This window comes from Malania oleifera, chromosome 6 (genome assembly GCF_029873635.1).
Source record: "Malania oleifera isolate guangnan ecotype guangnan chromosome 6, ASM2987363v1, whole genome shotgun sequence".
Classification (NCBI taxonomy): domain Eukaryota; kingdom Viridiplantae; phylum Streptophyta; class Magnoliopsida; order Santalales; family Ximeniaceae; genus Malania; species Malania oleifera.
The window spans coordinates 23,709,123-23,781,211 of NC_080422.1; the positions used below are offsets into that span (position 1 = coordinate 23,709,123).

A 72,089-nucleotide genomic window follows, 5' to 3' on the forward strand; every position below is an offset into this window, starting at 1 on the left:
GTAATGAAAAGAATATCCTAAACTTCTATGTCACTTTTTGAAATACGAGTCAAAGAAATCCTTCACCAAGGTGAAACAGTGATTGAAAAATGATTTATAATCCCATTTAAAGAGTCATACTTATTATAGTTAGACATAAAAATAGAAAGAAATTTCTTTTGGTTCAATTTATTGACATCATTTAACAAAGGAACCATATGGTAACTTGAATAGGATAGTTTTCCTCACAATAGGTATCCCCTCGTGAGTAAACAATGTTGTGTGTGTGCGCGCGCATGTGTGTATTTTAAAGAAGTAGAAAGAGAATTTTCAAACCTAGCTAAGAGACTTCATCACCTAATCCCTACTTTCGTTTGTTCCCTCCAACTTGTGTTTTCCAGCCATGCAGGCTGCAGCTAACTAGCGCAATGGGTTGATGTTGTTCTTTTCTTTAAAGTTTTTGTCATTGGATTCCTAGCTACTTGTTAAGAATTAGATGCTCACTGCAATTTGATGCTCACTGTCAGGCTGCAACTAGCTAGCGCAATGGGTTGATGTTGTCCTTTTCTTTAAAGTTTTTGTAATTGGATTCCTAGCTACTTGTTAAGAATTAGATGCTCACTACAAATTGATGCTCACTGTTGGTTATCTTTCCTAATTTTCAAATCCTTTGCCAAGTGTTTATAAGATTTTCTATGATTTAGGTTCACCAATGAATGCTTTAGGCTCACTAGACCAAAAATATAAAAATGAATGCTTCTTTAAATGAACTAATCCTACATTGCCTCCTTTCTTATAATACCTAACTTTCACTCATCCTTTCAAAAATATTTTAACATTCATTATATCATAATTATCTTTGTATATGGTTTTCTTTTGGGAAAATTTTAACGAAAATTCAGTAGCATGCCGTCTGTAAATTGGACATTTTCCCATAAAACTTGTACTTGATAGGTTTAAATAAGTCATTTATAATTCAGTTCAAGGCACACGAGAACCTATATACACTACTAGCATGCAATACACATCAACTGCATCCACCATGCAGGAGGCATTCTAAACTAGCATGCAATTAGGTAGCAATCAACAAATCACAATATATAATCTATCCATTAAAGAATATAAATAGCAGAAAACAATGGATAGTATTGAGTTTAGTGTAGTATTGTTATTCATCTAGGCATATGGACATGAATGTATGAGATGATGAGAGCATTTAATTTAAAGAATTATGAAGATGATGCTCCATCTGAGTTATGTATATATTCAACTGATGGTGAATATATTTTTTGAAGAAATTTTCTTATTTTTTGAAGAAATAATATGTGATGTTTTTGCAATAAGTTCCACAACACAGAAGCAAAAGAAAGTAGCAGAAAACCAAATTAAGGAAAAAAAAAAAACCAACAAAAGCAGCAGCAGTACTGTAGCTCTGATATGCTAAAAATTTCATATAACAGAAGTAGAAATGCCAAGAAAAAGAAATATGCCCAAGAAAAGAGCAGCTCAGTATCCAAATAAAATAGCTGAGAATCAAATTACGTTTTACATACCTTCTAATAAGAGGAACCACCCGCATCATCTGGTCAAGATTGGCGCATCATTTGCTCGAACTGTGCTTGCCTATTCATCATGGCTTGCAGCTGGGCTTGAAAGGTGGACACCGTGTCTTTCAATTACTGGTTCTCCACTACAACAGTGGACATCGTCTGTTTCAATTCCTGGTTCTCCACTACAATGGTGGAGACCATGTTTTTAATTCCTGGTTCTCTATTTCCACCATCTGCATCCGTTAAGCCATCTCCTCCACACGAGACTCGACGTCTCGACACGCTCGTTCCATGTTAGTACGAGCTGCCGCACCCATGGATGATGATGCTATTAAGACGATGTATCCACTTCCAAGACCTTTCACCCAGCCCCCCGCTTGTTCCCTAAGCACCTGGGAAGTTATCTGGAAATCTGTCATTTGCTGACTCCCCTTTGAAACAGGTGCATCCCTCAGCTCGACCATCCATGCCCAATTTCAGTCATGAAAATGATAAAAAGGAATAAGTAAGAATACAACTTCGATGTTTTGAATCAAGTAATAAACTAAATATTTTCTTTCACTTACATGTTTGCCCTGCGCACCCTCACACCACTTCCCCCGAACACCGTTGGTGTGTTCTTTGATAAAGATCCGACAGCGGCTCCTCTGCGCCAGTCTCGGGATCATGCTACATTATCATATAATACATCATTAGTATTAAGTCATGTAATGGTCAGATAGTTTTATATATAGTTATTACCCATCGATGTTTTACGAATAACCTCGATCCATCGCAATGCGTCGTAGGGAGTTTGCTACGGTTAGTAACATTTGTTTCACATATAGCCTACAAGGAAGATGTAATTATGGTTTATTAGTGACATCAATGTGAAAAGTTAGTGATTATAATACAAACACATCACCTAATAGTGTGGGTTGCGGAAATGGTGACACACCACGTCCTAATCCTCTTGGGATATCTTATCGTATGGTTGCGCTTCTGTTTGACCTCCCATCGCCCGAAAATGCTCAGACATTTTCGAGTGATGGCTTTTAGATTTATTGCATAATTGGACGTCCACCGCCCTCTTCACATGGTCAGCCTCGAGGATGTCCATATCGAACTCCTCTTACAAAGGTAATAAAATTAGAATGTTAGACAGTTGTTAATTGGCTAGTATATTAAAAGTAAAAAAATAAATAAAAAAAGGGCTTGGGATTACTTACCAAAATGCGCATGTACAGAACCATGCGCTGCTCTTGAGTCACCTGCGGCTAGCTGAAGGCCGTTACTGGAGCATAATGTCGGCATATAATGCCGAGCTCTCAGGTCCACGAGGTGCACTAATCGTTAAGCGGGGCCGTGTAGCCTAGAGGAATGTCGATCTGAATCCGCTGCTTAGCCCTCTCCAGGTGCTTCTTCAGTGACATGTTCTTTGCTGCACCATGGCATGACCTCACCGTGGATGTAGATGCTGAAAGTAGAGTTAAATTAAGAACAACATTATAATCATACACGTGAATAACTAACATCAATAGTTGAAATGTAAATATATTAATTGTATCCTTACCAACACTGCTCATCATGGTCGGCAACTCACCCTACGTATCAGTCGCATCTGTGGTATCCATGTCTGGCCGAGGTCTGGATGACTCAGACAATGATGGTGCCGCAGCACCACCGACGTGCTCTGTTGGTCTGAAGGCCGCTGGATCAACCTCGTGTGATGATGTAGTCGATAGCGTGGAAGGAAGTCGGCCACGACGACCTCCTGGTGCCATGTCTGCAAAATATTAGACAAGTAAATATAAAAAGTACGAATATTAGATGGATGCATAATAAATATATTTTTAGTTATTTACACATGTCAGATACATGGTGAAAACCTTCAATTGCTTACCCCCTATACGTCTTCAATATCAGTATCATCCTCACTTTCTAAACTATCTTCCTCTTCACTACAGTACTCGACCCCTGTTTCATCTTCCCCATCAGTTTCCTCATTGTCGATGAAGTGAACTTCTACAAAAGGTTCAATTGTAATGTCAGCGGTCTCTACAGCTTCTGCCGTGGCACTAACCCTATGCAATGGTATAAGATCGGGGCCTTCTTCAACAAAATTGAAAGCAGATTGCGGTGCTGCATTGACAGATGACTCATCTTCTTGGAATGCAGCCTCACTGGCACTCATCTCCCCATCTGCAACTTCTGTAATAGAGTACAAACTTTGGGGAGGAATCTTTTTGGCCACATGCCATTTACCCTTCAATTTCATGTCTTTAAGATAAAACACTTGTTCTTCTTGCGTCACTAGCACAAAAGAGTTAGTTTGATACCATGCCTTACTAAAATTGACGCTAGTAAAGTAGGCATCCATGTTTATCCGAGTCTTTTTATCGCCAATGTCCCACCAGGTACACTTAAACAGGTGGACGAGTCTGTTGGCTTCATAGCTAAGCTCTATAATGTCGTCCAACATACCAAAGTAGTCAATTTTGGGTTCTTTTATGCAGTTCGAGGGACTTTGTATGAAATCATAACCTGTTGACAATGCAACCGCTATAGCGGTTAACTCGTCGATCGAGGCCACATGCCAACGCATACAAATTTTACTTGTCGTTGGTTCCTTATTGTAATACATGACTTTTATCTATTAAATAAACAAGAGTTTAGAAGAATAAACCGTTAATAGTGAAAACATACATTGCTTCTAACTCAAGCAGTATTTGTTACTTACACGACTCCCAAACCAATTGAAAAATTCCTTTTTATGTCTTTCGTCAACATTCCATTCATTTTGGGCAAGAAGTTCAGCTTTATGTTCTCTATATACAACAGTAGTACATGTTAATGTCAACTAAGTATATAAATATGCATACGTAAATACAATGCAAAGTAAGGAGTTTGGAACCACGTACTTGATATATGGAACAGTTTCATCACAATTATTGAGGACGTAAAAATAAGCCTTTTGTAGGTCGTCCATATCAATGAAATCGTAAACTCGTGCACCGAGAGGCCGAACATTTTCTCGAAATATAGAGCTCCTTGGTTCTTCATCTTCGGCATTAATAGCATGAACGTCTGCATTTCGCTCCTTACGAGTGAAACTTGTGTCAATATCATGTAGATACATTGAGCAAAATGCAAGACATTCACTTTCAATGTATGCCTCAATGATTGAACCTTACGGTCGTACCTTATTACGCACATACCCCTTCAAAGTGGACAAGAACCTGTGCATTTTACATAGCACTATAGACTTGTAGACACAAAAAAGAAAAAAAAAATAAGGAAATTATGTGACCATTATACAAGGACTTTATAATTTACCTCTCAATAGGATACATCCAACGATATTGAACCGGTCCTCCAATTATGGCCTCCCTTGGTAAATGGAGGGCTAGGTGGACCATCACATCAAAGAATGATGGTGGAAATATTTTCTCTAACTTGCATAGTATGATCACGATGTCATCCTTTAACCATTCAAGTACGTTTACGCTCAATTTTTTGGAGCACAATTGTTGAAAAAGATCTCCAACTCAATCAGCACCGAGCAAACATATTCAGTCAAGTGTCCACGAAGGAAAATGGGTAGAACCCATTGTAGAAGGACGTGACAGTCATAACTTTTCATTCCTAGCATCTTCCCTTCCTTTGTGTTTATGTATCGAGCTATATTCGATGCATATCCATCAAGGAACTTCACTGATTTCAACCATTGGAAGAATTTATTCTTCTCATCCTTTAAAAATGTGTAACAAGCTGATGGCATGAGAATTTTGTCCCCATCACGAAACAGGTGCAACTCAGACCGTATTCCCATATCTTCTATATCCCGACGAGCATTTGCGGTGTCCTTTGGCTTCCTATTTATATCCAGCAATGTACCAATGACATTCTCACAAATGTTCTTTTCGATGTGCATGACATCCAAGTTGTGGTATAGTGGAAGATCTTTCTAGTATGGCAACTCAAAGAAGATGCTTCTTTTTGTCTAATTCAACTCCCACTTAGCGCAATTTCTTTTTCTACTGATCGGTGGTTTCTCAAATTTCACATCTTTGATCAACTTTAGTTTGTTTAATATCTCTTCCCCACTTAGTCACTTTAGCTGTGACCTTCGTTCAGGTTTTCCATTAAAGCTTCTGACTCCACGAGTCCTTGACACATAAATTATAACTTGCGGTTATGCTTCAAGGATAAGGATCTAGCATCCTTATTACATACTGGGCATGCTAAGTAACCTTTTGTGCTCCAACCTGATAGGTTTCCGTGAGCGGGGATATCATTAATTGTCCACAACACTGCAGCATTAATCCGAAATGTTGTCCCGGTTTCCATATCAAATGCCTTCACTCCTTTTTCCCATAGTTCTTTCAACTCGTCAATTAATGGACGCAGGTAAACATCAATATCATTACCAGGTGCCCTTGGTCTGGGAATGAGCAAAGACATATAAATAAAAGGTTCTTTCATACATCTTCATGACGGCATATTGCATGGCATCATCATAACTGGCCACATGCTATACGAGTTGTTCATGTTACCGAAAGGATTGAACCCATCTGAAACAAGGCCAAGTATGATGTTGCGAGGATCACTAGCAAACCACGGATGCATTTTATTAAAATTGACCCAAGCTTCAGAGTCCACTGGATGGTTAAGGGTGTTTCCATCTTGAAGACGTTTCTCTTGATGTCATCTCATATCTGTAGCAGTCTTTTTGCACATATACAATCGTTGTAGTCGCGGGATTAATGGACAATATTGCAAAACTTTTTTGGGGATCTTTTTACCCTTCTTTTGATTAGTTGTATACCTCGGTTCACCATATTCCGGGCACTCGTTCGCATTTTCATATTCACCATAAAAAAGTGCACAATCATACCTACACCCATGTATTAGAGTGTAACCGAGACCCAATTCATGCATGCATGTCTTCGGCTCATAAAAAGACTTCGGAAGTGTTTCACCATCAGGCAATGCCGCCTTAATGAGGCTTAAATGTATGTTGAATGCGATCTGAGATAACCCATGCATTGTCCTTACATGAAGCAACTTTATCAGAAACTCTAATTTTGAGAACTTTTTACAGTTTGGATATAGGGGCACCCATGCATCCCTCATTAGATTAGCAAATGGTTTACCAATTCGATTCAACGTACTAGGATCGCAAGGTACAATACCTGCTGAAGTAAATTCATCACCAGTACGTGACACACCGACATCGCCCGTGTCCATTGCAATCCCCCTTTGCAAGTCACCTAACATTTCAATTACCCCTTTCGAACATGTATCACCACCTACTATATTTGCCCCCTCATCTTCATCGTCATCATCATTGCTCTGAACTGCGTAATCTTCACCATGGAAAACCCATCTTGTGTACCTTTTCCCCATTCCAAATTCTAATAAATGTGAATGGACCAAATCAATGTATTTGAATGTTATGTTTTGGCATTTCTTGCAAGGACACCTTATTTTACTGGCTTTTTCTGCACGAGGACGTGCAAACTCTATAAAATCATGTACCCCTTTCAGGTATTCTGGCAAAAACCTACCCCGAGTGTTCATCTAACTCTTATCCATGTTCATTAATTACCCTATAACATTTTCAAGTAAATGGTGTTATTATTCTGGTTCTCATACTATTTATAACGCATGCATCGTGAATCCTATAATCAACCATCATACTCTAATGGGTACGGATCCTATCTCATTCAGGAATGTTGCATTTACATTGCGATCAATCGTTCAAATTCCTTTGTTGAAGTCATTATAAATTTTGACAGCATCTCCCCATAGCTCTCCAAGTACACGAGATGGGGGAAGTAAACATATTGCTAGTTTGCCATCACTAACAAATTGTCATGACACCCCATTATGCACCTAGAGAACACAAGTAGAGACGCGCTCAAAATATATAATGACAATTAACAAAGCTTCAACGATGACAACAATGTAAATATAACTTCCTGAACTGTCCACATTGGATAATCCAAGAATGGTTGAAATACAAATATTACTAATCGTAAGTGAAATAAATAATTAACATGTTCAAGTGATTATTAGTCAACATAGTATGACTAATAATTAATTGAATTATAACAATTGATTTGTCTCACATGTATGATTAGGTATGAATGTATAGTAACCATTCTTGGACGGGTCTAACCTTCAATGAATACATGAAATAGCAATAATTAATTTGACATTTTACTTCATATGGCATTTAGTTCTTGAGTTTTCACTGTACACTTAAGATTATTGTTCTTCGTCAAGTGTTTTAGATTTTCAATTATAAGCCTAAGATCACCTCTTTTCTTACGAATTTCAACACGTGAAAGGCACGAGTTAGAATGACTTTAAGTTTTAACTGATCATGCATACATTTCTTTGTACATAGTTTTATTATGGAAAAACTTTAACGAAATTTCGGCAACATACCGTCTATAAATTGGACATATCCCAAAAAATTCCTACACTAAAACTTGATAAATTCAAATAAACAAATCACAATAATACGCATCATGCAGATACCAGTCTATTTGAGAATGCGAGAACCTAAATTCACTACCAGCATGCAATTCACAATATACTGCATCAGCCATGCAGTTGGCGTTCAACACAAGCATGTATTTCAGTAGTTCAATTTACAATAGAGATTAAATTAAATGAAAGAGGTGATCAATAGGAAGTCAATGGTTTCCCTTGTGCACAAAGTCAAGGCATCATGATTCATTTCATTGTGCCATAATTCCTTTTTTAAACACTCTTTAATATTGGAGAATGTTATCTAGTCTTAGCCACTAATGGAGTAAATGATGGGCTAAAGATTTTTATTTTGACATGGTGTAGAACATGGCCCGTTGACACTATCATCTAATACTTGTTTAACTTGTATGACTGAATGTTTATTGATAGTAAATATGTGTTATACATATATGTATATAGAGGATCACTCTTTACATTTCTTGTTGAGGAGAAAATTCTTGGCGGCATGATGAGAGGAGATGCCCAAATATAATTTTAAAAGACATCAGAGGAGTTCACCTATTCTAGTTTGGGGTATACATTTTATCTAACATTTGTAATATCTTTGCATTTATTTTATTTTATTGAAAGAAGTAGATTTTTTCGGTCCAAAATCTTGACCTATTTAAAATCAAATTTAAATAGATTTTTGTTTTAAGTTTAAACTTTAACACACCTAAAATAAATTTTATAAATGTAATTTTATCTAACAAATTTTGGTTGAATATATTTTCTTTTAGGAGTGTTTTGTATTGCTTTTAAGATATTGGAATATTTTTACTATGAGTTCAACCCCACTAATTGACCTGGTTGTAAAGGTTGAAGTCAGCTCTGTGCTAATTGACCTGGTTGTAATCGGTGCCGCTCCACCCGTTAAGTGAGCTTTAGTGGAAATCTCGGGCTTGCGAGTTAGAGGCGGGGACATAAGCACAGTTGGCCGAACCCCGATAACATATATCGTGTGTCTGTTTATATTTCCGCACTTTATATTTACCGCACGTGTATGTTATTGTGTGAATAATGCGCATGATTTAAATTTCACATATTTTACTTATTTGCGCATTTGGGTAGACTGACCCTAGGTTGTGAATATACTGTTGCTGAATTAGTTGAACCTAGGGGAGAAATTTTTAAATACCCAATTCACCCCCCTCTTGGGAATACACCAATTCTAACATTAAATACCCAATTCACCCCACTTTTTGGGAATACACCAATTCTAACACAAGTCGACAATGTTTCTATATAGAGATCCAGACACATTGTAACGCCCCGAACCCCTAAACCCAATCCGGTGCGTTATGCATGATAAAATCCCTGATAATCCATAATCCATGATATACACAACGGAAAACCTAAACATAATCTCTATATAATATAAAAACCATAATCAATAATACCAGAGTTTACTACCCCTATACCACATCCATACTATCCATCCAACACTTGCACTACCATAAATACACAAATCTCCAAAACATTTCAGTATGTTCACAACCATTCCATTCTCAACAGCCATAAAACATAAAGACATAAAACATAAACATATACATCTCCAAAATATGATCAACATATACCCTTTCTTATATAGTCCTAAAAAATGCTAAAATACCCTCGAGCTCCTAAGCCCGACCTCGAGGATGTCCTAAAAAAGAAACATTCATATTCAGGTGAGACACATCTCAGTAAAGGAAAAAATATACATATTAAAACAGCGTGTGGCCAACATGAGGTAAATAGATATCATTTTAATTACATTTGCAAATCATCACATAACATTGAAATCGTTTTCTAAACCTAAACAGTCACATGCAAATATTTAACCCATGAGATTACCCAAGGATAGGGGTGATTACCCGCCCATACAAGTAGTATCCCTCTGCCCTAATACTTAGGTAACCCTAAGGTCACAACTAAAGCATATCAGGACACTCACCTTACTTGGTAAGCCCTCAAGTGTTAGATTAATCTCGTACTCACACCATTCAACAATGATTTACTAGCAAAGGTCCTAAAGATAGGGAAATCTACCCGCTCATATAAGTAGGTTTCCTCTGCTCTAGTATGTTATGCAGCTACTGCCACATTTGAAGTTACTAGCACACTCGCCTTACTCAGCAAGCCCTTGGGCAAAGAGTATGCCCCGCCCAATCGTAACATGTTCTACGTACATACATACTTCTAATATCATAATACTTTATTTCTTTCTGTCATTATTCATTCATACACATCTGTTCATATTCATAACTTTAAACATTGCATTGCATTTCATTTCACTTAAAGTGACTCTTTTCCATTTGTATCGTTCACGTTTGTCATTTCATTTCATGGTCATTCCATTGTCATTTCATTGCATAACATTTTCATTTTATTTCTTCGTACTACATCTGCGCTTTAGCCATCATTTGTTAGTCCACATAGAAATGCACTAAAATTTGCTACAGTTAGTAGTCCATAGAGAAATGCGCTAGAATCTGCGAACATGGCTATCTTTCAATTGTCTTACATTTACATGACTGCATTTAACATACACAGACAACATTGTCCATATCATATTTTATTCTTAATACATACTTGCTTAGCCTACATCTTATACATTTTATATATATATATATATATATATATATTTGCACAGAATCTTATGCCACACAATTTAGCAGTAATTTCATACATATTCCTGTAAAATAGGCCAACCTATATTTAACATTTATATGCTGAAAATTACAATTCATTTCTTACATAATTCCTCAAAAAATTACTTTTCACTTTCATCCATTTATTTTTCACATATACATAGCTATATAAGCATTCCTAGGCTCAAAAACATGATTTTACATGGTTGGCATTTTAAATCCACATAAAAACATATATATATATATATATATATATATATATATCACATAATCCATTTTTATTCATGAAAAACCTAATTTAATACATGAATTTTCCCCTTACCTGAATTCTCGAATTACACCGATAGGAATCCCACACAGATGCTCACGACGCTCACCTGGACCCTGATTCAAAAACCCTAATTTCATTAAATTATTTCTAAATAAAATACTATTTAAATATTTCCTAGGGCCATAATTTCTAAATTAATAGTTATACCCGCAAATATAACCAATTTGCCAAATTTCTCAAATCTCACTCTAGCTTTGAAGTGGGGTCTAAAAAACCCCAATTAAAAATTTACTTACGTCAAAATGACAACAATCGCGACTAGGATCACGTGGTGATACCCGATCATCGATTTAATAGCATATTTAAAGAGAAATTGAAAAAATGGGGAAAATTTACCTTTTCCCAAGAGTAGTGTCTAAGCTGTTCCTACGACAAATATGCTCCAGTAGAAATGTCGGTGGCAGAGCTAGGAATCCAACTACACCTTCCGTTTTCCAATCCGCCACAAACTCGTTGAGAAATTGAGAGAGAGAGACGGAGATGGCCGCGAGCTGGGCGCACAGAAGGACTCGCAGGGGGGCGTGAACCTTTTCTGTTATGTGATTCAATCTTAATCTAGATGATAAGCATCTAGATCGATATTTAGTATATAATATTATATCCTTCTTTCTTTTTTCTTTTTTAAACATATATATATATATTATATAATAACTTACATGTATATATACATATATATCTTATTTCAATTAGTTTTTTTTTCATACTATTTATTTATTTAATACATCAATTTAATAATGTTTAACTAATTAATTGATTATTAATTTTAATTAATTAATTAATTTTATTTATTATTTTTTTCTAATTATTTTAATCATTTTAATTTTTCGAGTCTTTACACACACTATCAAACCACCGCCAAGGTATGGCTTTGATTATCTAGTATCTTTTGTGTTCATTGCTAGTAGGAATGATCCAACTACATTTCAATAGGCAGTGCATAGCCAAGAGAAGAATCATATGCCTCGGGTCAGACAATGGGACCAAGTATGCTAATTCTAAGTTCATGGAGTTTTGTGGGCAGTAAGCCATTAAGAAACACTTCACTTTTCGACAGACACCTCAACAAAAATGGTGTGACTGAAAGTATGAATTGAACTCTAACTGAAAGAGTTCAGTGTCTCGGGCTTAATACATGGCTAGCGAAGAAATTATGGGCAGAGACAGTTAATATAACTTGTTTCTTGGTAAACTGATTGTCAAGGGCATCACTAGAGGGGAAAGTGGCGGAAGAGGTATGGGCGGGAAATGCACTAGACTATTTCAGATTGAAGGTATTTGGTTGTCTAGCCTATGTTTACGTTTCTAGTGAAGAAAGATCGAAGTTTGATGCAAAGTCTAGACATTACATCTTTTTGGGGGTATCAAAAGTGTGTGAAGGGGTTCAAGTTGTGGGATCCAATAGCAAACAAGGTGGTGATCAGTAGAGATATAGTTTTCCATAAGAAAGTTATGGTGAAGCATACTAAAGAAATTGATGAAAAGAAATAGGAGCCAAAAAACTGGAGTAGAGACGAGCATGTTTTGCATGTGGAGTTAGAAACTCAGGGCAATGATAATGATCTTGGTATCCCAGTTACAGGGAGTTCTAACTTGGGAAACTAGCAAGTCGACAATGTTTCTATATGGAGATCCAGACACACTATCAGACCACCGCTAAGGTATGACTTTGATTATCTAGTATCTTATGCGTTCATTACCAGTAGCAATGATCCAACTACATTTCAAGAGGAAGTGCATGACTAGAAGAAAAGTAGGTGGATGGTTGCTATGATGGAGGAAATGGAGTCGTTGCATAAGAATCATATGTGGGTTTTGGTGGAACTTCCAAATAGGAAAGGGGTGATAGGCTGCAAATGGGTATATAGGAAAAATGAAGCAATTTCAGGATAAGAAGGAAATAAATTCAAGGCACGGTTAGTGGCAAAGGGGTACTTATAGAAGAAGGGAGTAAATTTTGATGAAATCTTCTCACCTGTGGTCCGACCTACTTCCATCAGGGATATGTTGGGATTAGTAGCTTATTATGATCTGCATTTGGAAAAAAATGGATGTGAAGACGAAATTCTTCATGGTGACTTGGAGGAACAAATTTATATGGTACAACTGGAGGGATTCAGTGAACTCGGGAAAAAGCACTTAGTTTGCAAGTTAAAGAGGTCTCTTTATGGTATGCAACAATCTCCAAGGCAATGGTACAAAAGATTTGATTCGTATATGATCAGGATAGACTACAAAAGGTGTGAGTATGATTGTTGCATGTATGTGAAAGACCTTGATGACGGTTCTCTTATTTTCTTATTGTTGCATGTCGATAACATGTTAATAACTATGAAGGATTTACTGAGGTAAATCAGTTAAAGGAATTGTTGCATAAAGAGTTTGATATGATGGATCTTGGTCCCGCTAAGAAGATACTTGGGATGCAGATTTGCTGGGATAGAACTGTAGGGAGGTTGTGGTTATCTCAAGGCGGTTATGTGGAGAAGGTGTTGGAAAGGTTCAGCATGGCTGATGCTAAACCAATATGTACACCTTTAGCTAGCTACTTTAAATTGTCTACTGCTGAATGCTCAAGTATGAATGATGATATCCGATACATGTCAAAGGTCCCCTATGCTAGTGCTGTGGGGAGTTTAATGTATGCCATGATATGTACAAGACCAGAGTTAACACATGCAATGAGTGTGGTGAGTAAGTTTCTCTCTAATATGGGTAGATGACATTGAAAAGCCATAAAATGGATTTTCAAATACTTACAGGGTACTTCTAATTATGACATCATGTTCGGCAAGCAACAAGATAGTCCATCAGTTGTGGGGTATGTAGATTCTAATTATGCAGGGGATGTGGATGACAGAATGTCTACAACAGGTTATGTTTTTACTCTTGTAGAAGGACCCATCTGTTGGAGGTCCATGGTAATATCCCTAGTGGCATTGTCTACAATTGAGTCTGAATATATGATAGTTGCTGAAGTTGCAAAGGAAGCCTTATGGGTTATCAGTTTGGTCAAGGAGTTGGGTATACGGTGTTGGCCTAACTAGGCTTTTCAATCTTATTTTGATGATAACAAAATGAATGATGCTTTAACATGTTTTGTTGAGTGTTTTTATTTCAGGTCTAAGTAAAAGGACACTCACGATTAATCATGGAAGCAAGCTGGAGATCAATGACAATCAAGTGAAAGCTTCTCAGTATATTGAAGCAATGAACGACAAATGAAGAACTTAAAAGCCAAGTAGATCTTAAAGTCAAAAGTGAACCTCAAGAGGCTACAAGATTTAGTGATTAAGGAGATCATGCTTAGAAGGATATTTGTAAATACTTCAATATCATTTCTATTTAGATATGTGAATCTCCTTAAGATACAAAGACTTAGAGACCAACACTTGAAAGACTCTTGAAAATGTTTTTGAAAAGTGCCAATTAAATTTTTCAAGTAAACTAGATTTTTAAAGAAATTAAAAAATGAAAAATATTTGAAAAAGAGGTCTGCCCAGCCGATTGACTCATTGAACTAAACATACGCAGTCGAATGACCAGTTTTGAATGTGGTTCAGTCAGCTGACTGACAGGAAATTTTCAATAAAGTTAACTGTCCAGCCGACTGACTCAAATGAACTGAAAATGCCCAGCTGACTGACAGTGCCCAGTCGACTGACTATTTTGAACGTGATTCAGTCAGCTGACTGACAATTTACTAGAATTAATTTTTGAAGGTCAGAATGGTGTCAGCCTCCTATCCAACCGACTGACTAGTGCAAAAATTGACCTAGTCGAGTGAGTTAGCCGACTGAATCTGCGAAAAATTTTTAAATTTCAAATTAACGGGAAGATTTTCAAAATTAATTCCTTAATTTAATATCTTTTGAAAAGTTACCTAAATGCTTCATGTTAAATGAGGAAACTTTTTTTTTAAAAAGTCTATAAATACCTCTCTTGTTCAATGAAAAAATATACGAGAACACACCGAAGCAAAACACGATTTCTACTCTAAAATTCTCCTAAAAGATCATTCTTGCTCACATCTTTTTTTACTAAGGGAAAACTCTACGAAATTGCTGGATTGAAAAACAAGGGTTTGGTTCTAAGTTGCATCTAGAATTCTTTTAAGAACCATTGGTGACTTCTAAACCTTAAGCTTCACATTTTCTATTTAGTTTTGGTTTTGAAGTATGATTTGGAATTTAACTTGTACAACCTGCTCTATGTTTTGAGAGTGTTTTTGTACGTAGATCTATTTCTTTCTACTTGATCTTTGACGGTTAAAGGCATTGTTGAATCGTTGGACCAAGCATAGGTTGTTGCTTGGAGAGGTTTCTGTTCCTAAAAAAAAGGGTGATTATTGTAAGGTTTTTGTTCCACCTGAAAGGAACAAGGTATAGTGAAATCCTTAGGTGGTTGACCTAAGGCAAGGACGTAGGATGGGGTAAGCCGAACCTCGTAAAAGTTGTGGTGTCACTCTCTTTCCCTTATTCTCTTTTAAATTTCAGCAAAGATATAAACTGCGTCGATGTTATAATTCTTTCAATTATAAAAATAATGCACATTGGAAATTAAATAAATCTACGCCTAATTTGTTCTTGGGCTTGCAGAAACCGAAAGGGAGTACGTTGGTTAATCGATATTTTGTGGAAACCGTAAGGGTGTACGTTGATTGGTTAACAACCTAAAACCTATTAGTTGAAGGTCTATTTTAATTCTAATCTTGAAAAAGAGTTTGGATGATAGTTTAATTTTCAGTTCAAGAGCAAACTACAGGACTTGCACATTCATATACAGGGTTGTTGAATATTGCAAAGTTAATATTAATTACTTGTATGGTGTTAGTTTGGCTTGAATTGGTTGTGTATGTTGTGTTTGTGGATTGAATAGAAGAAGTAAGTACTTGTGTGGATTGCCTAATTAACAAGAATATAAGAAATATTTAAAAGATTGTAAAAAGGGTAAGAACTTTTAAAAAGACTTTAAGGAATTTTTAAATAACCCAATTCACCCCCGTCTTGGGACTACACCTTAGGTTTCAATTGGTATCAGAGGCCGGTTATAGCAAAACCTAACAAGTAGTTATATAAAGAGATTTGGGATAAATTAGAAGTAATCTATGAAGACACGGTATATGTTAGGGATAGTAGAATTGATATGTTAACTGGTGAATACAAAGATTTTAGAATGAATTCCGATGAAACTATAACAAGCATGTATACTAGGTTCACACATATCATAAACTCACTAAGTGCCTTAGGAAAAAAATATTCCACCCATGAGATGATCTGCAAAATTCTAAGAGCTCTTCCACCTGTTTGGGAACCAAAAACCACAGCCATAACGAAAGGGAGAAACCTTAAACCAACTTCCTTTGATGAACTTATAGGATCTCTTCTAACCTATGAAATGATGTTGAAGGAAAGAAGCAATGAAAACAAAAACAAGAAGTCTATAGCCCTAAAAGCCTTGAAAGAACATTCAAGTGAGGAAGATAATGAATCTAGTGAATTAGAAGATGAAGACTTAGCTCTCATAACTAAAAGACTTGGAAAATTCTTGAAAAGAAACAAGAAATTCACTAGAAAATTAAACGGATCAAAAGTTGAAAGAGGTGAAAAAAAATAAAAAGGAATACAAAAGCAAAAATGATCCTCCCACTTGCTGTCATTGTAAAAAGGTCGGGCACATCAAACCGGAATGCCCACAACTCAAGAAGGAAAAGAAGAAAAAGAAGCCTGCAATGAAGGCAACTTGGGATGACACAAGTTCGAGTGAATTAGAGAGTGAGTCAAGCGATCAATAAGTAGCAAACATGTGCTTCATGGCATATAACGAAGAGGTTTGCTTTATGACCACTTAATCTAAGGATAAATGGTACTTAGAAAATGGATGTTCAAGGCATATGACGGGAGATAAATCTAAGTTCACTTCTCTCACTCAAAAGGATAGAGGATTTGTAACCTTCGGTGACAACGCAAAAGGCAAGATCATCGAAATTGGTAAAATAGGTAAAGACTTTTACTTACTATAGATGATGTCTTGTTAGTTGATGGTCTAAAGCATAATTTGTTAAGCATTAGTCAACTTAGCGACAAAGGATTTGAAATAATATTTAAGAAGGACAAATGCATAATTCAAGATTCTAAGGATCAAAAGACATTATTCACTCCACATAGAATGAACAATGTATATTGCATAAACCTTGATAGCTTGATCTCTCAAGATATAACTTGCTTAGCTGCCATGAGTGAAAATAGTTGGCTTTGGCATAAAAGGGTAGGATATGCAAGCATGGATCTTATACCCAAGCTTTTTAAAAAGAATTTAGTTAAAGGCTTGCCTAACACCAAATTTGTCAAAGATAAAGTGTGTGATGCTTGTCAACTAGGAAAACAAATCAAGAAAAGCTTCAAAAAGAAGAAACATATATCAACTAGTAGACCCCTAGAACTCATATACTTAGACTTATTTGGTCTTACTAGAACCCAAAGCTTAGGAGGAAAACAATACACCTTCGTAATTGTTGATGATTACTCAAGATACACATGGGTGTTGTTCTTAGCTAACAAAGAGGAAGCTTGCAACTTATTAATCACTCTATGTAAAAAGCTTCAAAGTGAGAAAGGGTATAATGTATCAAATCTCAAAAGTGACCAAGGAAGAGAATTTAAGAATCAAGACATTGAAAAATTTTGCAATGAACATGGCATAAAGCACAACTTTTCAACACCTAGAACCTCACAACAAAATGGAGTTGTGGAAAGGAAAAATAGAACCCTACAAGAAATGGCAAGAACTATGCTTAATGAAAATAACTTACCCAAGTATTTTTGGGCCGAAACTGTAAATACAACTTGCTATATAATTAATAGGGTTTCCATTAGATCAAGCCTAAACAAGATACCCTATGAATTGTGGAAAGGAAGAAGGCCTAACATAACTTACTTTCATGTCTTTGGATGTAAGCGTTTCGTACTAAATAACAAAGACAACTTAAGAAAATTTGATACTAAATCGGATGAAGGTATTTTCCTAGGATACTCCATAAATAGTAAGGCCTATAGAATCTACAACAAAAGAACACTCATCATAATTGAATCAATTCACGTAGACTTTGATGAATCTAACCCTTTTTCAAGAGAAGTTAAAAATGAAGAAAAAGATTATATGTTCAAAAAGGAGGATGAGATAGAAATCAAGGAAGAAAAGGAAATAAATGAAGAAAATCCAAAAGATGAACTTACAGAAAATCCGGAATTACTAAGAGAATTGACAACTAGATCTTCTCTAAAGAACCTGTGCAATCACTATGCATTCTTATCTCAAAATGAACCTAAAGATGTTGAAGAGGCCCTTAAGGTTGAATCTTGGATAATTACAATGCAAGAAGAGTTAAACCAATTTGAAAGAAGCAAAGTATGGCAACTAGTACCCAAACCTGAAAATCATTCGATCATAGGAACTAAATGGGCATTTAGAAATAAAAAGGATGAGAATGGTATAATCATTAGAAAGAAAGCTAGACTTGTAGTTAAAGGGTATAACCAAGAAGAAGAGATAGACTATGATGAAACCTTTGCCCCTGAAGCTAGAATGGAAGCTATAAGAATGCTATTAGCCTATGCTTCCTACAAAAACTTTAAGTTATACCAAATGGATGTCAAAAGTGCATTCTTGAATGAGTATATTAGTGAAAAGGTATATGTTGAACAACCCCCTGGATTTGAAAATCTTGAAAATCCTAACCATGTATTTAGACTAACTAAGACTTTATATGGATTAAAACAGGCCCTTAGGGCTTGGTATGAAAGACTTAGTGGATTTCTAATTGAGAAGGGATTTTCAAGAGGAAAAATTGATAGTAACTTATTCATTAAAAATAAGGAAGATGACATACTTTTAATTCAAATTTATGTAGATGATATAATATTTGGTGCTACAAATGAACATTTATGTAAAGAATTTGCAAAGTGTATGCAAGAAGAATTTGAAATGACCATGATAGGGGAATTAAACTATTTTCTTGGGCTTCAAATTAAACAAGTAAAGAATGAGACTTTTATAAGTCAATCCAAATACATAAAAGAAATGATACAAAAATTCAGTATGGAAAATAGTAAACCCATAGGAACTCCTATGAGTACCACCATCAGCCTAAACAAAGATGAAAAGGGAAAATCTGTAGACACAAAGCACTATAGAGGTATGATTGGAAGTCCATTATATCTAACAGCCAATAGACCCGACATAATGTTTAGTGTGTGTTTGTGTGCCCATTTTCAATCAGTACCTAAGGAATCACACCTAATAGCTGTTACGAGAATCCTAAGATACTTAATAGAAACTACGAACCTAGGGCTATGGTATCCTAAGGACACCGATTTTGAAATGATCAGTTATTCAGATGCGGACTATACCAGTTGTAAGATATATAGAAAAAGTACAAGTGGTACATGCCATTTCTTAGGAAGATCTTTAGTTTCTTGGTTCTCTAAGAAACAAAATTCTGTGGATTTGTCAACTGTTGAGGCTGAATATATAGCGGCCAGGAGTTGTTGTGTGCAAACACTATACATGAAACAGCAATTAAGAGATTTTAATTTGAAATACATAACTATACCAATTATGTGTGATAATACGAGTACGATTAATATATCTAAAAATCCTATTTCACACTCAAGAACAAAGCACATTGACATAAGACACCACTTTCTAAGAGATCATGTTCAAAAAGAAGACATCATTTTAAAATTCATCAATACAAATGATCAATGGGCTGATATCTTCACTAAAGCACTCTCAGAAGATAGATTCATAACTATTAGAAGAGAGCTTGGTCTACTACATAATAGAGAAACTAACTGGAGCAGTTTTTTTTTGGAACAGAGGTCAATCAGCCAACTGACCTTGAGGTCAACCGACTGACTGAGGTAAATGTTCTTGGACCAGAGAACAGTCAGCCAACTGACCCTGAGGTCAACCGACTGACTAACAGAGCAACCCTAGACTTGTTTGTAAAACTTAAAGTTGTCAGTCAATTGACTTAGGGTTTGTCTCTTTGCGTGTTCTAAGTTTGTTTTGGAGCGCACTTTAATGTGTTGTATGATACAACACTTAGCTTGGTTGCTTTTTTTCCCATTGTTTCTTGAATAAATAGATTCATGCTTATGTGATATGCAATATGCTACATGTGTATGTTTTAAAATTGGTATCTTTAAATCTTTAAAGACCATGAAAATATTTATGATGCATGGCTTACTATACTTGTCTGAGCTTAAAGTTATTAAGTATGATTTAGAAACATGATTTTTGAAATGTCTTGACCATGTATGCTTATGATGGATCATATGAATAAATGAAAAATTGGCATCTATGGACGTATATTGGAATCCATGAATGCGTCAATTGGTATTACTTGGTATTTGAGCAATAAAGCATACCTATGCACATGTAATGATATTGATAATATTGCCATGATCTTGGATTTGCATGATGAAATATGAATGTCACATGCATGAATACTTAACTATTGTAGCACACTATATATACTATACTATAATATATTGAAAAATGTGTGGTTGTATGTTTATTTGAATTTTTTACCTTTTTTGATTGATGTCAAAAGGGGGATTAGTGTTTGAGCAAAAATTGAGCATGTTGAGCTTGATATTGAAAAATGATATTTGAGCATGTTGAGCATGATATTGAAAAATGATATTTGAGCATATTGAACATGATATTTGAGCATGTTAAGCATGATATTAAAAAATCTGAGCATGAGATATGTATCAAAAGGTAGAATGATATTGTATAGTATCTATGATGAGTATGATGAGCATGATATTGTATGATTTTGAAATTGGTCTTGAAACTACAAATTATTAAAATGATGCTTATTGTAAGGGGGAGTAAAATAATGCTAGTTGTAAGGGGGAGTCATTTTAAAGCTTACTCATATTTTTGCTCCTAATTTATTATCATCAAAAAGGGGAAGATTATTGGCCTAACTGGGTTTTTCAATCTTGTTTTGTTGATAACAAAATGAAGAATGCTTTAACATGTGTTGTTGAGTGGTTTTATTTTAGGTCTAAGTAAAAGGACACTCACGATTAATCATGGTAGTGAGCTGGAAATCAATGTCAATCAAGTGAAAGCTTCTCAATATATTAAAACAATGAACGACAAATGAAGAACTTAAAGGCCAAGCAGATCTTGAAGTCAAAAGTGAACCTCAAGAGGCTACAAGACTTAGTGATTAAGGAGATCATGCTTAGAAGGATATTTGTAAGTACTTCAAAGTTATTACTATTTAGATATGTGAAGATCCTTAAGATACAAAGACTTAGAGACCAACACTTGAAAGACTCTTAAAAATGTTTTTGAAAAGTGCCAATTAAGTTTTTCAAGTAAACTATATTTTTAAAGAAATCAAAAAATGGAAAATATTTTAAAAAAAGGTATGCCCAGCCGACTGACTCATTGAACTAAACATACCCAGTCGACTGACCAGTTTTGAATGTGGTTCAATCAGTCGACTGATAGGAAATTTTCAGTAAAGTTAATTGTCCAGCAGACTGACTCAAATGAACTGAAAATGCCCAGTCGACTGAAAGTGCCCAGCCGACTGAAAGTGCCCAGCCGACTGACTATTTTGAACGTGGTTCAGTTAGCTGACTGACAATTTACCAGAATTAATTTTTGAAAGTCAGAATGGTGTCAACCGCCTGTCCAGCCGACTGACTAGTGCAAAAATTGACCCAATCGAGTGACTCAACCTGTAACGACTACTATTTAACTTGGGTTTTTTTTTTTTTTATACTATAACATTTATAATGCTCTGATACCAAACTGAATTAAATCCAACCATCAACCTAAGCAGCGAGAAGGGTAAATCAAATAAACATAATCATATATAATTATATACAATACCAGAGTGCTAAAAGGTTCCTCAAAACATACATATAAGACTGTTTTCCAACTAGCCTCAACTACCTAGGGCTATACAAAAATACTCCCAAAAATACTCACTCTACTGTCAGGGTAATACTGAAGCCCCTCTATCTGCGAGCCTGATCTGCTCGCCTACCTGGATCACTTGAAAAATGTTAAAATAATGGGATGAGCCAACGCTCAATAAAACGAAATATGCTATTTCTAGTGTGTGGCAATTGAGTTACCATACTGTGAAAATCTATTACTTTATAATCATGTATCACTGAATCTGTAAATACAATACCAGTAATATCAACCATCACCTTTTTCCTATTGCTTAACATATCTGTACTTTAGGTTTCTACTCAAAATACTTTTAATATGTAAATATATATATATAAATATATATATATTTGTCTCTGTAAATCTGTATAAAGATAGTAATAACTGAAAACTTCCTTGTGGATAACTGTGTGTCATGATAGGGTTGTGCGGCCTGTAGGCGGGATCTATCCTGGTTGGCCTCCTCATCCCATATCTGATGGGGGGCTTGTCCACTCATGGACTCTATACGATCGATTGTTATACCACGTATTATCTGAATAGGTGGTTGCACTCTATATACTGTACGTAGCAACGGTACCGTGCTCTGTAATCTGTAAGGGTTCAACAGGGTCCGATACTATATAATACATCTCTATATACAACTATCTGTTTTACCATGATTTAGTAATAACTGTATAAACCATGACGTTGTGATAAACTGTATCAGTATAAACTATATTTTTGAAATGAATTGTAAAACTGTATGTCATGGTACTATAAACTGTATCTGTATCAACTATATAATTATGGTATTCTATAATTACTATAAAATATTTCCTCTATCTGTATATCCTGTAAAACATAGCTCTGAAAAATACTGTAAAGCATGTCTCTGTACTATATTTATATTCTTAAGCCACACAGTAATTTAAAACATATTATACATAATGGATAAACTATATTAATGCCTGCTGTGAATAGTAATCTGGTATAAATACATATACTATACTGAAAATCATACTAAATTTGCCTAGCATAACATATTTCCCTTACCTGATTTTTGCTAAAATCTCCCTATTGTAACGGGCCCTACATCTGCAGGGTTCTCCACTTAACACCCTGAAAACAACATTCTCCAGAACATAATATCAATATTTCTTTGCCTACATCATTTCTTACAATTTCCAAAAGGCCAAAAATTGACTAAAAGGCCTTACCCTGATTCTGGGAAGAAATTCAACTCGATCCCACCAACGATCTGCCCCAGTAGACTTGAAGAGAACTCTGCCAGGAGCGTCGTGGTGGCCTCAGATCGTCGATCCAGCGACTGACGGGGCCGAAATCGAAGAGAGAAGGGGGTGGAGCCGTAGGAGAGAGAGAGAGAGAGAGAGAGAGAGAGAGAGAGAGAGAGAGAGAGAGAGAGAAGAGGGTTTCGATGAGATTTCTGTGCAAGAAAATGAGTTTAGCACTATTTATACTACGACCTTCGTCGACGAGCCACGTCATCTCGTCAACGAGTCCTATAGAAAGTTCGTCAACGAACCTGCACCCTCGTTGACAAATTTCAAACTTCCAAAAATCCACTCTCGGTAACTTCTTGTCGATGAAACTTGCCCTCGTTGACGAGACCCTTTTGTACCCTCGTCAACGAATCCCCTGTGTTCGTCGATGAGGCCATAAGAAAATCCCCTGGGTTATTATATTCAAAATGCAATGTCGTTGACGAAGTTGACTGCCTCCTTCTATTATTGTTTCCATTTCTCTCCCTCTTTATTATTTAAATACCATTATTCTTTAGGGTCGTTACACAGCCGACTGACACTTCGGAGAATTTTTAAATTTCAAATTAATGGGAAGATTTTCAAAATTAATTCCTTAATTTAATATTTTTTGAAAAGTTACCTAAATGCTTTATGTTAAATGAGGAAACTTTTCTTTGAAAAAGTCTATAAATACCTCCCTTGTTCAATGAAAAAATATATAGAAAACACACCGAAGCAAAACACAATTTCTATGCTAAAATTCTCCTAAAAGATCATTCTTGCTCACATCTTTTTTTGCTGGGGGAAAACTCTACGAAATTGCTGGATTGAAAAACAAGGGTTTGGTTTTGAGTTGCATCTAGAATTCTTTTAAGAACCATTGGTGACTTCTAAACCTTAAGATTCACATTTTCTATTTAGTTTTGGTTTTGAAGTACGATTTGGAATTTAACTTGTACAACCTGCTCTGTGTTTTGAGAGTGTTTTTGTACGTAGATCTATTTCTTTCTACTTGATCTTTGACGGTTAAAGGCATTATTGAATCGTTGGACCGAGCATAGGTTGTTGCTTGGAGAGGTTTCTGTTCCTGAAAAAGAGGGTGATTATTGTAAGGTTTTTGTTCCACCCGGAAGGAACAAGGTATAGTGAAATCCTTAGGTGGTTGACCTAAGGCAAGGACGTAGGCTGGGGTAAGCCGAACCTTGTACAAGTTGTGGTGTCACTCTCTTTCCCTTACTCTCTTTTAAATTTCAGCAAAGATATAAACTGCGTGGATGTTATAATTCTTTCAATTAGAAAAATAATGCACATTGGAAATTAAATAAATTTACGCCTAATTTGTTCTTGGGCTTGTGAAAACTGAAAGGGAGTACGTTGGTTAATCGATATTTTGCGGAAATCGTAAGGGAGTACGTTGATTGGTTAACAACCCAAAAACTATTAACTGAAGGTCTATTTAAATTCTGATCTTGAAAAAGAGTTTGGATGATAGTTTAATTTTCAGTTCAAGAGCAAACTACAGGACTTGCACATTCATATATAGGGCTGTTGAATATTGCAAAGTTAATATTAATTACTTGTATGGTATTTGTTTGGTTTGAATTGGTTGTGTAAGTTGTGTTTGTGGATTGAATAGAAGAAGTAAGTACTTGTGTGGATTGCCTAATTAACAAGAATATAAGAACTCTTTAAAAGATTGTAAAAAGGGCAATAATTTTTAAAAAGACACTAAGGAATTTTTAAATAACCCAATTCACCCCCCCCCCTCTTAAGACTACACCTTAGGTTTCATATAGAAAAGTGGGGTTGTGCTATGTTGTGACAGTCAAAGTGCCATCTACTTGGCGAAGAATTAAGTATACCATGTTAGAACCCGCATATTAATGTAAGGTTCCACAAAGTCCGGGAATTGATTACTTCAGGTGAACTTGTACTGGAGAAGGTTCACACATCTGAAAAAATGCAGCGAACATTTTGACAAAACTAGTTACTATTGAAAAGTTCAAACATTACTTGGACTTGCTTTATGTCTCCAAGTGTTAGAAGGGAGACAGACCCAAACTAACATTCCAAGATTAAGGTAGAGCATTGGACTATGCTTTTGAATTTCTCCTAAGGGGCAGATATTCGCCAAGGTGGAGATTGTTGTGTTTTGTGGCTCATATCTTTGAGTGTATGATTTACACAAGGAAGAAAAACATAGTAGAATCAGTACTGCGGGGAAATCGTTGACGGTTTGGATGAATTTTTAGCAGACCTGCCCTCGGCTTTTATATGTTGAAGGTTCCATCGATGGTTGTCTGAACATGCAGATATGGTTTGGTCTCGGTATCTTTCGATCGACAATTTGACCATAAACCGTTGACGGTTTGGGCTCTAACCGTCAACAGTTTGCTGAAACCGTCGACAGATTCGCTCGGGAGACCAGCGCTAATTTCAAATTTGAATATGAACATTAGTATGGTTGGGTGTTTGGAGGGAAACTTTCATAGTGTTTATAAATACATCATTCTAGGTGTATTCTAAAAAAGTAAGAAGATCATTGTATTGTGTCCTTGGTCACCAAGATAGTGAAACCTTGCCAAGTTTTCCCATGGATGTAGGCATTGTCGAACCACGTAATTTCTTGCTTTATTATTCTCGTTTTCAAATATACTGTATGTGTGTGTTCCATATTTGTTCTTCATTGATTGCTACATTTGATTTCCACTATGTAAATTCGAGTTCATTCACAACAAAATCAATTTCCCTATATAGAAGAGATAGACCCAAACTAAAATTCCAAGATTAAGGTAAAGCATTGGACTATACTTTCAGATTTCTCCTAAGGGGCAGATATTCACTAAGGTGGAGATTGTTGTGTTTTTTGGCTCATATCTTTGAGTGGATGATTTACACAAGGAAGAAAAACATAGTAGAATCAGTACTGCGGGGAAATCGTTGACGGTTTGGCTGAATTTTTAGAAGACCTGCTCTCGGCTTTTATACGTTGAAGGTTCCGTCGAAGGTTGTCTGAACATGCAAAGATGTTTTGGTCTCGGTATCTTTCCATCAATGGTTTGACCATAAACCGTTGATGGTTTAAGATCTAATCGTCAACGGTTTGCTGAAACCGTCGACAGATTCGCTCGGGAGACCAGTTCTAATTTCAAATTTTGAATATGAAAGTTAGTATGGTTGGGTGTTTGGGGGGAAACCTCTGTAGTGTGTATAAATACATCATTCTAGGTGTATTCTAAAAAAGTAAGATATTGTATTGTGTCCTTAGTCACCAAGATTGTGAAACTTTGCCAAGTTCTCCCTGGATGTAGGCATTACCGAACCACGTAATTTCTTATTTTATTATTCTTGTTTTCAAATATACTCTGTGTGTGTGTGTGTGTGTGTTCCATATTTGTTCTTCATTGATTGCTACTTTTGATTTCCACTGTGTAAATTTGAGTTCATTCACAACAAAATCAATTTCCTTGTATATATAAGTTTTGGACCCTTCTGTATTTTTTATTATTCTTAAATCAAAACTATATAATCTTTGAAAAATAAGAAATTGAAGTTTGAATTTGCTTAATTGCCTTTTTTGATTAGGATAAGTATTGCACGTGTTCTTATTTCTTTGCTTTAAGGGTTATAATGCTGTCTTTACTTGCATGTGCATCTCATTTTTGATAACTTTGATTTAACTAAATGTTCTTTTTGACCATAGGATTCAATCACTTTGACATCTTGGCTTACCTTTTTGACATGATTAGGTAGATATCTCTTTATTAAGAAATTTATTCCCCTATATTACACTTTGTTAAATATTAAAATACTTTTAATCAAGCTATCAATAGATATCATAGAGACACACACTACTACTTGTTAATAATTTCTTGAGGTAAAGGAAGTCTTGTGTTCCATATTGGACTAGCATGAGGAACACAAAGTTGATCAATGCTAAATAAAAGGTTGATAAAAAATTAATTAAAGAATAATTAATATGAATTGGTGATTATATATGACTTAGTAGGTACCATTCTCTTCCATTTTTGGAATCTTCAACAATTGAAGTAATACTTACCGAACAAGGGATAAAATTATTCAAAAATTCTATTTAATTGTATGCAACTTCTTAACATTTGGGCCTCCAACTCTACTTTTAAAATCATTTATAATATATTATTCGATCAATATTCACTGTATTAAGGATATATCTCAAATATTATTAGTCATTAATTTTATCTTCAATTTTACTTAGAAGCACATGTCACATTAATTTAAAAATAAAGCATCACAAAAAAGCATTCAAACAATTCAAATAATTCCTATCAGCTCTATTTTGATAACCAACGGTGTAAAAAAGTTTTTAATAGAATACATTCAATGCAACAAAATTAAAAAATAAATAAGAAAAGAGAATTTACTTTTCATAATCGTGCAAAAAACAAGATGAGAATTTTAACATGGAGATTGAGGGCTAATATTGTCTAAAACATGCATAATAGTATGCGTGATTGGTGTATATATTTGTGACATCAAATTCCTAGAATATCCCTTGTGGATAAGGATACGTGATGTCGTAATACCTTACCACAGCCACGCTATAATTACATGTATACTCTACGAACACACTAGAAGCAAAAACAAATGATCAGAAATTATGCGCAAGTGATGTGTATTATCTATTATTTATTTAATGTTTAAAAAAGTTCTTATATTTTTTATTTATAAAAATGAAAAAAATATTTTCCCTAAAAATGAAATTAACTAAAGTTTAAATTTATTATGTGACAGTTCAAAATAATATTAAAGATCCCTTCTCTCTCTTCTTAACAATTTTTTAATTCCCTAAAATAATTTAAATTAAAAATTTTACATCCAACTACCAAAAAATTTGTCTTCTTTCTTCCTCTGGTGAACCAAAACTAGGTTAAAAAAATAAGAAGAAAAGCTTTGAATTAGGGCGTGTGCTTCACGCTCATTATTCGCGAGTGGAGCATTCTACCAACAGGCGCGTCGAGTTGCCGACTGCGGTGGATTTGGATAAATACTATACCCCTAGTCTCTTTTGACCTGACACGTGTCACCGATTTTGCGAGGATCGCAAATTTGAATAAAAGTTGTCAACGCGAGGTGCAACTGCGGGACAGGTGGCGGTCACGTGTTCGAAGTTCACAGGCCTTTTGTGCCCTGTGAGGTGGGATTAAGATTTCTTTCTAAATAGCGGTCCTACGTTCTAGAAAGTAGACCCTAGAGAGAGAAACAGGGCTATAACGGTTGGTAAGAGCGTGAGGCTCTGTTCGTCGCACCACAAACGCGGAAGTTTTGGATTAGAATTTTAGAGAGAGATAGGGAGTGTTTCTTCTGAGAGTGCGTGGGCTCTAGAGAGAGATAGGAGGAGGGAGAACAAATTTCCTTTGAATACGGTTTGTTTGTGATTTTGATCTTAACCCAGAGAGGAAGCTCTTGCCCTTTTTGGATATCGAATTTTCAGAGAGACATAGGGTTTTTTTTTTTGGGGTAGAGTTTGAGAGAGGGGTAGCGATTTGTTCTTCGTTTGCTTGAAACTGTGTTTGTGTGAATTTGCAGGTGAAAATGGCGAGTTCGGTGGACAGGGAAACACAATCAACTCCCAAACATGAGGCTGTTTCCTTAGAGCTCCCAGCCCCCTCTGGCTGGAAGAAACTGGTCTCTCTCTCTCTCTCTCTCTCTCTCTCTCTACGCGCGCGCACACACGCACACCCCTAATTTCTGCTGCTCTATGTTTTTCTTGAATTCCATCATGTTTTTTATTGGATTCGTTAATTGTAGAATTGGGGGTAGTTTTTTTTCCCCCCCAAGCTAGGGTTTGTGGCAAAAGTTGTGTGAATAACATTGATTTGTTTTCTAGGGTTTTATTGAAGGCCGGTGGTTATTTGTTGTGGTCGTTAAGAAATTTTTTTATTCTATTTCTATTCTTAGAATAATCATTAAACCCGTTGAATAATCGGTTCCTTGTTTTTCTTTAAAAAGAAAACGGAGTTTTTTCCCTTTTCCTTCCCTTGGTTAATTTTCCTTTCAGATCCATAATTTATTTCTAAGATACAGGGTAGGACGAGTAAAGAAATGAAATTTGAAAATCTATTTCTTGAGATTACTTGTCATTTGAACTTTGAAGCCTGAGGGGGAAAGGAAATTTTATTAGGTTCAGATTACATTGGCCATTTGCACACTTCTGTTTCTTTCTCTTCTTTCCTACCAACCGTAGTGTAGATTGTGGATAATATTTGAATGAAGAACCTTGTATTTTTGTATTGGGACTAGTTGCTAGTCTCAACCAACATTACCTTGTATTGAGGAACCACACTACCTAAAAGCTTAAGTGATTAGGTGAGGGCCAATAATAGTTTTTATTATCTAATGCACCCTCTTAAATTTGTGGACAAAGCACAATCCAATTATTTACCTCACGCTAAAAGTTTAACTATACTGGGATATTTGAGGTTCTAACTCTCCTACCATTACGTGGGAGAACCTTTGATGCCATATTGACGGACCACTCACCTAAGAGCTTAAGTTCTTAGATGAGGGTCTAAGAATACATGTTTGTATATAATACCTAGAGTGTAGAGTGTTCTAGTTTGTGGGGCAGGAGTTTTGAATTTCCGCACAGCATGTCCTAATTTAATAAGGTTTTCACTAATAAATTAGATTGACAAGTACTATAAAGAAACATATAATGTGTAAGTGATTTACTTTTACTAATAAAAATATATATTAAATGGGAATTTGTTTAGCTAGAACTTCATATCCCCAAATTTGGTGTTCTAGAGTGAAGTATCTTATGCTTCAAAATATTTGTACCTATTGCACTTTGGTGAGATAATTGTGTTTTCTAGTTTGGTAACTATGTTCTCATTCCATATCCTTTCTTGGTATGTTGTTCCTTTGTCTTCTTTAAAATGTTTTTCTACTAAATAATATTTTTAAAGAATAACTCCTCAAACAGATTAAAGCCTTAGTTTTGTTTGTTTATTGGAATTATGGGTTGCTAGTCTCACTCCATAATGTCGCTTTGATGGGAGCTGTTCCTTTAGACTTTCGACAATAAATTTGGAGCCAACATGCCCTTGTAAGAGGAGGTAAAATCTTTCTTCTCTTACATTTGAAGAGGTTAAAAAAATTTATTTTATTTAAATTTTTATGTTGTGTGAAAAGGGTAGATGTTCGCAGCCCATATAGCAACCCAACTATCTAAATTTATTTTCTAAAGTGTTTGAGCTTTTCAATCACTAGACAAAAATTTTATGATGGATTAATTTTGCTTTATATGTCTATTGTAGATATTAGAGTAAAAAATTTCAGTATAATTTCAATAACCACAAAACATTTTTAAATTAACATTAGTAAGTTGACATGAAATTTGTTAAAAATCAAACTCAAGATTTGTTTTTGAAAGATTGTCATTGTCATAGGAAGAGAAAGGAATATATCTTTAGCTAGGTACCACAAAAAAATTGCTATTATTTTTTTGGGCTAAGGTGGGGCAGGGTCCCTGCGGTCCCGGGGGTGCGGGATAAAATCCTGGTGGGCATCACTCCTAGCAAGATTTTTGCATTTACTATTCACATAGGTAAAATTTTGGATTTTATTTGTCAGATTTTATTTTGTAATTCATGATTTTTAAGGATTTTTTCGTATTTGGTTTTTGGTGGAAAGCTCATGCAATGGTTGTAATATGTGATGTTTGGGATAGCTTGCATGCCCAATTGAAATTCTCTGCATCTGTTCAACTTGGTACTTATGAGTTATGACCAAATTGAGATTGTCATTCATAACTTGGGTGACTTTGGTGTTAGTTGGCAATGAAGTAATGAACCTGGGATTGGGAATTCTTGTTCCCTATTGTGGAATTTGCTTACAATAATTTGGTTCTGTTGAGGTTGTCCATGGTTTCTCCCCTTATTTAGCTGGTTGATGTTATCCCATTGCCTCATGATGCCTCAAGATGCCCATCCCATTGTTTTAGCCGTATTTGCCCAGCACATTCACAATAAGTACTGCACATTATAAACTAGTTGCTGATGCTATCTGCATGCATGTAGAGTTTGATGAGGATGATATTATACCATCACCCATTCCTTTCTTCATGCTGTCTTTTGCCTACGACATTTGCAATCTTCATGTTGAAATTAGGCGAAAGATTGCTGGAAGTATTACATGATAGAAACTAGTTGTTGATGCTCACTGCAGGCTTTTAGAATTTTATGAGGGTGACTACATCATGAGCATATATCCTGAGCATTACCTGATGCATTCCTTTTATATATATATATATATATATATATATATATATATATATATATATATATATTCGCTCTTCACATTATTCATCAACTTGTCCCTAACACTCATGTTCTTGAAGATTAAATACAAATAATGGTCCTATTTTAATTGTTTAGGAGTTAACACCTTATTGAGGCACATTAGAGCATCCTCTGTGCATATAGATATTTCTCCTCGCAGAACAGCTTTTTCTCATAAGCTGTAACTCCTTGTCTTCTCATGGACCACAGCCTGTAGATTATGTTGAGAGTATCTTAGATGATGAGCAGTCGTTTCTGCTCATGGTGGCTGCTGATGGCACCTTGTGAAGTGGAAGAATTGGCTTTCTTCTGAATCCATGTGCATATTGATGATGAATTGTGCCATTATTGATCCCAGAGCAATGCATCCCTTGTTCCTCAGTAAAGCGTGTTCTCCACCATGGTGGAAATGGTGGGTAATAGGGATTTCCATGTTTAACATAGGCATATGTGTAATTTATGCTTTTATTTGTCAGATTTATATTGTAATTTTGGGTTTTTAGGGTTTCCATATTGTTTCCTTATTTAGGGGCCAAAAGACTTTATGTAGACTGTATCATCTAATGTGGGATTGCTTGCATGATTTAGGGTTGAGAACCCTATTGAGATTTTATTTTTTCCTCCATTTTACCTTTTTCTTCTATTTTCATTGTTTTCTTTTATTTTCTCTTTGTTTCTCCCCTGTCAATAGATTCTGCATGTCCTCTCCATGACCTCCTAAATATGCGCACGCGCACACCCCAAAAAAAAAAAAAAAAAACATCAAAGAAGAGCTCAACCTAGTTGTGAGCATTGTGGAGAAGGTATAAACCATTTGGAAAAAAAAAAAAAGAAAAAGGAAAAAAGCAAGGTTTTGTCGCAGAACCTGTTGTTAAAAGGTGACAACTTCCCAGTGATGCAGGTAATTTTGTTCATTTAACTAGAATGTTCTTATGCAGATATTTGGTGGTCTTTGTGTGGGCTATATATAAATTTGCTTCTTGAATCTTGAATGCTCTTGCCTTTTTTGTCACCACTGGTCACCAAGCATGCAAACAGGCAAATGATCAGAGTTCCAGTCAAGTGTTGTTGACTGGACACTCATTTGGGTAATACCTATGAGAGTATGAAGATATTCTTCTTTGATAATTTGGTCCTTGTTAAGTGTTGTTTGGTAAAACAATTAGTTCATCAAATATTGATGGCTCATTTTTTTTATTTGACTGCGTTTGGATTTAACATAATTTAAGTATTAGTGATTCTTTTTCTTTTATGCTTAATTTATTGTGGGATTCACTTTACATTTAATTATGCCTTCACATGTGAATTCAATATTAAAAAAAATTAGTTGTTAATTTGGATGTAGTTGCCATCTTGTGTGTGTGTGTGTGAAAATATAGCAAGTAGTGTTGATTGTTTGGATGCGTCCATCATTGGATTAGAATTTACCTTCATTCATGGTTGTTGGACAAGGAGTGCTGATACCCCAACTTCCTCTAGGTTACTGTAATGATGGGCTATATGATGGCTAAAATTGCAATTTCTTGTGTGAAGGATGTTAGGACTCCTAGGCCTGCTCTGTTTCAATTTTTTTTTTTTAAAGTTGTATTAAGCTAAAGCTTGATTGAGAACAATGTTTACAATATTATCAAGTGAACACATCCAAGGTTGTTAATAATATGTGCTGCCCCTGTTGACTTTGGTAGGAATTAGGTTAGTTGTGTTTCATGTATTTAATGCTATGATGAGGGCTATTCTGAAGGGGGAACACAGTCAGATAATTTTAGATGCATCAGATGAGAATGTGAAAGACAGCAGGATAAGTTAATTACTTGCAGGGCAAAACGCAGAATCACAAGGGATGAAGGAAATGATCTCTTCCCCATTGTGGGAGAAGGGCTTGGATTCTCTGCAGTGGCTTTGATTTGAAATTTTAGGTTTGATCACACTTGAATGGCTCCCTGGAAGATGTGAGAAATTTCCTGTGCGCAATACTGGCTAAGTATCTAGTGATTGCCAATTCCACATTCTAACATTTATGTAAAGACCATTTCTATAAAATTTGGGCATTCCACCCTTTTCTATCTAGTTAGTGCATGTGACCGTTAACATTCAAATGAGAAAATTAAAATATAGCCACATCAATGTTTAATGTTTTCGAAGATGATATGATTAAGTACTAATACTTATCCACAAGCCCACTAAAATGACAAAACTGCCTATCCGATTTGTTTTGGACTTTAGTATCCTGCATGCAAATGTTTTGGATCCAAAAATTGAGATGCCTCTAAATGGCGATTATGCCCTGGAAAAACCCTCTAAACTCAAAAGTTATGCCTTGCAATGAAATTTGAAATATGAGTTCTGCTAAAGTTCCACCTTGTTTGCCCAAGTTGTTGACTGGAACTAGATATGGGAGCTAGACTGGCCAATTGAAGAGCTCTTAGAGGGCTTCACAGAGTTCTGCTTGTAGATTTTAACACAATGGGCTGTAATGGCTGTTACGCTGCATTATCTCTGCCTTGGTCTAAACCATGTAATGAGAGGAGGTTGTTAGTTTGATTAGTGCAGCGACCATAAAAATGTCGACTGCTAAGAAGAAATATTGCGTATTTGCATTTTCTGGCGTTTATTGCAGAAAATATCATAGGATATCACTTTGACCCATTTACATAATATATGTCGAACATGGGGTGTGCAAGTGTGAAGAGGTTTAATAAGGAAAAAGCTGATTTCATTACCAAAAAGAGAAGAAAGAAGCTATGCATTTCTACAGCATACTGCGAAGAAAACAGTATCCTCCTGCAGAAACAGTATCCTCTTACAGAAACAGTATTTTCAAATCATGAAAATGTGTGCATGTATATCATGAATGCTACCTGCTAATTTTAAAAGAAAACATTGAGGAGAAAACCAAAATTTATTTTGGTTTCAGTGAAAAAGTTCAAGAGTTTCTCTCTTGTCCAAGTTGGGCTGCTTTACTGTTTTCTTTATTTTACCATATATTATGCAGAAAAGTAATATGATTATATAGATGAGCTTCAGTAGTGGAGGTTTCTTTCTTATGCCAACTTTGATTTAGATTCACTTAAGAGACATTAGAGGCACATTTATATGGATGAGCTTCAGTAGTGGAGGTTTCTTTCTTATGCCAACTTTGATTTAGATTCACTTAAGCGACATTAGAGGCACATTAGTATGATTAGTTTAGATAAGAGGAAGTTTATAAATGTCTAATTTCAATCTTCATGGTTCTTGCACGAAGATGTTGCAGATTCGATTGCTTTGGATTGCATATCCTACATCTATGAATGTAGCCATGTAAGATTATATATGAAGGGAATGAAGGGATCATAATATTTTCTTGTATGCCTTTAAACTAATATTGCTGTACTGTCTGTGCAATTTGTTTCCTTCTGATCGATTTTTGGTAGTAAAAAAATGTGTCCTGCAGTGCTTGGAGAGGTGTGTGATCCTTTATAGGATTAAATGGTGGTACATAGATTCATGTAACCAACCCAAAGTAGGAAAGAAGGCCTAATGGAGATGAATTGAACTGATTAACGTGAAAATAACTGATAGGAGACATAAACGTGAAAATAACTGATGAAGAGACTTAAATTTCAGGTTACTCTATTCAAGCTAATGAGAAATCATCTGCTCATGCAGATTTAAGTAACTGATTATGGAGTTGATGCACTTCCACAGTGAAGAATGGTGGTGTTATTTGTTGATAATGATATGTTGATTTGAGTGACCAAGGGGAGGGGAACAGAGCATTAAGGTTGTTGGACAATGTTTGGTACTAAGCTCTTTGAAAATATTTGAAGACTGATGGAAGCAATCCTGATATCATTAAATTTGCATTATGCTGGAGGCAAATATTGCTCATGTCGCGATAACTGTCTCTCATGTAATCTGTGGTGCAAGAACGTTGATAATTGAGCCTAGGGTTTAAGTAGTGCAAATAACTAAGCATAGCTGAGAAGAATATGTGTTAATACTTTGATGAATGGACAAATAACATTAAAATTAGCTGAAGAGAAATTTTAGCTGTGTCAAGAATCTTAAAGATCCCTAACAGAGCTCCTTAGCATCTAATTTAGAATGAAGATGTTGAGCCAACCATTTTCATTATGTGTAGCAAAAGATCCATTACAAGACCTCTTTCAGAAATCTAATTTAGAATGAAGCTAAAGTGTGTTTGAAGTAGCAAGAAAAATATGGTAGGAGCATGTTTCATGTCGCCAAATGAAAGAATTTGTGTCAAGACACCAATAAGTCGGTGCCTTCTGATTCCATCTTTGAATCCAAATTCAACAGATGCCTCGTTGATATATGTTCTGTTTCTTTCACATTTTTTTTTTTCCATTTTTATTTTTTGTGGGGGTGGAGTGCATAAACTCTGTTTTCCACTTTTGCGCCTTCACTATCCCTGTTCCTGATATATTTTACATGCACACATATTTTTCCTTCCTCCAGTTTAACTGCAGAGCAATGTGGCCTATTTCCTAGAGTGAGCAATGCTGGTTGATTTTGATGAATTTAACTGCTTTGAGTAATGTGGGAATTTAATTTTTCCACAAATCTCAAGACATAAAGATAGTTCCTTATACTGTCAGGAGGGCACAATTTTTGTCTATGGAAGGGGGAGATTCTCTATCTCACTCTTTTTTTCTTTACTTTTTTTTTTTCAGGGTTTTTTTGGAGGGAGGGGGGGGGGGGGGGGGAGGTTGGTGTGGTTGCTTAATATTTAAATCCTCCCTTATTTAACTTTGATGTTGCTATTGTGCTTGGATTGTAATGTACTTCTTTCCTGTATTCCTGCAGTTCATGCCCAAGAAAAGAGGTACACCAAGGAAGAAGGAGATTGTATTCATTGCTCCAACTGGCGAGGAGATATATAATCGAAAGCAACTGGACCAATACCTAAAGGCACACTCTGGTAACCCTGAGATTTCGGAGTTTGATTGGGGTACTGGTGAGACACCAAGGAGATCAGCGAGGATCAGTGAGAAGGCCAAAGCAACTCCACCATCAGATAACGAGCCCCCAAAGAAACGAAGCCGAAAATCTATAGGTTCAAAGAAGGAAAAGAAAGATGCAGAAACTGCTGAAGAAACTGGGGATAAGGAAGAAAATCAAATGCCAGATCTGGAGGCCACTGAGAAGGAAAATGTGGAAGCAGTAAAAGGTGGGGATGTTTCCAAGGAAAACCAGGTTGAGAACAAAGATAAAATATTAGAAGAAGCTGACAAAAGCCAAAGTGTGGATGCCAAAATGGAAGAAGCTGGTCCGGAGGAAGCAATTACTGGAAAAGACACCGAGATCCAGGGCAATGTGGATGAAATCAAGTCTGAAGGTGCAGAAGTAGAAGTTGCACCTGCTGAACAAACACCTGGGGAGAAGGAAGTTCCCAAGGAAAACCAGGTTGAGAGCAAAGATAAAATATTGGAGGAAGCTGACAAGAACCAAGGTGTGGATGCCAAAATGGAAGAAGCTGGTTCGGAGGAAGCAAGTACGGGAAAGGACACTGAGATCCAGGGCAATGTGGATGAAATCGAGACTGAAGGTGCCAAAGTTGAAGCTGCACCTGCTGAAAACATTCCAGGGGAGAAGGAGATTCCAGAGCAAGAAGTTGCTGAGGCAATTGTGGTTGAATCTGCAGCTGAAGCAGAAAATGCGAAAGACATTAAGGAGACGGGGAAGGGCGAGCAGCTGCAAGTTGAGGCAGTGAACGAGAATTACGTGACTGATGAGAAACTGGACAAGCTGGATAATGTCACTGTGGCAGATCAAGCCACAGAAAAAGAGAAACTTAATGGAATGGTGCAGGCACCCAAGGAAGATACCAAAGAGAAACAAGAAATAATACAGGAGTCTGATGGCAAACATAATCTGCATATAGAGGAGAAGGGCAAGAAAATGGAAGAGGAGAGAGAGCTGCTTGAGAATGCCAAGGCAAATGGCCGGATGGATGCCCCGCAACGTCCAGCTCCCTCTCCTGTGAGCTGCTGAGTTCATCGTCTCATCTCCCATGACACTTCCGCGATAACCCTCTGCCTTAATTTCAGTTTTTTCTTCTTTTAGCCTTCTTGATTCCTCGGATGACTGTAGTTCTAATGTTATTTGTGCTATAGATTTGATTGTAGGTGGGAATTATGTTTAGCTGTAATGTGGTAGCTATAGAGTAGATCTTTGATGATGCAGGCATGTAGCTTTTCCTACATTTTGGACTAATTTAGAAAAATTAGTAGTCTCTACCTTTTAGTGAAATGACACTACTATATTTATTGATTTTGAGATTGCCATGTCTCAGATTTAACCGTTACTCTGCTGCCGTAGATGACTTGTCAGTCCATGTGTTGGCGTAATTTGGCGAGAGTATTTTGGTGAAAGAAGGCAGCATGGTGCATGGTTCTAAGAAGTACCGAAAATCCAATGTTGAGTTAGTGATCATTTGCAAAACTCTCTGTATAAAAATATACGCACGCTCATATGCACATCCATCAGAGATACGGTGCTTAATTATATTTTATCTCGTGTCTATGGATGAGATGGACTAATTTATTTTTAACTGAATTGGATGATTAGTTTTTATATTTTGATACTTTTTGCTTACAAATCAACAATGGTGTGTAGCTCGTGTACCAACCAATATGCGTGTGCTCTTTTTAAACACGGTAATAAGCTTTTCTCGAGTTGTGTTTCGAGAGCAAGATAATCCTAGAGAGTTTCACGCTCGGGCATTAATCCTACTCTATAATTATGTGCTTAGAATATCCCATAAATGTTAGTTTAGAATGCTTCTAGGGCAGATGTGTCCTTTATGTTAAAAACCATATCATGTAAATAAAGTGACTCAACACAAGGGACATAAAAGTAAAATAAAGAATACTGTAACCCTTGTTTGAAACGAATTAAAAAAAAAAAAAAAAAAGAAGAGAAAAATACCCATTTTTTAAATTCTCCAAAAGTGGAGAGAGAAAGAATTAGCGGTGTGATTTTTTTCTTTTAAATGTCAAAAATGCTCCATTGAACAAAAAGGAAAAACTAACAGAAAGAAAAATTAATTAGTTTAGTTAACAAATGGAATCTTAATTTAATAAAATAATACTAAATTTTTTCTTATCTCCTATTATCCAAATCACTTTCTTCTCTTCTATTATTTTTTTTTGTTACTCAAACAATATTGAAAAGAAACTACTTCCTCTTGGTTTTCTCTTTTTTATCAAAAAAAAATTATAACCATTTCATTTCTTTTGTATCTTAACACATGTGGCTGCTGAATTTTTTAGCTTTTAAATTTTTAGTTAGTGCAATTAAGAATATATTCAATCAAAATGATCACTTAAAGCAAATTAATGGTGTATATAAATTGAATGGGGAAGCCTCTCCCGAGGCCACTTTGGCGGAAAGAACTTTTCCGGCTAACTTGCGTCAGCGACCACGAATTCAATGAGGCTAAGAACTTCCATCCGCCGTCCTTTCCACCCCCACAAACTTCTCAATACCCACGAAAGGTATAAACTATAAACTAACCATTCATAAATCACAGTACTTCCACACACAAACCCACGCAGAGAGCCTACAAAAACCCAAAAATGCAAGAAGGGAGAAAGGTTACTTTGTGAGAGAGAAAGGGAGATGGTAAAGGCAGAATCTATTCAAATCCCTTACAAAGTTTCCTCCTAATTTGATCATCTTTGGCCCAAGGCTAGGAATCTTACCAATGGCATGCCGGAATAGAAAGTATTGCATCTCAGGGGTCACTGGTGACCTCGCCGTTGACGTTACCGTACTTGAATCCCAAGATAATACCACCCCACCTCTTCCTTCCTTCCAAAAATCCAATACTCCATTGTTATTGCGCCCTCCGACAAATGGGTTTCTCTTATTTCTTTCTCTGGTTTCTCCTTCTATTCCCTGCCATGTTTCCTAACGGTACATCTCGTTCTGTTCTAATTTTGTGTACTTCATTTATTGCAAATAGCTTAGTGGAACCAACCACCCATCAAGCATGTGATTAGTTATTTTGATAATGTGTTTAAGTTTATGGATTTTCCGTTTGGTTGATCATTTCAAGTAGTGCAATGGACATAATCTTGAACCATTGAGTATCTTTGGTTGATTGTTTTGTGTTTTTTGGGGGTTGAATCCTGCCAATGAACTACAAAACTGATAAAAATAAAACTAGCGAAAGTGTTTCTATCTTGAACCATTGTGAAGTATGTAATTGGTTATATCGATCTAATCCAGTTTAGTAGAGTGGCCTCTACACCTTAACTCTTCATGTTGATGCTGTTCTGAATTTTAGTCATTAGATGCAAAATTGGATATCGTAATCACTAATCAGTGCAATGGATTTCTTGTCATAAAAAATGTATAAGATGAACTTGGATTAGTTCTGAAGCCTGTAAAATGACGGAGAAGATAATGAAAATATTGCAGCTATCTACTTCAGGGTTTGTATTACATGATATTTGGAAACTGTCCGGCTTCTGATATGTACTGGTTGATTTAACCTGTTAAAACTGCTTGGAATTGTACTGCTACTGCTTTTGGACATATTGCTGAATATTGAAAGAAAATGAAAAAAAGAAACTCAAATTTTACTTTTGCTACATTATTTTGGAACTGTTGCTGAACATTTGGAAAAACTCTGTTTTTTCTCGTCTTGAATTAGTCCATTCCGGAAGATTGAGCTGAGTGCAGGGCTTTTCAAATATATGGTTTTGCTTTTCCCTCGTGGAATTTTTGTCTAAGCTCCATTAAGTTGATGAAATGTGCGGCAAATAGATAAAGTAGGAACAAAAATAACATGCCATAATGTTCAATCTTTGATTGTTTTTCTTTTCCTTGGTTACGCAGTAACCATTCTGAAAGTTTAGAGGTTATTGCTATTTAGTTGCTAGGGTTAGGTTTTTAGAGTGGTTTCCACGTATCTTGTGTGGCTATGATCAATTTTGTTCTTGCTATTGTTTGTTCCTTTTGATGGGCGAGAAATTCTGTCAGCTGCTTATAAGGTGATATTCGGCTGCATCAATAGCCATCACATATCTTAATAAACAATTATATGGGCGACCATGTAATTCAATTTCACAGTCTGTAATTAAGACGCATAAAACTAAAAAGAAGAATGCTTTATGGTTGCTGAGATTTTTGATTACTTGTGATGGCAAGGTTTGCTTATATCAATACCTAATTTGATAGATGTGACTAATGGATTAAATTTACTTCTGTCTGGCTGTTTTGATAGTTCGTGCGTTCACGGGGACATACGGGATAAATTATGGCAGGATCGCAGACAATCTGCCTCCACCTGAAAGTGTGGTTACACTTCTCAAAGCAGCAAAGATAAAGAATGTTAAAATCTATGACGCTGATCAAAGTGTCCTCAAGGCATTTAAAGGGTCTGGAATTGAAATAGTGGTCGGCCTGGGGAATGAGTACTTGAAAGACATAAGCGTGAATGAGGACCGTGCCATGAATTGGATAAAAGAAAATGTGCAGCCATACCTTCCTGGAACTCATATTCGTGGCATTGCCGTGGGAAATGAAGTTTTGGGAAGTACTGATGTAGAACTCTGGGAAGCTTTACTGGGTGCAGTAAAAAATGTTTATAGTGCGCTTTCTCGGCTGAATTTGTCCGGTACAATTCAGGTTATAAGCCCTCATTCAGAAGCTGTGTTTGGTATTTCCTTCCCTCCCTCTTCATGTGTTTTTAAGGAGAATGTTCTTCAGTACATGAAACCACTTCTGCAGTTCTTCTCACAGATCGGTTCTCCATTTTACATAAATGCCTACCCTTTTCTGGCTTACATGAGTGATCCTGAACATATTGATATTAACTATGCCCTTTTCAAATCTAATCCTGGGGTTTATGATGCGAAGACTAATCTGCACTACAATAATATGTTTGAGGCTCAGATTGATGCTGCCTATGTTGCTTTGGAAAAAGTTGGGTTCGACAAAATGGAGGTTATAGTCTCTGAAACAGGATGGGCATCTCGTGGGGATGAAAATGAAGCAGGGGCTACCTTAAAAAATGCGAGGCAATATAATTATAGTTTGCGTAAAAAACTAGCCAAAAAGAAGGGAACTCCCTACAGGCCAAAGATGGTGTTGAAGGCTTATGTTTTTGCATTGTTTAATGAGAACTTGAAACCTGGTCCGACCTCTGAAAGGAACTTTGGACTCTTTAAAGCTGACGGGAGCATTTCGTATAGTATTGGGTTCACGGGACTTGTACCTAGTTCTGCTGCCTCAGCCCATCTCTCTCAAGGTATGGGCTATGTGATTATTATTCAACCCTCTTGGGGGTTGTGAAAAACATTTCTATTTTCCAATTTTTAGTTTCTCAAAAAATTATAAAAATTTTAATTTATTTTTAAAATTTTCAAGATTCATATTAAAAAGTCAGAAAATCAAGAGTGCTATAGTTATTTGGAGGCATATAGAAGTTCTCCAGTTGTCAATGAATAAAATGTATTCCTAATGTGTTATTCATTACAGGATCTTGGGACTCAAGGATGGGTTTGCTGCTTGTTCTCCTTGGTTTATATGGCTTGTGGTGCGGTGCTGCCTCTGATTTCATTGTGACAATTCCTTGAAAGGCTTGCATCTCTCGTATTACTTGTTATTTGTTAATTTGATTATGAAGGGGTAGGCGGAATAGTTCTTCAAATTCTTGGTTTAGTACAGCTTCATTGTAACACAATTCATTGTGTATTCTTTTATTAACCATTATTACAGTGTAAACTGTAAAGACTTGACCAAAAATTGCTGATTGTTTTTATAAATTATTTTGGAAACTGTATGGTGGCTTTCTCTCGTGCCAGTTTGGTTGAAGAGAAGAGAAAAGACATGGGTTTCTCCTCCTCTTTTATTTGGTTGAAGTAAGATGACAATATGAGAAAGAAAGCTGAGAGAAACAGAGTTTAAGAAAAGTTTTGTTTTTTTTTTTTTCACCCAGCCTCGAGCCCAGTGGTTCGCCGCCTGGCTCCTTATGAGAAGGTCTAGGATTCGTTCCTTTAGACAGAGTTTAAACATTCAGCCATCCCTTGTTGTGTGGGCTTGTGTGATGTCACCATTCCATGGTCAGTGGCCTTCTTGACTTAGACCAGGAACAACTGAGGTAAGTGCCCTGAAGCTTCCTGCATGTGCTGACTTGACGGGCAAAAAGTCTTGCTAGCTAATTAATGAGGCCCAAAGTCTGCTCTTTGGAAGAAAATGGAGGCCTGATGACCCTTCTCAGGAAATCTAGCTTAAAACATTTCTTCGGTTTCTGAATATTAGAACTTTGAACTGTGGTTGGTAGACTTGTTGATTTTTCTTGAACTTGTAAGGTCGTCTTTTGAACAGATGAACTGCTCACTATTCTTTTCTTGAAAAAAGAAACAAAAAATTTGATCAATCACCCCCTGGCAGACGAACATTGCAGAGGAACCCTTAAGTTTTTGGGACATTGGAAAAAAAAAAAAAATTGGGCAAATTCTATCCTTATTCCTAAACTCTCTTATCTTTATTAATCAATTGCTTGGACATAGCAAGTCGTCTTCCTAGATCGACGTTAATTTATTCCCACCAATATTTTAAAAGGCAAAGGCGTAAGGTGAGACATTTTAAGCCTTTTGAGAATTTATTTTTAAAATAAAAATATGTTAAGTAAATTATATATAATTTTAAAAAAATAAAAAAATTAAAAAAAAATCACAAATATAAAGTGAAAAAGAAAAATTTGATGTACTTTGCAAATCCCTTATTGCTCATTCAAAAATTGCTAACTTGAATACATGACATAAATCATGATAAGAGATAGTTATGCTTTTATAAAATTCAAATTATTTCATGATTTAAGATACAACTCTCAATTATTTTGAAAGCTTGAGGTTCAAGAGTTTTAAAAATGAACTCAATATTATGATATACCTTTTATACAAACATGTAGTTAAAATTCTCTAACCAACTCTAACTTGAGAATCACACTCAAAATGCATAAACTTCAATTAAAAAGGCACAAAAGGCAATGCGCAAAACCTTAGCATGTAATGTGTTAGCCTTTTTGAAATTAGTATTTTTTATTGAGTCTCGAGGTGTTTTACAATGTCTTGCCTTGAGGCTTGCCTTGATTAAGCTTTTTTAAAAAAACGTTATTCCAACAATAAGAAATCCTCGAAAATCTGATGACCACAAATTGGGATTTTGATTGGAATTTTTCTCCATATATGTGGGTTAATTTATTTATTTATTGAACAACAATGCACAATCTTTTTCTCTTGCATACGGGGAGTATAAAATATTAAAAGGAAACTTACAAAAAATTTGAAAAGTAAAACTAATAAGTAAGATGTAGAGATCTGAACTCGTAAAATAAATAAGAAAAGGGTAAAAAGGAAATTTCAGCAGGGTTCGTTGACAAAGGCAGTATGTTCGTCGACGAAATCCCTTCAGTCCTTTGTCTCCAAAATTCAGAGCGTTGTCGACGAAGAGATACTGAGCAAATCAAAGAAAATATCTAGATGGGATTCGTCGACGAAGGTATAGCTTCGTCCACGAACTGAGTGGCTGGTTTGTCAACGAAGGTGCCACTTCGTCGACGAATTTTACTCGGTTAAAGGCTCTATAAATATCATTTTTGGTTGCTTAAGGGTTAAGAAAACCCAAAAGCTCTCTCTCTCTCTCTCTCTCTCTCTCTCTCTCTCTCTCTCTCCCTAGAGCCTTACGATTCTTCGCTGTTCGTCATCCGTTTCGACGATTGGAAGTTTCTGCGTGGATAAGAAGGAGAATCTCTTCAATTTTAGCGGATCAAATCATCATTTTGAAGATTTTCGGGTTTTTTCCTAAAATTGAGGTAAGGATCTGAATTCCTTTTCGTTTATGTAGATATGTAGTAGATTGAATAATACTGAAGTATTGTTCTTCGGTTTTTAGGTTTTAAGGATCCCGTGTCATAGTTTTGGATCAACAAGTTCGTGATTCAGTTTTTGGGATAAAGGTAAGGGGATTTGTTTACATCATTTATTTTTAGAAAAAGAAACCACATGATATGTAGCTTATGTTTATATGCACTTACTAACTGCTTATTTGGAAAGTTTTACTAGGTAAAAAAGCCGATTCTTACGGTTTTCACGATTTCATGGTTTTGACAAAAATGAGGTTTTTGGCATATGATCTCCAAATTTATTAAACTACTTTATTTGCACTAAAGCTAAAGTAGGAGATGCTTGAAACTCTTAATAGCAGTAGAAATGATATTTTACGAACCAATTTATATGGAATATATGATCAAATAAGTGTGACGTATGATATGAATTAAATTTATACTGATTTGAGGTGTATGTATATGAACTATGGGGACCAAGGTTCCAAGTGATTATTAGAAAATGCAGAAAACAACTGCTGGTTATATACCGTACCAAGTATGAGAAAAGGGTAAAACCAAAAGGTTACGAGCCAGTTTTTACCATAGTATGAATGAAAGTATGCATGAATGAGATTATGAAAATACTAGAATTACACAGGCATTATGTTTTAATGCAAATTGTATATATGATATTGGGACCACAACTTGTCTCAATAGTATATGAAGCGTTGAAAAGCTTATATCATGTAGGCTCGGTACCGTCGCCAAAACAAAGATACAGTGCAACCATACATAGTTATTTTTTAGTGTGGGTACCTAGTAGTAAGCTTGGTAAGAAAGGCCACTGGTCAAAAGGGATCAGGGTGGTGATGGCCAAGTTGGACTACAGTATGTTATGATGCCTATATGTACAAGGCTCGATTAGTGTTTTCTTATTGCACAACCCTTGCCACGGGGACTTACTGGCATAGTTGTGATAGTTTCAAATTGGACGGTGTTCTAAATATGCATATACATGATTTAAATGCTTAACTGGGCAAAGTCACAGGTTTGAGTACTGGGCAGAGGGATTGTACAGTGTATGGGCCTGTACCCTACCCTAACCTCGAGAAATCTCACTTGTAACGATGCTAGGTTTTATATTATCAAAGAGTTATATATGTACTATATATACATTACGGTATTGAGAATGTGCAATCTATGTAACCATTTTCAAATAAGAATATGACTGTACCAGAAATCTATTATAACACACCGATATAATATCTTCCTCCTTAGTGAGAGGTGTCTCACCCCAATCTTACAACCTTGTTTCAGGAGCTACAAGAAATCGGTCCTAGTAATCTAGAAAGGCTGTGGAGCGTAGGGTCCTATTAGTTAGCATAAGTTTTTGTATGTGTATTGGGTTGTTAGCCTTGTTGATTTTGGGAATGTAATATAGTTTTTGTTGTACATACGGTTGAATATATATAAGGAACATTTATATACTCAGGTATGTCTATTAGAATCCATATAAATATTTATGTTTTCCGCAATATATGTGAGTACAGATAATTATGAAATACCCATATGTCTCTGTTTAGGGCGGTTAGTTATGTATGTTATCAGGATTTGTACAAGATATGTAAGTGTAGTAGCACTCTGGGGCCGTATTAAGGGCCGGGGTGTTACATAAGAGTTGCAGAAAGGAAAGACTACTCAAAAGATGAAGAGTTAACTCTTGACCTTGGGTTAAACAAGACCAGGACTATAATGAATTTGCCAAGAATGAAAAGACACTTTGATCTTCACGCCAATTCCTATTGAAAATTAAACTTGACTAGAGTCGTCGGCAGCCACACCAACCAGTTGCTTCTGTTGACATTGAAGATCAGCGGCAACCAACTCTTCACCAACTTCAGCCTACTTGTTTGAATTTAATTCTACCTATCATCCATATTTTGCTATAAATAGATATGTGTGTGTGTGTAATGTAATGTGTGGTGTAAAGAGGGTGAATAACTAGTGAGAAGAGAGTTTATTCCTCTATAATATTTTTTTTTTCAGATTGAAATCAATTGAGTGTATTTGTGAGCAATCCTCACTGAGTTTCAATCACAACCAGTGATTGAGTGAGTCCCCTCCACCCATAAGTGGTATCAGAGAGTGCAGATTCACTGAAATTCGCCAAACAGAGGGGAACAAAGGGAAATTCGATTTTTTTCCCAGATTTGAAGTTGCTCAAAATCCAAAATTGAGCATACCATTGTGAAATTCGCGTTGATACGATTCCAAAGGTGAAAACCATGCTTCAAATGGAGTTCGAAAGACTTCACATGCGTCGACAGACGACACAACGTCATCTAGATGCACTGCACACCCCGATGAAAGTGCTAACCGGCGAAATCATGCACTACACGCGCCTTGCATGCTTCTTCTTCGCTCGATTGGTGAGATCTAACCCAAAACCCGATCCGTGACTCGGTCTAGCAACTAGCAACCCGGAACCGACTCGTGAACAAGACCTGACCTGGATGATCGACCCACATCCAGTCGTCGACATGAGGCACGCGCAGAAGCCACCAGGTGGCCCTAATGGTAATTATTGACGTTGTTATCTCCGTTACTGTTTTTTTTAAAAAAACCATCCAAAACTTCTTTTAGCTAGTTCAGTGATTTTTAAACCGGTTCATTGTAACCCAAAACTAGTTCCTAAGGTTTTTTTGACCTTCTGAACACATTGGTTGTATCAGATTTGCCAAAATCAATCTCTATCACTATGTTTTGTGATATATTAAAACCGATGGTGAATGGTACTACACAAGCGGTGATTCCAAAGTTGACACGAGAGATCTATAACAATTGGTCTATTCAAATGAGAGCCCTACTAGGTTCTTAAGATGTCATGGACATCGTTGAAGATGGGTACAGAGAAGCCCCATCAAAAGAAGACAAAACATCTATGTCTGATGCTCAAAGAACGATCTTACGAGCCGATTGAAAGAAGGATTGCAAGACAAAGACCATAATCTACCAAGGCCTTGATGAGGTCACGTTCGAAATCATCGCCTCTGCCAAGACATCCAAAGAAGTTTGGGATTCTCTCCATTGAACACACAAAGGTGCAGACAAAGTAAAGAAGATTTGTCTTCAAACAGTGCGAGGTGATTTCAAATCTTTAAGAATGAAATCAACTGAATCTATTACTGATTACTATACATGTGTTATGGTTGTATCAAATTAATTAAGAAGAAATGGAGAGACTCTAAATGACGAGAGAATTTGTGAGAAATTTTTGCGATTTTTGGATCCAAAATATGATTAGATAGTTGTGACCATGTAAGAAACAAAAGATTTGGAAATCATGTCTGTAGAAGAACTTGTGGGCTCACTCCAAGCCTATAAGTGGAAAGTCAATGGAAGGACTGATGATAAAGCATTGGAGCAAGCCCTCCAAACAAAATTGTCCCTTACTATAGATAGATATGATAAAGAGGGGACGTGACAGCGAGGAAGAGGACGAGGCCAAGGATCTTGTGGAAGAAATTATGGAAATTTTGAATCCAGAGAAGATGGTAGAGGTGGAAGAGGTCCCACTAGAGATGGATGCAATCAACAGAATTATGTCCCACAAGGTAGAAAAAAGGGAAGAAGAGGGGGATACAATAACCGCTTGAATGTAGACAAGAGAAACGTTTAGTGCTACAATTGCCACAAGTACGGACACTACCTCAAAATCACGAAGTAAATGAAAATGCTAACTTTGCAGAAAAGGAGAAATTCGAAGGAGAATCGTTGATGCTGATGACACACAATTCAACCCACCAGGACCAAAATGTTTGGTACCTTGACTCTGGAGCTAGCAATCACATGACTGGTAGAAAGAACCAATTTTATGAACTTGATGAGAAATTTTAGGAAAAGATATCATTTGGTGATCTCTCTAAAGTCCCAGTTTGAGGAATGGTGTAATGACCTGATTTCACATGCCATTTTTTTTTTTATATACCGTTATTATTAACTACAAAATTTAACTACTCTGATACCTTTTAATTTCAAATCACATCAACTTTACGGTCCAGATAGGATCCGTGGAATCTAAAACACAATAAACTACCTAAGCAGCGAGGAGCAGAATACATACAACCACAATCATATATATACAATACTAGAGTGTTAGAATATTTCCCAAAATATACATACACAACCATTCCCAAAAAACCCTCATCTGGACCTAAGGACTACTAAAAAATAACTTCCCAAAATACTCACCCTACATATGGGGTAGTACTGTAGTCCCCTCTATCTGCGAGCCTGATCTGCCCACCTAGCTGGATCACCTAAAAAATATTATATCACTGGGACGAGACAACGCTAAGTAAGACGAAATATGCTATTACTAGTGTGTGGCAAATGAGTTTACATATTTATAAAAACTAATTTAGAAATTCCATAAATAATTGAACTTGAGAAAACACGTATAGTTAATGTACAGTATTGCTTATACCTATGTTACTTAACATAAACTATTTTTATGAATTTTATATTCATAATACTTCTAATATTGATAAGTACAACTATGGTTTCTGTAAATATGAATATAAATATAATAACTGAGAAAATTTCCCTACATGGATAGCTGAAAGTCATGATTTAACCTCTCATGATAGGGTTGTGCGGCCCGAAAGCGGGACCTATCCTGGCTGGCCGACGAGGATAAGTCAACTGATCTCTAAAAGTCAGATCGGCCTCCTCAACCCTAACTGACGGGGAGTCTGTCCACATCATAGGCACGATTGACTGCTAATATCCACATACTATTTGAGTTATGTGGTTGCACTCTGAACTGAATATAACTACGGTACCGTGCTCTGTTGACTGGTCCATCAAGGCCTGATACTATATATGTAACTGAAATATTTATATTACTGTTTTACCATGATTTTGAAATAACCATAACCCTGTAAAGCTGATATGAAAATCTAAAAATCTGAATAACTAACTAAATATTTAATATTTGCATAACTGAATATCTGAGTATTTTGGTGTTATGGTTCTGAAATCATGGTATTCTGAAATTGCTGAAAATATATGTTTCTGTACTTATACTGTAAATCATGTTTTTAAATATACTGTATAATTTCCATCTGTATATATATACTGAAAATTCATCATTCTATAAAACATATATATCTCATGATATTTTTTTCTAATTTACTATAAAACATGGTATTTGTAACTGCATAAATACTGTGCTAATTTGCTTTAAGCTCATGCCACACGATTTAAATAAATAAATTCACATGCTCTAAAATCTGTATTTTATGCTATACAAATATTTTATAATCTAAGTAATAATAATTTGGCAAAACATATAATTTCTGCTGATAATCATACTAAAATTCCTAGCATAACATATTTCCCTTACCTGACTATCTGAACACTAGTTGCTATTTACAGTCTCACCCATGCGGCACTTATAATTTCAACATCCTCAGATATATACATTTAATTTTCCAATCAAACAACTGAATTCTCCTAAAAATTATCGCATACATATTTCCCCAAATCCACTTATGCATAATTCCTAAATTGTAATCCATATATCATTTTACCTGCGTTCCTGAAATACCACCCACTGGGGTCCTCAACCTTCGCCTGTAGGGTCCCAAAACACCCTATTCCTGAAAATATAATACCCTGATTTTACTTCACAAAACTCTAGTATATTCGCATATAATACAGAATCTGACCTCAAATGAATTGGGTAATACTGAAAATACTCAAATAATCCACTCACCCTGGTTTTGGGATGATTCCCAAACTTCTCAAATCAACAGTTCGCTTTGTCTATGTTATAGAGAATCTCTCTAGGATCACCATGGTAGCTTTTGATCGTCGAACCGGGGAGAGATGGTGCTGGATTTTTAGAGAAAATTCAGAGGAACCGTGTAGCGAGCGAGAGAGAGAGAGAGAGAGAGAGAGAGAGAGAGAGAGAGAGAGAGAGAGAGAGAGAGAGAGAGAGAGACTGATAAAATGATTTTCCTTCATTAAAAATCTGTTTTAGGCTATATATAAAATGTTGTCCATGTGGCCTCATCGACAAGCCACGTGACCTTGTTGATGAGTCCAAGCGATATTCTTGTCGACGAACGCCTACTCCTCGTCAATGAGATTTAGGCCCTACAAATGGCCCTCTCGATAATTTCTCGTCAACATGACGAATGTCCCCGTTGACGAACCTAATAAGGATGCTCGTTGATGAACTCCCTGTGTTTGTTGACGAGACCTTATGATTCCATTTTAGAATTTCCCCATTTCTCTCTTTTCTTTGATTATTTAGTTACTATAATTCTTCGGGTCTTTATATTCTCCCCTCCTTATAAAAATTTCATCCTCGAAATTTACTATCTGTATTGACACCATCCTTTAAAGAAAATTGGTTACTTATTTTATTACTAACCCTCACTTATGGCAGAGGAATACCGTGGTTACATAAGAAATTTTGGTAGATTACAAATATACTCATAAAAGAAAATTCTCCCAAAACCAAAACACTACCTATCTTATATTCTAAATTAGAATTACACATTCATTATTCTGTACTAAACAAAATAAAATCGTCATTATTTAAGCTTTACAAATCACTACTGTACCCCACTAAACAGTTGTGGGTATTTCTATCTGATTTCTTCCTCAAGCTCCCAAGAAGCTTCTTCCATTGTGTGATTCCTCCACAAGACTTTTACTAGTGGTATTTTCTTATTGTGCAATTCCTATTCTTTTCTATCTAAGATCTGTACTGGAACTTCCTCATATGCTAGAGCATCACTAAATTCTAATTCTGCATATTTGATGACATGGGAATGATCTGGGACGTATTTCTTTAACATAGAAACATGAAATAAGTCATGCATTCTGAATAGAGCTGGTGGTAAAGTTAGCCAATAAGCAATTGACCCAATCTTCTCAAGTATCTCAAATGGGCCAATAAACCTAGGGTTTAACTTATCTTTCTTCCCAAACCTCATGATTCCCTTCAGTGGTGCTATTTCAAAAACACGTGGTCATCGACTTTAAATTCCAATTCCTGGTGACAAGTATCTACATAACTTTTTTGCCGACTCTGTGCTGCACTAATTCTATCTCGAATAAGTCAGACTTTATCGTACGCCTATTGCACTATTTTTGGTCCCAAAACTCACCTCTCACCTAACTCATCCCAGTATAGAGGAGAACGACACCTTTTACCATAAAGTGCCTTATAAGGTGCCATGCCAATGTTGGATTGATAGCTGTTATTATAGGGAAATTCAACTAGCAGCAAATACTAGGTCTAGCTACCCCCAAAATCCAATACACACGTTCGTAGCATATCCTCAAGTACCTGGATTTTTCTCTCTATCTGACCATCTGTTTAAGAATGGAAAGCGGTGCTGAATGCTAACTAAGACCCCAAAGCCTCCTGCAAGCTCTTCCAAAACCATGATGTAATACGTGGGTCATGGTCTAAGACTATGGATACTAGTACTCCATGGGGTCGAACAATCTCCTAAATGTAAATCTCTGCCAATCTGTTCATAAGGTAGCTAACCTTAATAGGTAAAAAGTGGGTTGCCCAAATGACATTCTAATCATGTGGTGCCGACTATAGTCTAGTGACAAAATCTATGGATATGTGGTCCCACTTCCACTCAAGGATGTAAAGTAGCTACAACTACCCTATCGGTCTTTGGTGCTCAACCTTAATCTGCTAGCACATCAAGCATTGCTGCACAAATTCGGCGACCTCTCTCTTCATGCCACTCCACCATAAATACTCTCGTAGATCCTTATACATTTTAGTACTGCCAGGATGAACTGTATATAGAGATTTATGAGCCTCCTCTAGAATCATTCTTCTAATAACATCATCTGTAGGCACACACAATCTAGTGTGAAACCTCAGAGCCCCATCATCAGGAATGCTAAACTCCTCTCTCTGACCATCCTGTACTCTAGCTATTATCTCTGCTAATTCTGAGTCATCTCCCTGAGCAGTTTTAATCTTTTCATATAGCGTAGGCTGCACAACCAGGCTATTAATAAATTCCTGAGGATCCTCCTCCACTAACTCCATGTCGAGCCTTTCCAAGTCCATTCGAATTGGGTGCTGAATTATTGTTGCTAACTGCACTGTACCCTCGGATTTACGACTCAATGCATTAGCCACCACATTTTCTTTACTTGGGTGGTAGCTGATGGTGCAGTCATAATCTTTGATGAACTTTAATCATCTCCTTTGCCATATATTCAACTATTTTTGCGTGAAGAAGTACTTTAAACTTTTGTGATCAGAGAATATCTCACATCTCACACTGTACAGGTAATGCCTCCAAATATTTAGTGCGTGTACTACTGCAGCCAATTCCAGATCGTGGGTAGGGTAGTTCTTTTCATATTCTTTCAACTTTCGGGAGGCATAAGCTACAACCCTACCATGCTGCATCAACATACAGACAAGACCTTTTAAAGATGTGTCACTGTAAATTACATAACCATCACCTTTTAAGGGAATCGTTAGTACTGGTGCAGTGACGAGCCACTGCTTTAATTCCTCAAAACTCTACTTGCATTCATCATCCCATGCAAATATGGCATTCTTCTTGGTCCATCGCATTAAAGGCCCTAATAGTCATGAGAATACCTCTACAAATTGATGGTAATATCCTGCCAATCCCAAGATACTTCTAATCTCCTTAACATTCCTCGGATTTTCCCAATTTACCACCGTATCTATCTTATTGGGATCCATTAAGATTCCATCCCTTGATATAACATGCCCTCGAAATGCAATTTTCTCTAACTAGAATTTGCATTTGCTAAATTTGGCATACACTTTCTTTTCCCTGAGCATCTGAAGTACCAGCCGTAAATGTGCCTCGTGCTCCTCAAAACTCCTCGAGTAGACTAGTATATCATCAATGAAAACCAATACGAACTCGTTTAGATATTGATGAAACACTTAATTCATTAAATCCATAAATACTGCTGGTGCATTATTCAACCCAAATGGTCTCACTAAAAACTCATAATGCTCGTATCTGGTTCGAAATGCTGTCTTTGAAATGTCCTCTACCTTAACCTTCACCCGACGATAGCCTGATTTGAGATCGATCTTGGAATAGACCCATGTACCCTGAAGCTGATCAAATAAATCATCTATACGAGGTACAAGATATTTGTTCTTAATGGTTACCTTGTTTATTTCTCTATAATTTATGCACATCCTCATAGACCCATCTTTCTTCTTTACGAACAAAACTTGTGCTCCCCAGGGCGATACGTTGGGTCTGATAAACCCTTTAATCAATAGATCCTAAAACTGGTTCTTTAATTCTCCCAATTCAGTTGGAGCCATACGATATGGAGCCTTAGAGATCGGTGTTGTTCCTGGAGGTAAATCTATAACAAAATCTACCTTGCGATCGAGAGGCAACCCAGGTAGCTCGTTTGGAAAAAAACATATCGAAATTCCCTTACCACTAGCATACTGTCAAGCTTCGATTCATTTTTTGACACCTCTTTTACAAAAGTCATAAACCCCTGACCTCCATCCAGGAGCATTCTGCTTGCTTGCATAGCTATTACTAACTGCAGCAAGGCACGCACATGTGAACCGACAAATCTGTATTCTTGCTCATCAGGGGTTCTAAAAATTACTTCTTTCTGATGACAATCAACACTGGCGTGATTAGTTGCTAGCCAATCCATACCCAATGGTAGCCCTGTCAGCTACACTATCTTGGTTTATATGTTTTGATGATATTAACCTATTTGTTGTTTCTAGTATTTTCCATCTTTGTAGATTTTATCTAGTACAGGTACAAAGTGTTGGATACACGGAGGTACCAAATCAGAAGCAAAGATCGGGCCGAGTAGACATCAAATAGACAAATCGGAAGGACACAAACTTAGAAGCACTAAAGCACATCCTGAAGTTTTTATTATGTATAAATTAATTGTAATAAGGGTTGTGTCAGTGAGTGCGTATTGTAAATCTTGCGGTGGGTGTCTTGCATGATTTCTGAGTAAGAGTTGAGCCATTGCATAAGCATACTAGGACACATGAGCATATAGGATTTGCACAAAAATAACAAACTTACAATTCATAGTTTTCAAAGTAAAAATAAAGAGTTTGTCAAAATAATCCTATACTCAATTAAGTTTTCAAAATGGGACAAGTGTTAAGTAATATATGAGTTATAAACATTTTCAAAACTTGGTCCCGGTTTTACAAAACTAGCTCTACGTCCTAAAGACCTAAAAGTCAAGCATATTTTCAATAAAGAACATACTAAGCATATAAGATATCGAAAAGAGTTTTCAAATATGTTTTCATAAAACAAGATATCTTATATTTATGGGGAAACTCACTTGGACAAGTTTTAATCTTCATTAGACTCAATATATTTCATATACTTTTGTCCAAGAATGTTTAAAGTCATTAAAATGCTTTTTGACAAGGAAAAACAAAGCAATCGTCACTACCGTAGTGCAGCCTTAAGTCCTAAACACCCTTTGGTATTTTGGGCATAAATTTTGCTATAAAATTCAAAATGGGATGATCTTGGTGTCCCTGGAAAGCTAAGACAAAATTCCACAACTTTATGTTGATCACTTTTTCTGATTCAGGGACCTCGTCGACAAATACAGGGGATTCGTCGACGAGTGCAGTGTATGGTTAGTCGATGAGTGTAGGGCTTAGTTGACAAATTCAACGGGCAGAACCGCTCCAACGGGCGAAAAACGGCTAGTTTACCAAATAAAATAGTTTTTCTTCCTCCCAATAGATGCTTTGGCTCTTGAGCTATAAATACAACCTATTAGACTTGTATTAACATGGTTTTGAGTATTATTGATCATATTTGTGAAAAATATCATTTTTATCCAAAACTTAAGCACTTTGCACTTTGCATTTTAGTTATTCTTCACAAGTGCTCAATCCTCTCTTTCTCACTTATCTTGTAAGATTCATTCCTTGAGAGAATAGAGTGAGGATTTGGTTGTGTTTCATATTGGCTCATTTAAAGAGCATTAAATTGTATTTCTAATCTCTTGTAAGGTTCTTTGTGAACCATTGTTGTAAGGTTCTTTGTGAACTGAAGCAAAGGCTCTTGGTGAGCATGGTAGGGATTTGTTCTCGAGTTGTAAGACTTCTCCGCCGGTGAAGGAGTATCTTTAGTGGATTGTGGAATGCTTGGCTTGGTGCTAAGGCGTGGACGTAGGCTTGGTGCCGAACCACGTAAAAATACCGGTGTTGCTCGTTCTCTCCCTTACACTCTTTATTTTATATCTTGTGCATGCTTTATATTTATATTGCGATATAATTTCTTGTATTCTGCCAAGAGTTTTTATTTTGTAGAAAAATATGTATTCCGCGAAAAGAGTCTATTCACCCCACCTCTAGACTATATACTCCGGGTTGGGACATCCAATACCTAGTATTACATCAAATCCCTACATGTCTAATATCACAAGATCAGTTGGTAATACTTTCCCTTGACATGGAAAATTCCTAAGTACCTTCCTACATCTCACAGTAGATCCAGTCGGCATAGCCACACCCAACTGGACATCTAACAACTGTGCTTCGATCTTAGCTAACTTAGCATACCCTAGTGAAACAAAAGATTGGGTGGCACCCGTGTCAAATAAAACAATAGCTTGATACATAAAAGCAGTAAAGATACCTGTAACGACGTCTCCATCTACCTCAGTGTCTTATGGCGTCAACACATATACTCTCACCGGGGCTACATTCCTTTATTGGCCTCCATGAGGCGCTTGATAACCTCCCTAGTAGGGTCTGGGAGCTGGGACCTGGATCGGCGGTCCTGGGCATGCTCGTGACATATGGCCGAGTCTCCCACAATGATAAAAAATGTCTCTCCTAGCTTTGCACTCTCCTAGATGTCGTCTCCTGCACGTCTAGCACATAGGGCAGGTTTGCACACCCTGATTCTCATGTGGTCCCATCATTTGCCTATGACCTCCACTATAACGGTTTCCTCTCCATGGGCCCCAATTAGAACTCGCCTGAAAACCTTGAGGTGCAGGCCTCTTTCTCTGACTCTGAGCTGCAATGCCTCTCTGCATGTCACTTTCAATAACTGTAGCCCTATCCATGACCTCCGTGAATGTCTGAGCCCAGAATCCGATAACCTGCTCAAATAGGTTCTATCTCAGACTTTCTTCAAACTTCCTTGCTTTTTTCTCTTCGTCTGGTGCCAAATGTGGGGCAAACTGAGACAATTCAATAAATTAAGCTACGTATTGTGATACTATCATTTGCCCCTAAACTAAATGTATGAACTCTGCTGCCTTTGTGCTCCGAACGATAGTAGGGAAATATCGCTTGAAGAACAGCTCCTTGAATCGACTCCACAACACTGGCACTAGTTCTGACCTCTACTCCTCAATCAATCACGCTGATCTCCACCAGCGTTTTTCCTCTTCTGTTAGTTTGAACGTCGCAAATACTACCTTCTGTTCGTCTGTACATGGAAGCACTGCCAATGTCTCTTCAATGTCTTGTACCCAATTTTTAGCCATAATCGAGTCAGCTCCTCTAGTAAAAGATGGGAGCTTTATCCGTGTAACTACTCGATTGTGTAGCTACGCTCCCCTAAGCTCCTGGCCATCCCAGTCATCACCTGCTGAGTGATGCTACAAAATATTGCCTCAGTATCTCCACCTCCCATATTGGAAGGTCTTGCTCCATCACCCCCAGCATTCGTACGACTGCTCCCTAGGTCTATCTTGAAAAGACAAAGAACACTATTTAAGGACTCTATCTCCCATATAGATATAATTTATTTCATACAACTAAAATCCCATATTCACTATTAACTATCCTCCTTGTTCTTAATTCAAAATCAAATCTTGTAACCTAGACACACGACCTGACAATAGTTTACTATGGTTTTCCTAAAATCGTCACCCTAGGAAAGACACAGAAACCACCACGAAAATCCTATACCTCGACTACATAACAAAACCTCAAATCCTTTTCTATACTCTAGTATTGCTTCCGCTGCATTCTTAAGTCCACAAAACCTAGCAACCAAGGCTCTGATACCAAACTATAACGACTTGATTTTACATGCCATTTTTCATATATACTATTATTATTAATTGAAAAATTTCACTGCTCTGATACCTTTTAATTTTGAAATCACACCAACTTCATGGTCTAGATAGGACCCGTGGAATCTGAGACACAATAAACTACCTAAGCAGCGAGAAGCAGAATACATACAACCACAACCATATATATACAATACCTGAGTGTTAGAATATTTCCCAAAATATACATACACAACCATTCCCAAAACACCCTTATTTGGACCTAGGGACCACTCAAAAATAACTTCCCAAAATACTCACCCTACATATGGGGTAGTACTATAGTCCCCTCTATCTGCGAGCCTGATCTTCCCACCTAACTGGATCACCTGAAAAATATTATATCCCTGGGATAAAACAATGCTTAATAAGATGAAATAAGCTATTACTAGTGTGTGACAAATGAGTTTACATATTTATAAAATTTGATTTAGAAATTCCATAAATAACTGAACTTGAGAAAACATGTATAGGTAATGTACAGTATTGCTTATACCTATGTTATTTAACGTAAACTGTTTTTATGAATTTTCTATTCATAATACTTCTAATATTCATAGGTATGACTACGGTTTCTGTAAATCTGAATATAAATATAATAACTGTGAAAATTTCCCTGGATGGATAGTTGAAAGTCATGATTTAACCCCTCATGATAGGGTTGTGCGGTCCGAAGGCGGGACCTATCCTAGGTGGCCAACTAGGATAAGTCAACTGATCTCCGAAAGTCAGATTGGCCTCCTTAACCCTAACTGACGGGGAGCCTGTCCATATCATAGACACGATCGACTGCTAATATTCACATTCTATCTGAGTTATATGGTAGCACTCTGAACTGAATATAGCTACGGTAGCATGCTTGACTGATTGAATTTGGTCCATTAGGGTCTGCTACTATATATATAACTGAAATATTTATAATACTGTTTTACCATGATTTTGAAATAACCATAACCCTGTAAATCTGACCTGAAAATATGAAAATCTGAATAACTGACTGAATATTTAATATCTGTATAACTAAATATCTTAGTATTTGGGTGTTATGGTCCTGAAATCATGGTGTTATGAAATTGTTGAAAATATATGTTTCTGTACATATACTGTAAATCATGTTTCTGAATATACTGTATAATTTCCATCTGTATATATATACTGAAAATTCATCATTCTATAAAATATTAATATCTCATGAAATTTTATGCTAATTTACTATAAAAGATGGTATTTGTAACTGCATAAATACTGTGCTAATTTGCTTTAAGCTCATGCCACACGATTTAAATAAATAAATAAATTCATATGCTCTAAAATCTGTATTTTCTACTATACAAATATTTTATAATCTAAGTAATAATAATCTGGTAAAACATATAATTTCTACCGATAATCATACTAAAATTCCTAGCATAACATATTTCCCTTATTTGACTATCTGAACACTAGTTGCTATTTATAGTCTCACCCGTGTAACATTTATAATTCCAACATCCTAAGATATATACATATAATTTTCCAATCAAACAATTGAATTCTCCTAAATATTATCGCATACATATTTTCCCAAATCCACCTATGCATAATTCCTAAACTATAATCCATATATCATTTTACCTGCGTTCTTAAAATACCACTCATTGGGGTCCTAAAACCTTAGCTGCAGGGTCCCAAAACACCCTATTCCTAAAAATATAATACCCTGATTTTACTTCACAAAATCCCAATATATTTGCATATAATACAGAATCCGACCTCAAATAAACTCGGTAATACTGAAAATACTCAAATAATCCACTTACCCTAGTTTTGGGATGGTTCCCAAACTTCTCAAATCAACATTTCACTCTAGTTATGTTGTAGAGAATCTCCCCAGGATCACCATGGTAGCTTCTGATCGTCGAACAGAGGAGAGATGGAGCCGGATTTCTAGAAAAAAGTCAAAGGAACCGTGTAGAGAGAGAGAGAGAGAGAGAGAGAGAGAGAGAGAGAGAGAAACTGATAAAATGATTTTCCTTCATTAAAAATCCGTTTTAGGTTATATATAAAATGCTGTCCACATGACCTCATCGACGAGCCACGTCACCTCGTCGATGAGTCTAAGCGGTAGTCTTGTTGATGAACGCCTACTCCTCGTCGACAAGATTCAGGCCCTACAAACGGTCCTCTCGGTAATTTCTCGTCAACGAGACGAATGTTCCCGTCGATGAACCCAATAAGGATGCTCGTTGATGAACACCCTGTGTTCGTCGACTAGACCCTATGATTCCCTTTTAGAATTTGTCTATTTCTCTATTTTCTTTTATTATTTAATTACTATAATTCTTCGGATCTCTACTAAGAGGAAATGTCCTAATCAAGAGGAAGGATGGAGACCATGCTTTTATCTCCAACATGTACTACGTGCTAGACATGAAGACTAACATCTTGAGTCTCGGACAGCTACTAAAGAAAGGCTACTGAATTAGCCTTAGAGATAAGAAGATGGTGATAATAGACGCTTGAGGTATGCTCATTACTCAAGTAAAAATGGCAAAGAATCAAATATTTCCACTCGTTATTCAACATGATACGCCAAGGTATTTAAGCGCTATCATCAAATACTAGCTATGACATCTCAGGTATGGGCATCTGAATTTTGAAAGTTTGAAACAATTGGGAAGTAAGAAGATGGTGAAAGGCTTACCCAACATCCACCACCCAAATGTGATATGTGAAAGCTGTGTTCTGAGCAAACAACACAAAAATAGCTTTAGAAAGCAAGCTGACTGGAGATCTACCATACTGCTCTAACTAGTTCACACAGATGTGTGTGGTCCATTGAGGCATTTTTCAAATGAACAGAACTAATACTTCCTCACCTTCATTGATGATTACAGTAGTAAGACTTGGGTCTACTTCTAGAAAAGGAAGTCAGAGGTGTTCGACAAGTTCAAAGAGTTCAAAGCTCTTGTGGATAAATATAGTGGCTATCGCATCAAGTCACTCCGATCAGACCAAGGAGGAGAGTACAAGGATGAAGCTTTCCTAGAATTCTTTAGGCAACAAGGGATTCAAAAACAGTTCACACTGACCTACACTCCCCAGTTGAACGGTGTTGCTGAGAGGAAGAACCACATGATCCTTAACATGGCCAGGAGCATGTTAAAGGATAAGAATGTGTCCAAGAGTTTTTGGGCAGAAGCAGTATCATGTGCAATTTATCTGCTTAATAGGTGCCCTACGAAGAGTCTTGATACAAAGACACCACATGAAGCCTGGAGTACTCACAAGCCCAGTGTGAGTCATCTTAGAGTGTTTGACTCCATAGCCTACACCAAGATCCCAGAGGAAAGAATGACAAAGTTGGAAGATAAATGAGAGAAATATATCCTTGTTGGATACGGAAACAACACCATAGGATATTGACTATACAATCCTATAAACGTGAAAGTTATTCACAGTAGGGATGTCATTTTTGAAGAAAATGAAATTTGGAAGTGGGACCAGGCTGAATCTTCCAAAGATGTGGAATTGACGCTTGAAGGAGAAGAACCCATATAGACAAGAGAAGTGGCTATCGAGTCACAAGTTCCTGAGCTGTAGACACCTCCACATGGTTCACCATAGAGGAATGAATCTCCATCACCAATTGAGCGTGAAATCTTAGACATGAGGCCTAGAGGAGCCCATAATCTAGTTGATCTATATGAAACTATAGAACCAATAAATTAAAGAGTATGTTAAACTATATTGTCTATTATTGACCAACGACCCAGTTAGCTTTGAAGAGACTAACGAAGAAGACAAATGGAGAAAAATAATGGATGAGGGGATTCAATCCATCGAGAAGAACAAAACTTGGGAGTTGACAAATCTCTTGAAGGGCGGCAAAACTATTGGTGTGAAATAAGTCTACAAGACCAAGAAGAATGCTCAAGGAGAAGTCTAGAGATACAAAACAAGACTTGTCGCCAAGGGCTACAGGCAGAAAAAAGGGATTGATTATGGAGAAATCTTTGCCTTGGTTGCCAAGCTTGAAACCATCAGATTACTAATTTCACTATCAGCACAAAATTGATGGAAGATTTACCAGTTGGACATGAAATCAACATATCTAAACGGTTTTTTGAAAGAAGAGATCTATATCGATCAACCACCCGGATATGTGAAGAAGGGAAAAAAAGATAGAGTGTACAAGCTAAAGAAAGCACTCTATGGTTTGAAGCAGGCACCTCATGTGTGGAACATGAGGATTGATGACAATTTCCAGAAGAATGGATTTGAGAAGTGTCCCTACGAACATGTGCTATATATGAAGATGGAGACAGAAGAAAGCATGCTGATTGCTTGCCTATATGTTGTTGATCTAATTTTCACCGCAACAATCCAAAGATGTTTGCCGCTTTCAAAAGGAGCATGGTAAAAGAGTTCGAAATGAAAGATATTGGCCAGATGACTCATTTTCTAGGCATAGAAGTCATGTAAAGTGAGAAGAGAATCTTCATCTCGCAAAGCCACTATGCAAAAGAAGTACAGAAAAAGTTTAAGATGGACAAATGCAACTCTGTGACAACTCCGGTTGAAACGAGATTGGAGTTGAGAAAAAATGAGTAAGGAAATGTTGACCCCACATATTTCAAGAGTTTGGTTTGAAACTTGAGGTATTTGACGTGCTCCAGACCAAACATACTTTATGGAGTTGGATTTGTCAGCAGGTACATGGAAACTCATGACTAGTCTCATCTGAATGCACTGAAGAGGATACTCCGTTATGTCAAGGGTATTATCACTGATGGTATGTTCTATTCATCAAGAGGTGATTGTAAACTTATCGGCTATTCAGATAGTGATTAGGGAAGAGATCTCGATGAAAGAAAAAACACGACTGGATTCACATTTTTCATGAGAGATACAACGTTTACATGGTCATCGAAAAAGCAACCTATTGTAATGCTGTCATCATGTGAAGCTGAGTATGTTGCTGCCAGTTCAACTCTTTGTCATGGTATATGGATCAAGAATATACTGAAGTATCTGGAATTTCTTCTAAATGACCCCATATAAGTCTACATTGACAATTGATCAGCGATTGCACTTGCGAAAAATCCAGTTTACCATGAAAGAAGCAAACATATTGATATTCGGCATCATTTTATTAGGGAGTATGTCAAGAATAAAGAAGTGGAGTTGATATCTTGCAGAACATATGATCAGATTGCTGATATTTTCACGAAACCACTTGGACATGATATTTTTGTAAGATTGAAGACAATATTCGGAATGACAAAACCAGGAGAGTCAAGTTTAATAGGGGATGTTGAAAATTAAACTTGACTGGAGTTGTCGGCGGCTGCACCAACCAGCCGCTTCTGTTGACATTGGAGATTGGCGACCACCAACTCTTCAGTAACTTCAGCCTACTTGTTTGAATTTTGTTTTACCTATCATCCATCTTTTGCTATAAATAGATGTGTGTGTGTGTGTAATGTAATGTGTGGTGTAGAGAGGGTGAATAACTAGTGAGAAGAGAGTTTATTCCTCTCTAATATATATTTTTTTTCAGATTGAAATCAATTAAGTGTATTTGTAAGCAATTTTCACTGAGTTTCAGTTACAACAAGTAATTGAATGAGTCTCCTCCATCCATCAATTCCTTCGTTAAAAAGACTGATCGAGTTCTTCCTTTTCTGAATCTCCCAACAAATAATTAACTCTCTCATGGTTATTTAGGAAAAATCTAAACCTTCTGCATTTCATACAGCATGTGCTGACGACAGGTTGAACTAAAAAAAATTGTTCCACTTTCTATGGCCATTTAACAAAAATAAAAAAAAATAATAATAAAATCTGAACATTTAATTCACAAATTAGAAATCAGGTGAGCCTGTGACTGGCACATACCCATATTTTTCCACATCCATGCATGTTTTCACAATTCTAACTTTTCAAAGAGCTAGCGAAGTCAAGCTCCTCTGACTTTACCTAATAGCCCAATTGGTACCGATCTACACACATTAGTCTATTCAAAGTTCAGACTTTGCAACTAGTTTTTTTTTTTCCAAATAAATTTGGTACGTCTGGCCCCCACATGCACGTAGAGAAATAGACGACGGACACTATGCTTTGCTCCACCGCATGCCGCGTCCGTCAAGGACGCCGCGTCCATGACCATTTCAGGCCCGGGGAAATTAAGAATCCCATTTTCCTTTTGGTTATTATAAATAGCCGGATTGCTTTGTAATTAGCCATAGCCTTCTCACCCATCACTTGTCAGTACTTCACAGTTTACCGCACAATTAACCGGAAGGAGATCATCTACCTTATAAATTATTATAGCTAGAAGGAGATAATATGGGTTGCGAGATGGAGTTGGCGATGCGGTGTGTGCTAGTTGTGGCGGCTGCCGTCGCGGCGGTCGGATTACGGAGTGCGGAGGCACAGACAGTGCACGTGGTGGGAGATAGCCTTGGGTGGGATGTTCCTCAAAATGGTGCGACGGCATACACCAACTGGGCTTCTACCAGAAAGTTCACTGTTAGAGACATTCTGAGTAAGCCATTTGTATAATTGTTCATTCCACCTTTTTCATTTCATCCTTCGTCTGTAGTCCTTGACCTGCAATTGAATGATAGAACCTCAATTAATTAACATATAGTAGTACATAGTTTAATGAGAAATTATTAGGTATATCGACCGAGCTTAATATAATTTTACTATGTTTATAGGCATATTAATTTTGATGTATACATCTGATGTACTTAATATTTTTACTTAATTTAATAGTCTCCTTTTACTTCTCAATTAACCTTAAGAAAACAGTCTAATCTATTTAAAAATAATAATAAATACATGCATGGTCTCAATCTTAATAAATATGAATGCAATATGGATACAATTAGTCTAATTAGCTTAATAATTAATTGGTAATTGTCTTACAAACTCAAAATATTTATAATTTTTTTTTCAAAAACATTATGAGAAAACATGACCTTAAAAATACAAGATAAAAAAGCTTAAACTTGTGGAATGAGTTTCTTCAGATTTGGAAGCGTTAACTAGAAAAAAACAATGAGGCATAGCTAGCATGTCAATTAAGAAGTCCTTGTTAATTGTTTCACTGCTGCAGCTTTCAACTTCACAACCAATCAGCACGACGTACAAGAAGTAGCAAAGGCATCTTACGACGCATGCACTTCCTCCAATGCCATCGGCAACCTCATCACCACGGGGCCGGCTAACGTCACCCTCTCTACCGCCGGCGAGCACTACTACATCTGTACCATCGGCCAGCACTGCCAGCGCGGCCAGAAGTTAACCGTTAACGTCTTGGCTGCAGACGGCACCCCTTCTCCGGCGAGCAGTCCTCCGCCCTCGACTACTCCGGCGACGCCGTCCCCAGGTTCCGGCAGACACACTCCCGCCGATTGCGCTCCCACCCCCACACCAACATCTTCCAACACTCCCTCGTCGACGACTCCGGCCACCTCTCCCCCTTCTTCATCATATTCTGTAGGTTCTAGTTTATTTATCTCCTTCGCTTCCATTGTGATGGGTTTGTTTCTTTAGATCGATAATGGAGGGGGATTGAGATGAGCTAGCTAGCTTCAAAGAGTGCTTCGCTTCATGTTTGGCATACAGTATACATACTTATTTTGGGGTTTTTGTTTCTTTTATTTATTTTTTTTTTGGGAATAAACTAGGGGTCATTTTTCTTTAATATAATTGATCAATTTTATGTTGATGAATTAATATTTCGTGTATGATGTTTAGAGTGTATAAAATCATCAATAAAATTAATAAAGCATAATTTTGCATGCATCTCCTTATAAGATATTGAAATAAATTTTGTGAAGAGCAATAACTTAATGTTTAGAATGAAATATTGTATGGTGGATGTGTAAAATTAATCATAAAAATTAATTATATTTCGTTCTATTCTTACATACCAAACAAATCAAAGATATGTGAAACTTGAGCAACAACAATATGTCTAAATGAGAAGTACCAATTATAAAAATGGTACTATAATATATGTGTATTAAAATATACTTGTTGACACTCATTTTTGACTGGACTAATTCTATGCCTCAATTTTTAATTTTAAGAAATTGACATATTTTTATGAGTCGACCCAAATTGTACTAATTTTAAATTCAATTCCAATAAATTCTTATAAATGTGAACATGAGTAAAGGTTAGGTTTATTATTGTGACAATTTGGTTAAAAAAAAAAGAAAAATCTAAATTCTTGACTCAAAACCCAAGCCCTTCTATACCCTTTGCTTATAAAACAAGATTAGGAGGCATTGGAGAGGAGACCTTCAAGAGTTTTGGAAGATAGGACACATTGCTTGGGGGCTCAAAATCCTAAGTGACCTACATTGAACGCATTAGAGGCAAAATAAGGGGTGTAAGAAGGGGACTTGCTTGTTTGAAGGAAGATATTACTTTAATCTTGGGAGACATACACTCATAAAAAAGAGGGGGGGTGGGGGGGGGGGGGGGGGGAGAGAGAGAGAGCTGCATGTGGGTTCAAACGTAGGAGAATCTTATTGACTGATTCTTGGTTTTCTTGGGTTGATATTTTTGTTCTTGATCAGATCATTAAAAATGTTTATAAGATATGAAATTTAGATCTTTATTTCATGTTATGAATTCTACTTAATCGTTATTTTTTTTTTCCCAAATATATAGCCGAGAGTTTGGGGATTTGTAAATGTGTAGGTGAAAATGGACTCGTTATGCTAAGCCCAGTTAGTGATATAAGAATAGGATAATAAGAGTCATTTATCCTATAAATCATAGAAGGAGAGAGAAAAAATGGAGCTGAAAAGACTCATACTAGAAGAGATAAAGGGAGATGAGAGGGAAGAAAATGAGGGGAGAAGGAAGTGAGAAAGAGAGGGATATAGAAGTTCCTAGGGCTTGTTTAGCACTGTACTAGTTGTATTATATGTGTAAATTGTCAGGTGTCCCTCTTTTTGTGGGGGACATGCATTAAATGTAGGTAATTTTTTTTAATGGGTGTTTGGCTTCTCAAGAAGCATGCTTGCATGCTTGGCCTCCCACTTAATTCTCCATTAGTTGAGCTTCTCCCAGGCTGTGTATTGAGCACAAAAAATAGCAGTGGAGTAGCCCCTTCATTTGTATATTCCACTTATAGCAGAAAACCGCTCACTTAGTCCCTCCATTCTGAATTTTTCCACACACAAAGCAACCTCACCAGCTCCTCTCACGCCTATGCCGGTTCTTCCCTGCAGCAGCAGCAGGTTGCTATTGCTCCTCACTTCGGCGACTCCTGTTGTGTTATATTATCATCATTTTGGGAGCTTCTAGTTGTGCTCATTTGGTTGGATTTTTTTTTAGAGCTTTGTTCAAAATATATTTGGTGAGGTCTTTTCATCTTACTGTATTTGTTATATACTGTTAGCTTTACCGTGATCCCAAGAGGGGGGGGGGTGAATTGGTATTTTTAAAATTTATCTCCTAGGTATTCCTCCTAATAGCAGTATGTTCACAAACTTATGGTCAATCTAGTGCAAGTAATACAAATAATGTATCAGAAATTAAGTAAAGCAGTTTAATTAATTATACAAGCATCAGAAAGCAATAGAGAGAGTGACACGCAGATGTGTTATTGAGGTCCGGCCAACTGCCTACGTCCCTGCCTTGGCTAACCAGCACAAGGATTATCACAATAATTTGCTCACTTAAATGGGTGGAGTGACACCTATACAAATCAGGTCAATTAGCATAGGGCTGACCTCAACCTTTACACCAATCCTTACCGGACTGGATTACAGCCCCCTCAGGCCACGTCTGTAATCACTCAGATATACAATAAAATGGTACAATATAAAAGTGCTTTCACATAAAGCAGATTTGTACCCCAAATGCGCACAATCACAAACACCACAGATGATTTAAAATGTAAGTTCAGTATGGTCTTAATAGTTCAACTCTCAAATGTATTTTCTATCAGTGTAATGCGTACGTGAGAGTGTCAACAAGCAATCTTTGTATTTCAATGTGTTCTCAATCAAGATGTTCAAACAAAGATATTATGCAAGTTTCAAATATTTCAACTAGTGTATATGCTTGGTTTGCAAAGCTAAGCAATCTTTGTATTCAGCAAATAATATAAACTTGAATAGATATTGCCACAAAGATTTGTATATCAAAGACAAATATCTTTTCACAACAATGTCAATATGAATACCACAAGATATTTGAATAAGTTTGAAAATGTTTTTGGAAGCCAAAAACAAATACAAACTTCCAAAGATATTGCAATAAGAATGCAACACTCGGAAGTTCACCACAAGCCTTTTTAGGGTAGGCTTATTAGAAAAGCCTCCTAAGAATACTTAGGTTATGCTCTTGTGAAAAAATTGATTCAAACACTCACGAAATAAGAGAGCAAACCTCTACTCAAATACACTTACAAATGATACTGAGATGAAGTAAGTAAGTTTGAGTGGATTTGGAAATAGTATGAGCAATAGAAAATATTTTGTTGAAGAGAGAAATTTGGATTTTTGTATTTGCTAATCAACTCTGTAATTTACCCAAATGAAGGGGTATATATAAACATACCAGAATTTTTGACTGTTGGGGACCTATTAGGGATTGTTAGAAAAGTTTAATGACGTTTAAAATATTTTAACCCTGTTTAAAAATATTAACTGCGGTGAAAAATTAGGTGCAACCCAAGAGGTCCAGTCGACCAGAACAAGTTCGGTCGACCAGGGGAATTTTGAACTAAATGCTAAGTCAACCAGGAGAGGGCGATTTTTCAATCTTTTGAGGTTCGGTCGATCGAACCATTTTGAACTGGCTGGTTTGGTCGACCAGACTGCTGGGAATTTTCCCGAGGACCCTCGATCGACCAGGTAGTTGGAGTACAAAATGGCTCGGTCGACCAGATGGTCAAAATGTTGACCTAGGGAGGTTTCGGTCGACCAGGGCTTTTTGAACTAGCTGGTTCGGTCGACCAGGGCCTTGGTCAACTGTTGACCCAGGCCTGGTTCGATTGACTAGGGCAGAATGAACTGCCTGGTTCGGTCGACCGAAAGTGCACAAAGTGTGCATTTCGGTATCATTTTTATACACACAAATCCTAATGAAGTGCCTAACAAACATAGATGCAAATGTGTGTGTCCTAGGGTCATTTATGTCCAATTATGAATACACCGAAAAAGTCCGGTGTTGGTCGATCGAAAGGTAAACCCTAAGATCTTTTTACGATCACTTTTAGTTTGTATATGGTTTGAGCTCACAAAATAAACCATGCATGTGTTGTGTGTGCTTATTACAACCAAATATCCTAATTACTATTATAGACAAATTTCACTACTGAATATTACAATTGAGAGCATAAATTTGTCTTCAACCTTTAAGCTTTCACGTGCCATCAATGTGTCTACTAATATAGACCTATGCATGAACTAGATATTTATTAAATACATGAGTATTTGTCATTATCAAAACCGGGCATGACCTATAAGGTCAACATTCTCCCCCTTTTTGATGATGACAAATACAATTAGCAAAAATACAGGGTTAAGCCTAGGAAGGCTCCCCCTCACAATATGCATCCAATGTATTTTTAAACAAACCCATTATTTTTGCCCCTTTTCCATCTCCCCCTTTTGGCAACAGCAAAAAGGGCCATTTGAATTAAAATCCTAGGCAATGAGTGATTATTACATTTATACAAGAATAATTTTGGAAAGAATTTTTAAAAATTTCAGTAGAGTGCCGTTTGTAAATCAGACTTTCCAAAAGAAAACCTGTATAAGTGTAACCTGTTTGAGTTGAAAATTCCTAACAATTTATCCACAACTACTCAAACAGTTCAGTATGGTCTAATCAAGCAAATAAAATATCAATATAAGCATGAATTAGACATATTGTGCAACACAGATGATAGTCAATATAAGCATGTAATAGATATATATATGACATATGCACACAATCAGCAATCAACTTTCACAAAGTCTAAAGCAAGAAGATAAGTCAACAATATAATTAGTTGCTAAGACTTGGAAAGTTCCCATGAGAGGGCTCCCCCTAAATTTATGCAAGTTATGAAACATTTAAGTTTAGGAAGCTTCTCTACTATGCATTAAGCCTAACTCACGTTGAATTTGTATGAATCTATCCTCAGGTAGTGGTTTAGTGAATATGTCGGCCCACTGTTCATTAGTGCATACAAACTCAAGAGCCACATATCCTTTTTGCACATGATCACGAAGAAAATGATGTCTAATCTCAATGTGTTTAGTTCGTGAATGTGAGATAGGATTTTTAGAGATGTTGATTGCACTAGTATTATCACATTTGATCGGTATTGTTTCATAGTGCAATCCAAAATCTACAAGTTGTTGTTTCATGTAAAGAGTTTAGGCACAACAACTTCCAGCCGCAATATATTCAGTTGCGACTGTGGATAAGACAACTGAGTTTTGTTTCTTGGAGAACCAAGAAACAAGAGATTGTCCTAAGTAATGACAAGTGCCGCTAGTGCTTTTTCTATCAACCTTACTACCGACAAAGTCAGCATCAGTGTAACTAACAATCTCAAAGGTAGTATGCTTAAGGTACCACAATCCTAATTCAATAGTCCCAACTAGATATCTAAGGATTCGTTTAACAACTTTTAGATGAGATTCCTTAAGAGCAGCCTGAAACCTAGCACACATACATACACTAAACATAATATTGAGCCCAGTAGCAGTGAGATATAGGAGACTTCCAATCATGCCATGATATAATTTTACGTCAACAGGGATTCCTTGCTCATCTTTATTAAGCTTAATGGAAGAGTTCATAGGTGTACCATGAATTTTACAATCTTCCATATTAAATTTCTTTAGCAAGTCCCTAATGTATTTAGATTGGCATATGAAAGTTCAATGATTAGCTTGCTTAATTTGTAGACCTAAGAAGAAACTAAGTTCACTCATCATGCTCATTTCAAACTCACTTTGCATGCATTTGAAAAACTCATTACACAACTCATCATTAGTTGCTCCAAAAATGATATCGTCCACATAGATTTAAACAAGGAGCATATCATCATTTTTCGATTTGATGAAGAGTGTAGTGTCAATTTTGTCACAGGTGAACCCATTTTCCAGTAGAAAACCACTAAGCCTCTCATACCAAGCTCTAGGAGCTTGTTTCAATCCATACAAGGCTTTAGATAACTGGTAAACATGATCAGGATATTTATGATTTTCAAAATTGGGTGGTTGTTCTACGTATACCTCTTCATTTATGTAGCCATTTAGAAAGGCGCTTTTAACATCCATTTAAAACAATTTAAAAATTTTAAAACCGGCAAAGACAAGTAACATACGAATGGCTTCTAATCTAGCAACAGGAGCATATGTTTCATCAAAGTCAATCCCTTCCTATTGGTTATACCCTTGGGCAACTAGTCTAGCTTTATTCCTAGTTACTACCCCATTCTCATCTTTCTTATTTCTATATACCCATTTAGTTCCAATGATGGTGTGCTCATTAGGCCTAGGAACCAAGGTCCACACTTTGCTTCTCTCAAATTGATTAAGCTCTTCTTGCATGGACATTACCTAAGACTCATCTTCTATGACTTCTTTAATATTTTTAGGTTCTTCTTGGGACAAGAATGCAGAATGATTCACTATATTTCTCAAGGAGGATCTCGTGGCTACTCCATGAGATGGTTCGCCTATGATTTGATCTATAGGATGACTTCTAATGTATTTTCAATCTCTAGGCAACTCCTGATTTCCATTTTCATTATCTTCAAGTGATTTTTCAGTTGCTTCTTGATTTTCACTTGCATTGTTTTCGATTGACATTTTATCTAAGCATTTTCTAATATCAATATCATCTTCATCAACTTTATTAGAAAATGGATTAGACTCATCAAACACAACATGAATAGATTCAGTAACAGTTAAAGTTCTTTTATTGAAAACCCTATATGCTTTGTTATTTAATGCATATCCTAGGAAGATGCCTTTATCAGATTTAGAGTCAAACTTTCCTAGATGTTCATTATCTCTAAGAATAAAGCATTTACAACCAAACACATGAAAATAGGAAATATTAGGCTTATGGTTGTTCCACAATTCATAAGGGGTTTTATTAATTGATGGTTGCATTAACAACCTATTCATAACATAGCATGCAGTATTAATGGCCTCGACCCAAAAATATTTAGGTAAATTATGCTCATTCAACATGGTTCTACCCATTTCTTGCAGTGACCTATTCTTTCTTTCTACTACACTATTTTGTTGAGGTGTCCTAGGTGCAGAGAAGTTATGTGATATGCCCTCTAAGTCACAATATTTTTCTATGCTTTCATTTTTGAATTCTGTGCCTCTATCACTTCTTATGTGAGTGATTTTGTATCCTTTTTCATTTTGAATTCTCTTACAAAGTTTGGTGAATTGTTCACATGCTTCATTTTTATGTGCAAGAAATAGCATCCATGTGAATCTAGAAAAGTCATCCACAATTACAAAAGCATAAGATTTACCACCAAGACTTTGCACAG

General features: G+C 36.4%; 3 protein-coding genes across 3 annotated transcripts; all 3 read left to right on the top strand.

The window, feature by feature from the left end:
• Window positions 1-28,440: 28,440 nt before the first annotated feature.
• On the top strand, window positions 28,441-37,842 carry LOC131158785 (methyl-CpG-binding domain-containing protein 11-like). Its single transcript, XM_058113653.1, has 3 exons — window positions 28,441-28,647; window positions 28,811-28,909; window positions 36,376-37,842. Exons 2-3 carry the CDS (start codon window positions 28,817-28,819, stop codon window positions 37,561-37,563), a joined length of 1,281 nt encoding a protein of 426 aa, XP_057969636.1. The 5' UTR covers window positions 28,441-28,647; window positions 28,811-28,816; the 3' UTR covers window positions 37,564-37,842.
• Window positions 37,843-39,331: 1,489 nt separating this feature from the next.
• Window positions 39,332-42,360, top strand: LOC131158786 (glucan endo-1,3-beta-glucosidase 14). Its single transcript, XM_058113654.1, has 3 exons — window positions 39,332-39,489; window positions 40,805-41,830; window positions 42,061-42,360. Exons 1-3 carry the CDS (start codon window positions 39,429-39,431, stop codon window positions 42,156-42,158), a joined length of 1,185 nt encoding a protein of 394 aa, XP_057969637.1. The 5' UTR covers window positions 39,332-39,428; the 3' UTR covers window positions 42,159-42,360.
• Window positions 42,361-63,701: 21,341 nt separating this feature from the next.
• LOC131158787 (cucumber peeling cupredoxin-like) lies at window positions 63,702-65,353 on the top strand. Its single transcript, XM_058113655.1, has 2 exons — window positions 63,702-64,085; window positions 64,662-65,353. The coding sequence occupies exons 1-2, from the start codon at window positions 63,887-63,889 to the stop codon at window positions 65,099-65,101; spliced, it is 639 nt and encodes a 212-aa protein (XP_057969638.1). The 5' UTR covers window positions 63,702-63,886; the 3' UTR covers window positions 65,102-65,353.
• Window positions 65,354-72,089: the final 6,736 nt, after the last annotated feature.

Coding starts and splice junctions, on each gene's coding strand:
- LOC131158786 (XM_058113654.1), top strand. CDS start 39,429: ATGGGTTTCTCTTATTTCTTTCTCTGGTTTCTCCTTCTATTCCCTGCC. Junction 39,490..40,804: donor CCCTGCCATGTTTCCTAACG/GTACATCTCGTT, acceptor CTGTTTTGATAG/TTCGTGCGTTCACGGGGACA. Junction 41,831..42,060: donor CTCAGCCCATCTCTCTCAAG/GTATGGGCTATG, acceptor TATTCATTACAG/GATCTTGGGACTCAAGGATG.
- LOC131158787 (XM_058113655.1), top strand. CDS start 63,887: ATGGGTTGCGAGATGGAGTTGGCGATGCGGTGTGTGCTAGTTGTGGCG. Junction 64,086..64,661: donor CACTGTTAGAGACATTCTGA/GTAAGCCATTTG, acceptor TCACTGCTGCAG/CTTTCAACTTCACAACCAAT.
- LOC131158785 (XM_058113653.1), top strand. CDS start 28,817: ATGGCGAGTTCGGTGGACAGGGAAACACAATCAACTCCCAAACATGAG. Junction 28,910..36,375: donor CCTCTGGCTGGAAGAAACTG/GTCTCTCTCTCT, acceptor GTATTCCTGCAG/TTCATGCCCAAGAAAAGAGG.